Here is a 69,961-nt window from a genome sequence, read left to right as displayed (position 1 = left end):
GGGCAGAGGGCATGACCCACATGCTTGAGGCCAATATGACCAGGACAAAAGACACAGCCAGTATGGCCAGAAGATTTGTTACATACAGGGGACAGTTCAAAGTAAACATAGTGAGGTTAATGGGAGCCAGATTTCTCACTACTAAAGTAGGGAGAGAAACTTAAAAAGGGAAGATTAAAATAACTGTGTGTTGACTTGGAATTGAATGTATTGGTATAAATTTTTGGCTTTTCATTTACCTAGACCAATGACGTAGAAATTGCTACAAATGTGTGAAATTGATATAATAGAAATAGATACAAGTTTATACACACATTTACACATACATACTTCAATATATTTCCTAGTTTGTCCACTAAGAGCTCAGACCTAAAAGTAATGCCCTTCCCATAGCAATGAGCACTGTAAGCACCCAGATCCTGGGTTTTCAAAACCATCCTTCACTAATGGGATCCAGGGCTCATTGGAGAAATGGCAGGTTCCCAGAGCTAGGGCAAAGTATAAGATGAGCCTGGATCATCTTCTTGTGTCAAAAAGTAATAAAATTTAAAAAAAAAGGATAAATAAGAAATCCTAAAATCTCCTAGAGAGTGGGGCAGTGGTGCTGGCAGCCTCACAGGCACAGCCGGTTTACTCAGTATTGAGTGCACACCACACCTTAGCAGCAGCAGTGGGGCGTCCCCTGCTGTCAGAGCCCCTGCACTGGGGCAGCCACCCTGGCTCCCTCTGCTCTTCCACCCTCCGCTCTCACCATGGTTGATCAGCTGATCAAAGAACAGATTGCTGAGTTCAAGGAAGCTTTCTCCCTATTTGACAAAGACGGTGATGGCACCATCACAACAAAGGAACTTAGAACCACCATGAGGTCATTGGGTCAGAGCCCAACAGAACCCAAATTGCAGGATATGATCAATGAGATGGATGCTGATGGTAACAGCACCCTTGACTTCCCAGGATTTTTTACTCTGATGGTTAGAAAGATACATACAGTAAAGAAGAAATTCATGAGGTATTCCGAGTCTTTGACAAGGATGCCAATAGTTACAGCAGTGTGGCAGAACTATGTCATGTCATGACAAACTTAAGAGAAACACTAACAGATGAAGAATTCAGTGAAATGATCAGAGAGCCAGATACTAATGGAGATGGACAAACAACTATGAAGATTTTGTACGGGGCACCTGGGCGGCTCAGTTGGTTGAGCATCTGACTTTGTTTTTGGCTCAGATCATGATCCCAGAGTCTTGGGATTGAGCCCCGAGTTGGGCTCCATGCTAAGTATGGAGCCTGCTTAAGATTCTCTCCCTCTGCCTCTCTCCCCCACTTGCACCCTCTCTATAAAATAAAAAAATAAAAAGGGTGCCTGGGTGGCTCAGTCGGTTAAGCATCCAACTTCGCCTCAGGTCACAATCTCACAGTTCGTGGGTTCAAGCTCTGCATTGGACTCTGCTTTCAGCACAGAACCCAGTATCTGATCCTCTGTTCCCCTCTCTGCCCCTCCCCTACTTGCACTCTCTCTCAAGAATAAACATTAAAAATATATAAATAAATAAATAATTTATACAGATGAGGACTGCAAATGAAGATCTACTTTCAACTTCTTTTCTCCCTCTAGAAGAAAATGAATCTTTTACTTACCTCTTGCCAAAAAAAAAAAAAAATTAATTTATTTGTTCTGTTTCCATACAGCAAAACTGAATATCAAAGGTACCTTCTGTCCACACACACAAAATCTGCATGTATTGGTTGGTGGTCCTGTCCTTTGAAGATCAATCTACCCATCAGTTTTACAATATAAATACTTGTACTACCTTAACAATATGAAAGTACTTGGAGGAGCCCTTGCACTTCCATTTGTTAATGATTAATACATTGGGTTGGCCAGTTTTTCATACATGCTGCTTGACAACTGAGCAGAGTCAGGCATTTGTGTTAAAAATGAAAAATGAGGGTGTCTGGGTGGTTCAGTCGATTAAGCATCCAACTCTGGATCTCAGCTCAGGTCCTGATCTTAGGGCCATGAGTTCAAGCCCTGAATTGGGCTCCATGCTGAACAGGAAGCCTAAGTTAAGGGAAAGGAGAGTGGGAGGGAAGAAGGAAGGAAGGAAGGAAGGAAGGAAGGAAGGAAGGAAGGAAAGAAGGAAGGAAGGAAAGAAGGAAGGAAGGAAGGAAAATTTATAAATCTATTCAAATAAGTTCTAGTTCAATATGTTAGTATAAATTGTCATAGCTGGTTCACTGAAAACAAACATTTAAAATTGGTTCACTTCAGGATGCTGTGCAGAAATATGGGTGAAGGATAAACTGTCTAGACATAGCGCCACTTAGTAGGATGGCCCTCTTGTACTTCCATGGGCCCTGACCCATGGTGATGATGAAACACATCTTGGTGACATGCCGCATGTGTTGCTTTAGTATTGACCACATTGTGCTAGAGCAAAATGGGTGTCAGGCTGTCACCATTCACACAAATTTTTAAAAGAAACCTTTACCAGGGAAGCACCTTTGGACTCTGTTTTTGAAATCTTTTGAACCATGATTTGGAGCCAGCAAAGTGGGCTGTGGCTATAGACTTCAGCACAATCATCATCATTGCTGTTCAAGAAATTACAATTTACGTCCATTCCAAATTATAAATGCTAGTCTTTTTTTTCCAGTAAAAAGACTATTAACCTAAAAAAAATCTAGAGAGAGGAAAAATCAGGTCACCACAAATAAAGTTCCACTCCAGAAAAAATTCTCATACTCTCAGTATAGAATTCTATACCCAGCAGAAAATATCAATCAAGTATGAGGGATGAATAATGACTTCTTCAGACAAGCAAGAACTCAGAGAATTTATGTTCCACACACCTTTCTGGATTATTTGATTTTTTAAATCAATGTATATGTCTTGCTTTGGGAACTATTTTCAATATTTTTTAAACAGGTACTGCATACTTACCAGTGGGCAACAGAACATTTAGGACCTCTATGTTGCTACCAAGTTACATTCATCCCACTGCATTTCAGTTTTCGTTTACTTTTTTGAGTCCCTCTTTAAGCTATGACTCCTCTGAGGTCAGGGTCATCTTCATTCCCACACTGCAAGTATAGCCCAGTACCTAGAATTTGATATTGTGGCAAAGAAGTGATGCAGTCATGAAATCCATCCCACTGTCCTCCTGGACACACAGACGATATATTTTTTCCATACTTTTGTCATTAAATTGGAGCCAGGTGACTTCATTCTGGCCATGGAGTATAAGTGAAAGCAATTTATATCATTCCCACAACTGTTACATAAAAACCTCCCAGTTCTTCTGCTTTCCACTATGGTAGCAAAATTAGACCTATTGTTGAAACTTGGGGAAATTACAGACAGAAGAAGCCTTAGTCCCTGAATACATGCATAAATAGAAACAGCTTTCTCCAACACACACACCCTCATTCCACTGCTCACACACATTGGACTGTGATATGAGCAAGAAATAAACCTTCATTTAATTAACCCCCTGAGATTTAGGGGTTATTTATTAGCAATTAGTATATACAGACTAATGTAGGTAGGAACTTAATAACTGCTTGAAAAATCAAGAGATTTCCTGTAAGGTTCCTAGCAACAACTTGGCAAGTGGGCTAAGTCGCCATGAAAACAAAGTAAACACTGTTTCCTTCCAACTCATGTTCTCCCCAGAAACAACTTATTTCCTTAGATTGTTTGATTTGAAGAGTTTAAATAGTTTTGTTATTGATGATAACAAATACAGAACATGTCTAATAAATGGCTGTCTTGGCACCTCAGCATGAGAATTCAGCCATTTCCTGTGAGATGCACATACTTAGACCAGCTCAAGTACTTTATTCATGGTTCTTCTAAAACATGTATTTACAAATTGTGTTAGGCTCTTTATGAATGGGCAAAGATAAATAACAGATGTTCCCTGCCCTGATGAGTCCAGGAAAGGAGAAGAGATGTAAACAGCCTTCTAAATGCAACAGTAAGCAAAATGGCCCCTAAGCTGAACATGGTAAAGGCCATTGGACTGAGTCTGCAGAGGTGGATCTATTCTGCACCCCGCTCATCCTATAAATATGAGCAAGTCCCTGGCCCTTTCTTGAGCCTGAATTCCTCCTCAGTAAATGGCCAGTTTAGACCAATCTAAGGATGGCAAATACATAGCACGTGAGCTGCATGTGTTAGTCACAGCACTTCTTCTGAGGTGTGTGGACATGGCCTTGGAATACTATGCAACGCAGAACTCCAGCCCACTGCTAATCAGTGAAGCCTACTGGCCAACCCTGAACACAGAATTTTCTAGGTACTCATCAAGCTTCTCTGTGACAAAAGTCAGAAGCCAGGAGAAGGTCCTAAAGGGATACACTCGAGATCAGAAAGAGCTAAGACTAGAGGCTTTGTAGAAAAGCCAGGTCACTTTCATAGACAGCTCAGTTGGGGTCCCCAGGTTTCTCCACAGCATAGTGGTTAAGAACACAGACTTGGGAACCAGACTACCTGGGTCTGAACCCAGATTCCACTTATCAACTGTCAAAGCTTGGGCAAATTACTTATGCTCTCTGTGCCTCAGTTTCCTCCATGCTTATTTAAGATAAAATGGGCTATTATTCATAAAACATTTGGGACAGTGGCTGGTGTGTGTAGCTGTTATGTAATGTTTGTTAAATAAATTATCTACTGAGCATCACAGTGTTTCCTCACCCCAGGGTACGGTGAGAGGGTAGCAATGAGTCTGGGAGCTGGAGGTTCTGGTTAAATGTTTAAGTGAGGAGTTCCTAGTCCAGATGAGTGAGACTGGACATGGGGAGCTCCTGACCTCATCCTGGTACCCTAAATCACCTCTGACCTCCAGACAAACAGATTCTGAACCTCCCCAAATGGTCACAGGCCACATCCCAGCCTTTAGATCTTGAACTAAGTGCGCAACAGTACCCCCAGGCCCTGTGCTGTAGCCTATACCAAAGGAAGGGCTTATATCAAAGGAGTTAAATGTATTGCCACTGGGAATAGAAGGCAATTTCCTCCCTGAAATGTTGGCTCTCCATGCTTCCCTCACTCCACCCTCAACAAATGTTCAGGATATGAAATTGCTGAGGCATCACTGCTTCCTACTTCCCTTTGTAATCTTGGTTCCCTTATTTTAAGAAATACTTTGCCTTGAAGGTCATTTCTCACCACCACCTCAGCCCAGGAGCTTCAGAAGCCCCTACCAGGCAAGTTCTCCTCCTGCAGCAGCTCCCTCAATCCAGGAGGATGAAAGTCTCCATGGCTGCCATCTCCCTCTTCCTCCTCCTCCTCATCACCGGTGCCCTGGTGTCCACGGCTAAATCCTCTTCACGTGAGTGCAATACCTTGTCTTCCTTCCATCCTTGCCCCTGTGAGGAAAGAAGCAGGAGTAAAGTTGCTGGAGAGACAAGGAGGAGGTCTGGGATCTTCTGAAATTGGTTTTGTCCTCACCCTCCCGGGATTAGTCCCCCCTCCTGCCAAGGCCATGGAGTGAACCTGCCTCTCCACTCCCTCAGTTCATCTCTCTTTGCCATTAAGTAAGAGTAGCCCACCTCATTTGGGGGACATTATCCCCAGGGGTAAAGAGGAGCCATTTGTCTGCTTGCCCTCTGAGATTGGGGCTGCCGGCTTCCAGGGTCAGCCCTACCCAAAGGTGTGGCCTTGCTTAGGTATGGGCTGAGGGCGACCACAACAGTGGGGGGTCTCACCTCGGTCACCTTTTTCCAGCTTATTTCTTAGGATGAGCTGCCTTTACACACAACCAAAACCATGCCTCACCCTTCATCTTTACCTCAGCTTCTTCTCAGAAACTGGGAAGAAACAGAGGGGGTTGTTGAAATAAAGCCAGTCTAAAGTTAGTGGTAATCTGGACAGTTCGACTTGCCTCTCTGAGAAGATTCCTCTCAGAGGAATAGGTTGAGACTGGTCTCAGGAACCAGTGGATCCCTTATTCCATTCTTTGGAGACATAGGATGCTACCTGGAATGGAACTGGATAAAAGACCCAGCTGTTCCCTTCCCACCCAAGCATCCAGCTGCCCCTCTGCAACCTCAGAGGCCACTGCCAACACACGCAGGGTTCTGTCCAGGCTGAGCACATAACATGCACACCCCCAACACTCCACTCCATGACTGCAGTGCCTACTTGTTTCTCCAGGGCCCTCGTTCTGAAGTAACCTTCCTGCTACCTCCATAATTGAAGCTTGAAGGAACGGATTATTTCCAGTCATTCTCTTGCACCTGCTATAAGAGCCATGAAGTTTTAGAAATCAGAAAGTAACTGAAAAGTTCACCTAATCCAGTGATGTCTAACATTTTTTAGACCAGGGAACCTTTCTTCCAGCAAAAGCTTACTCAGACACAGCAAAAAAGGGCTGAATGGGATACTATCTCTAAAACTCTACTCCCAAATGCATCAGTACCTCTGAAATAGTCCCCAAAGCCCCAAGACCCCCAGAAACTCAGTGTAAAAACCACCAATCCAGTCCAACAGGCTCATTGACAGAGGAGGAAACAGAGAGGGGAACAAAGTTACCATGGGCATATGGCCAGCAAAGGCAAGAGAGGTTGGGACCTGGGTATCCTGACTTCCTTGGTGTCCTTGGGCCTTGGTGTTGGCTTCCTTCTTTGCAGGACAGGGGTTTAATTGGGACACAGGCAAAACCCCATTTTCCCAATCTCCCAGATTGGGAAGGGCTGGGTCTGCACTCCCAGCTGGCGTGTGTCCCTGTCTCTATTGGCATTTCTTCCGAATATCCCCCCTCTTTGGAATACCTGTGCGAGCCTGCCCCACAGGGATGGTGTGTACTCACTGAGAAGATTTGGGCTTTGCTAATCTTCAATCTGGAGTTGAAGGTCATCAGCCAGTCTTTCTAGGAGAGGTTGAAGAACAGGAAGGAGGGTGATTGTGGATGCAGGAGGAGGGAAAGAGGAGCTGGAGGACCGAGTGTCTGCACAACCCTCCCTCCAAATTCTGTGAGGCCACCTCCTCCTCCTTTCCCTCTTCCACCCTCTATAGTGCAGAAGCAGCCAGCAGCTCTGGCCTTTAGCAGAGAACCCAGTGTCCACTTCCCTCCCTGCTCTCTCCTCAGGAGGACCTTACCACCCGGCCGAGTGCTGCTTCAACTACATTGCCCAGGCAATCGCGCGTCATCGGATCACGGGTTATTATGAGACCAGCAGCCAGTGCTCCAGGCCCGGAGTGGTGTAGGTGGCACCCACACACCATATGCCAGGGGACAGGAAGCCTGCAAGCCCTGGGGGATAGGGAGGAACGGGAGTGGGGACTCCCCAGAGCACCTCTCAGGTGCAGTGACAGGCAGCGGAGGGGAAACCTGGGGGCTTTCTGGCCTGGCTGAGCCTCTGGGGAACCAGGAGGAAGCTGAGCCCATGCATGGGGAGGCATCAGGGGAGGGGAAGCGAAGGCAGAAGGGCACTTCCAGGGGCAGGAGAAGCATGGAGATGGGTCCAGGGTCCCCGAGGGGCTGGAGAGCATGTCTCAGAGAGGAGACTGGTCTTGAGCTGCCTCTGACAAAGAAAGGAGAAACAGCCTAGATGGGTGAGGAATCTGGGAGACTGACCGGCTCACACTTCACTGCTTGATGCCTGAGTCTGTAACCCTTCTCCCTTTCGCTCCATAGCTTCATCACCAAAAAGGGCCATTCCATATGTGCCAACCCCAGTGACGTCTGGGTCCAGGACTACATCAAGGACCTGGAGGAGAAATGAGCTGGCCATCTGAAGAAGAGGCCAAGGCCCCCCTCTCAGTCCCAATGCTCAGCCCGACACCTTCTGGGAGCTGTCCTGCCTTGAATTAAAGACCTAGAATTTATGCCCTCCCTGTCCTCATTCATTTCTACCAGATCTACTCTTCGGAACCCAGCTGGGTGGCACTCTTGGCAACAGGCTTTGCTCTACAGAAATGTGGTCAGCCCTAGATGCAAAAAAACAGGTCAGGCCTGTGATGGGGGTGGCGGGAAGCTAAGGCCACCTTTACATAATAATCATCATGATGACAACAGATACCATTGCCTTACCACTTTCTACCTTTCAAGCAGTCTGCTAAACAGTCTGAGTGTATTATCTTATTTATATAAGCTACACAAGTGTAATGCTAAGAATTATCACCTGATTTTGCAGGTAAATCTTCATAAAGTCTTCGTAGCAGCCAAATTTCAAAGTCCTTTGTTCTGTGCTGCTCCCAAGGCCCTTGTTCCCAGCTATCTGGGATAAGAATGATTTTATCCAACCCTTCCCCCTCCACTTGCATACATCAGGTTGTACTATATTGTTATGCCCATTTTTGTGTCCTCCACCAAGGCCTAACAGAAAGCCTGGCCCATACCAGGTACTCAGGAAATGGATGGACTGATGGCTGGATAGAAAGATACAGGAATCAAGAGGATGCTATGCTCCATGAATAATACCCAGCTGCCCCCAAAAGCTCTCAGACCCATCTTCGGGGTTCAAGGAGGAGATCCTCTTCCTCAGAGTAAGAGCATGGCCAGTGTAGGTATAGTGCCCACCCTTCCCAGGCCACCGTCTTCCACACACCAGGGCCAAGAAGATACTTATATGCTAAAGGTACAACCAGGCTTCCTCAGACCTCCTCACCTCCAAAAACAATGGTCAAGGGGGTACCCAAATACATACATACTACCGTCCTAAAAAGCCATAGTGTCACCGCCACTGCCTTGAACCCACCAGGACGAAATGCATTATATAGTTTTTCCCTATTCATGAGCAGTCATGCAAAACAGCAAGCCCCATAAGGATCTTCATATGCCCCTGCCTCAGTCTACTTTCATTTACTGAAATGCACCCCACTATGCCTCTAAAGCGCCTGCCAAAATCCCCTATATCTTCCATGTCTTCTCTGAATTCTACCTTCAATCCCTGGAATGGGGTCCTGAGGCAGTCTGAAGAGAGAAGACGCGGAGGGGCAGGTCAGCCCTAGTCAAGGCCCCTGGCCAAGAAGCTCAGAAACACGGAAGAGATTATCACGTGCGTGGGGTTGGAGCGCCCTCTGCTTGCCGTGATTGGCCGCGGTAGCCGGTTGGATAAACCCATATCGCAGGCAAGAAGGAGGGCTGGCCAACTAGATCTAAAGGTGGTTCAGAGTCCAAGGTCCAAAGAGATAAAAGAACATAAACGAATAAGCCAAAGACCTCAGCAATAAATGAGGACTCAAGGATCGCACATTGTTTTTTCTCAGTATTACTAACACAATCTGTGACGGGAAAAGTTGTGAGTTGAGCCATGTGTCCTTAGACTGGGGATGGGAGGCATCCTTTTCAGAGGCCTAAACCCTATCCTCGCTCCAGTCTGTGATCTCTCTAATCCTGCTTTATTTTCACCCTCCCAAAGACCGATCACCTGAGGGTACTGGGGTGGTTCCACCCCCTTTCCTCCCCCTTTCCCCCAAATAGAGATGGTGGCAAGTAATGTGGTGAAATCACACGGATCTGGTTTGCAGAACTGCCTCTCATCTCTGTGACCTGGGAGAATTTAACCTCTCTAAGCCTCAAGTGGCCTCATTTATAAAATAGAATAATAATCTCCGCTTCACTATGGTGAGAATTAAGTCAAACAGCGCCTATATAAGGTGGCTGACACACAGCACACGTGAACCACATGTTCCCTTCCTCTACTCCTCTCCTGGTGAATTTAAATCTTATTAATTCAGGGCACCTGGGTGGCTCAGATTGGTTGAAGGTCTGACTTTTGTTCAGATCATGATCTCATGATTCATGAATTTGAGCCCCCTCCCCCCCCCCCATTGGGCTCATGGCTATCAGTGCAGAGCCTGTTTGGGATTCTCTGCCCCCTCCTCTCTCCACTCCTCCCCTGCTCGCTCTCTCTCTCTCTCTCTCAAAAATAGATAAACATTTAAAAAAAACTTATTAATTCAACTCTGCGCCAAGCCCCACCCTTCCTTTTGGCAAACAGAGGGAGGCACCTCTTCTCTCCTCCACCCACTCTGAAGTGGTCAGAGTACAGAGAGCAGCTGTGAAGTCAGAGTGGACAACCAGCCTCCCCTGAAGCTAAAGGGTCCCCCGGAGAGGATGAAGTTCTCTGTGGCTGCCCTCTTTCTCCTCATCCTCATCACCACTCCGGCTTTGTACGGCCAGTCAAGTGAGTCCACCTGTCCCTGCAGGGCTGGAATGAGAAAGGGCAGCTGGCAGTGAGATGACATCAAGAGTCCTGTCAGGTCTCCGTCATCAGCCGTGGGCCCTCTCCCCTCCTGTAGGCACACTCCTCAAACTCTCTCCTTTGCAAGGAGAGCTGGGCTGGTATCTAGATCCCTTCTGGGATCATCAGGCAGTTCCAGGAAGCTGGGTCAAGGTCATGTCAGGAATCCCAAAGATGGAGAATAGTGAGTGATCATTTAGGAGGAGCCAAGGAAGTAAGAGGAGATACGAGAATAAACGTGAACAACAAAAGGAGAGGAAGATAGCTGGATAAGAAAAGCTACAGGTGCTCTGAGAGAGCAGGACAAAAGGTACTGGGAAGGGGGCTGAAGTGATGTTTGGGGCCAAGCCCAGGGGTGGGGAGTCTGAACCTAGATACTCTTCCTTGTAGTGTCTGGCACAGATTTCTGGGACTATCAAGGCAGCCAAAGGAAGGCCCAATGGGACGCCCAGGTGTGCAGTGCAGGATTTCATGGCCTCTGTCCCCATTCCCCAGCCTGGGTTTAAATAAAGGCTATAGAAAAGAGAAAGGGGTTGAAAGGTTTTGGGAGCCACAGGATGCTTGGGACCTATGGAGAACAAGGTTTGTTTTTCCCACTCTCTATCCCTGCCTCAACCATCATGTGTGAGGACCTGGCAACAAGAAAGAGACCAAGCCACTCAGACTTTCCACATACCAACTTCCATGTGCCCCAGCCCCTTTTTTTCTCCCTAAGGCTACCTTTAGCATGTGGTCTGGTCGGACTCTGGCATATAAACTCTCAGGGGAACAACGGTCACACACACCACATATTCTGCCCACATGCTCTCAAGATGCCCCCTGGACTTTGTCATCTTTGCTTTGAGAACCAGGGTCATGGACATCACTATGTGCAGAGCTGCATCTGGTGGGTGGTAGGAGGTAACATTGCCCTTAGGGAAGGTCAAAGAGACCACTACGATGGTTTCAGTCTTCAAAAAGGTTTCAGAAAATGGCCCACCCAAAGCATGGATCAGCCAAATGGTACTCTTGAGATATTTCAATCTTGGCCACCAGCTGGAAGGAAAGGGTCAGGCGGCAAAGGGATCTGCAGTCTGCAGTTTTGGGGGCTGGGAGAGGTCTCTACCTGCCCTCTTGTTTGATGTCCCAACTGATGAGTAGTCAGGGGAGCTCAAGAGAAACACAGCACTAACAACCAACCAAGGCCAGCATTCTGACAGCATCAAAGGGGGGGGGGGGGGAGTGGCATTTCCAGGCAAGAAAAATGGTCAATTACTACCATCTACTCTTAATTGTAACAAGCACTGACTGAGCCTTACTATGTTCTGAATTAAGGGTTTTACCAGCATTTTCTCAACTAACCCTCACGATGATCCTAGGACATATAAGCATATTTTTACCCTAATTTAATGGATGAGACCTAGAGAGATTTTTTTAATTTGCCCATACTTCAAATCATTTGGTCAAGATAACGATTCCAGATGTCTGACCCGAAGCCTAAACAGAACACTTTTCTTCCCACCCTAACTTCTCTGGCTCACTGCTCATCTCACCCTCCTCACTGACTTCGGCCCCTCTAATGCTTCTAGGATAGAGTCCACAGCTCAGAAGGTGTGCTAGTCTCCCCTTCCCTCTCCAATTCTGTCTCCTCTTCTTTCTTCTCACATTGCATTGCTGCCATCTGTAGCGGCTCAGCATTCCCCAGACACTCGGCTTCCCCCACGCCTTCATGCCTTTCTCTTTTCCAGATCCCACAACCTTTTCATCTGCTTCAATCCCACTCATCTTTCAAGAAGCAACCATGCACTACATGCTGTGGGACTTCTTCCTCAGCCACCCAGGCTGGGGTAGGTACCCCTCATTCTGTTTTCCACAATTCATTTCACTTTCCCTTTTCACTCTGACTAGACAGTGAGACGCTCCAGAGTAATGACGGTGTCTTCCTCAGGGTTTTGCCCCCTTAGAGCTCAATATGTGTTGACCAAATCAAGCCCTGGCTCACCAGCAAACATGAATAACCAAGTCACTTGCATTTGCTGAAACTCAGTTCAGAAGCTGAAGGTTCTAGATGTATGTCCACCCCCCCTTCCTTTTTTCATGTTTTCTGTTACCCATAAAGCTATCATCAGTCCCTGCTAACAGATGGTTTTGCCATCAGAAGCATGGAATGCAATGGGTGGGAGATGAAGGTAGGCAACCACGGGCTCCTTCTATGCCTACCTGGTTCAGCTTTCAATGTGATTCTCTCAGAAATTCCTGAGTCGGTGAACCATTCTCCCACCTGCTGCCTGAAGTATCATGAGAAAGTATTGCCAAAGAAATTGGTGGTGGGATACAGAAAGGCCCTCAACTGTTACCTGCCAGCAATCATGTAAGCATCCCCTGCAGACATTTCTGTGGAGGGGGAAGGGGAACTGGGGCCAGAATGAGATGCACAGAACCAAGAAGTCTCCATGCTAGAAGCAGGAGAGTCGTGCTTAAGGGCTTGGGCTTTGAATCTCGCAGGGAAGTCCTCGGTTGTTTATTTTTTTAATACTTACTTATTTTTGGGAGAGAGAGGAAGAGGGATAGAGTGGGAGAGGACAGAAAGAGAGGGAGACAGAGGATCTGAAGTGGGCTCTGCGCTGACAGTAGTGAGCCTGATGTGGGGCTCGAACTCATGAACCACACAAGGTCATGACCTGAGCCAAAGTTGGACGCTTAACCCACTGAACTACGCATGAGCCCCAGGCCTGAGTTTAATTCTTGATGTTGCTACTTATAGTTTTGTGGACTGATAAATGACAGCCATAATGGTACCCATGCCTAAGTATCTTGGTTGAGCAGGGAACAGGTTGAAACAGGGACAATGAAGCCAGGTCTAGAAGCCAGAGAGGGAGGCCTACTGAGGGAATTCAGATGGGGGAGGCCTAGGGATGCAGTAAAGAGTATGAGGTGAGCCCCCAGTGAGCTAAAAATGGGGGAGTGTGGACTGGACCCCCACCCTACTCCATGCTCGCTGACATTCTAACTCTGCCTCCACAGTTTTGTCACCAAAAAGAATCGAGAGGTCTGCGCCAACCCCAACAACAAATGGGTCCAAGAGTACATCAAGGATCCCAATCTACCTTTGCTGCCTCCCAGGAACTTGGCCCAGGTTAAAAGTATTAGAACATAGGAAGGCCAACCCCAGCTCTGAAGCTCTGAAGCCTCGGTGGGAGTCCAGGTTCCGGAAAGAAAAATGCAACCCTGTGAAACTGCAGGTGGCCATGTGGTCTGGATGACAGTGGTATTGAGAGAAGCTGGCCCCTGATGCAAAAAGTAATTAAAAGTATTTCAAACACTTTCTCAATCTCCAGAGGAAATGCCAAAGTTAAGGGAGGTGGGGATAAATACATTCTCAATACACAGAAATATGTATTTCACATCTTTCTCTTGGCTCTGCCTTTGGGGCCTCCCCTCCCACCTGCACACCAGCCATCCTAAATAATTATGGCCAGCTTCCGACCTGCCACATCTCTGGCCCCTTACTCATGAAATGCCTGATAGAACTCCTGACTTTTCCTGTCCATGCTTATCCCTTTACTAGATTTCTTTTTCTTCTTCTTTTCTCTTAAAACATTTCTTTTTTAGCAACCAGAGTGGGAATATTCACATGCTAATAATTTTTGTCCCTGTTGCAGAGGTTTTGTTAGATCCCCAACACAAAAGAGAAGTATAGATCTCAGTATCTCCAGTTTACTCATGCTGCAGCCCCATCAGGGCTTCATTCCTTTTTAAGGCTGAATAATGTTTCATTGTGTGTATGTACCACATTTTGTGTATCCATTCATCCATTGTGGACATCTGAGGATCCATACCCCCTTTTCTTGACATTAGCTAGACTTAGCGGATCTTGGTTTCCATTACTGGTGCCAAAAGCACTTTAACTTACACAATGGCCCATCAGTCACCAGCCGGGGCCTCAGAGACAGGTAAGGGTCCAAGACTCTGACCCACAGGCTTCCTGCCCTTGTCCCTCCACAGCGAGGAAGTGGTACATGTTTTAGAACCTCCTGGCCTGGAGGTTCCTGCTCCTTGACCCGGAAATTTCTCTTCACCCTCCTTGCTATCAGAGCTGAGGCATTACAACTGAACATGATCAGATTTCTCCCTCTAGTAGCTCACAAACCAGGGACAACAGAATCACTAACAAATACAACATAGTCAGGCCCAGATCTTTGCTTGCAGAGGCCAAAGTGGACATGGAGGGATGTCAGGGCTTGGATTGACACAGGAACCAGAACAAATTCAGCATGTACACCCAAGGCAGCAGGAAGTTTCAAAGTCCTTAGCCAGCACCAGGGTCAAAAACCAGGGAACCAGAGTTCACAAGCCTAAAGGACAGGATGGAGCTGAAGCACAGGCCAGGGCCAGGATCCTGGCAAGCCAGAAAGGAAATGTTGTTTGTTGTTTCTCTGTGTGTGTCTCTCTGTCTCTGTCTCTGTCTCTCTCTCTTCTTTTTTCTTTTTCTTTTTTTCTTGTTTTTTTTTTTTTTGATCCATCACAGTTCAGAGTTGAGATGTCAGTCTAAAAGCCTAATTGAAAATCTATATACAAAGTCAAATTCCCACCCCAGCACATAATACAAAGCTTGCCAGAAACTCCTAACAGTTCAGAACTGGACATACTTTTCTTAGGTACATTCAGTTGTTTTCAAAGAGGGCTATTCCTCTTCTTTTCAAGGTAAATAGATGCCTGGCTTTAGACACATGCACACACACACAAAGGCCCTCCTCATCAGGACACACAAGGGTCTTCTAGCCCTGGTCATCCTAAAGCAAAGACCTCATCCACATAAACCTACACCTAACCAGCTTACTTGACTGTCAGCCTTATGGGACGTGGGTGATCAATTGGGAGGGAATGGAAAATAAGGCCTGGAACAGTGGGTGGTTTTCACTGCTATATCAGAGAAAGGCCTTCAGCTGAAAATAGGAGAAGACCACACACAGCAACATGGAGGAACCAATGGGTAGGACAGGAAGGCAAAACATGAGGAAACAATTCTGGGTAGTACAACGAGAATTTTATGTGGAGGTGAGAGTTCTGGCCACATGTCCCTTCTCTGTACAGCCATTTGCTGCACCATGAGCATTTGAACCAGATGACCAGATGTCCTGGGGCTGGATTTGGCTGGCCTGTAAGAAATGGTATTTGGCCTGGCTCCAGGTGTGTTGTAATTTGCCATAATCCCTGAACTTCTGCCATTGTCTATAGCATGAATGTTTTCTGGGGCAAGATGGCAGCCCCCCCCCCCCATTGCTCAGCGAGATCCTCCCCCAGAGAATCAGGGTGGGTCCAAGCCCTGGGGGTCTCTGAAATGTGGGATTTTGAAACACAACCCCATCTGGGGGCGCCTGGGTGGCTCAGTCGGTTGAGTGTCAGACTTCGGCTCAGGTCATGATCTCATGGTTTGTGAGTTTGAGCCCCGCGTCCAGCCCTGTACTGACAGCTCGGAGCCTGGAGCCTACTTCAGATTCTGTGTCTCCTTCTCTCTCTGCCCATCCCCCACTTATGCTCTCTCTCTCTCTCTCTCTGTCTCTCAAAAATAAATAAATAAATGTAAAAAAATTTTTTTTAATAAAATAAGAAACACAACCCATCTGAGATAAAGCTGGAGGGAGGGGCCGCCTGGCAGGTGGACAGCTTGGACATGGACAGGGTAGAGGCAACGAGTGGACGGAGGCCTGAAACAAAGGAGGGTGCTTGATTATAGGTGGGTGAGAGAGAAAAGTTCCTGTGCCAGATACTGCACCGCCTGGCAGGTGGACAGCTTGGACAGGGACAGGGTAGAGGCAACGAGTGGACGGAGGCCTGAAACAAAGGAGGGTGCTTGATTACAGGTGGGTGAGAGAGCAAAGTTCCTGCGCCAGAGACTGGAGAGCTGGATGGAGCCATTTCCATCTCTTCCACACCAGCGCGTATAAACTCGCACACAGATCCACCCACTAGTTGGCTAAGCAGCGCCACCTACTGGAGAACAGGGCCATTACACTTAGCCCAGTCCAACTGTGCCCTCCAAGCACATCCCCTAGAAGACCAGCACAAGTCACTCCACCTGCTTAGTGTACAGACTATAAAAGTCTTCATAGTTTCAGTTCTAGGGGAAACTGGATGTAACTTCATTCAGGCTTCATTCTGTTTGCTGGTTAACTTATTTGTTTTCTTTCTTCTGTTTTTGCTTGCATTGTTTTCTTTTTTCTTTCTTTTCTTGCTGTTTCTTGGATACAGAAAGGACACTTTATGTTTACTTTTTTACTTTATTTAATCATTTTATTTTTATTCTATTTAACTTTATTTTATTTTATTCTATAAATTTTTTTAACTTTTAAATTTTTTCTTACCTTTTTTTTTCTTTCCTTTCCCTTTTTTCTCTATTTTATCAAGCTTCTTTCAACAAGCAGACCAAAGCACATCTAGGATCTAGCTTCTTTTATTTGATTTTTGTTTTGTTTTTAATTTTTTAATTTTTACTTTTAATTTTATTAATTTTTTTCTTCCTCCAAAATACAAAAGGATGGAATTCTCCATCACCCCCCCCCAAAAAAAACAGGAAGAAGTGACAGCCAGAGATTTAATCAACACAGATATAAGTAAGATGTCTGAACTAGAACTTAGAACCATGATAATAAGAATACTAGCTGGTTAATGAAAAAATGCTCAACATCACTCATCATTGGGGAAATACTATTCAAAATCACAATGAGATATCACCTCAAACCTGTCAGAATAGCTAACATTAACAACTCAGGCAACAATAGATGTTGGTGAGGATGTGGAGAAAGAGGATCTCTTCTGCACTGCTGGTGGGAATGCAAACTGGTGCAGCCACTCTGGAAAACAGTATGGAGGTTCCTCAAAAAATTAAAAATAGAACTTCCTTATGAACCAGCAATTGCACTACTAGGTATTGACCCAAGGGATACAGGTGTGCTGTTTCAAAGGGGCACATGAACCCCAATGTTTATAGCAGCGCTATCAACAATAGCCAAAGTATGGAAAGAGCTCAAACGTCCATCAACAGATGAATGGATAAAGAAGATGTGGTATCCTTTCTTGATAATACAATAGAGTATTAGTCAGCAATCAAAAAGAATGAAATCTTTCCGTTTGCAACTATGCGGATGGAACTAGAGGGTATTATGCTAAATGAAATTAGTCAGAGAAAGACAAATATCATGACTTCACTCATATGAGGAATTTAAGATACAAAACAGATGAACGTAAGAGAAGTGAAGCAAAAATAATATAAAAACAGGGAGGGGGACAAAACATAAGAGACTCTTAAATATACAGAACAAACAGAGGGTTACTGGAGGGTTTGTGGAAGGGGGTATGAACTAAATGGGTAAGGGGCATTAAGGAATCTACTCCTGAAATCATTGTTGCACTATATGCTAACTAACTTGTATGTAAATTTAAAAATAAATTTAAAATAAATTAAAGATCTTTCAAGATGGTGGAACAACATGGAAGTTTTTTGTGTATCTCACATCCATGAAATACAGCCAGACCAACACTAAACCATCCTGCACACCAAGAAAACTGATCCGAGGATTAACACAACAATCTGCACAACCTGAACCACAGAATTCAGGAGGTACACAGTGTGGAGAGATGAACTTGGGGAGAGAGAAGCTGCAGAGGGCAGGGAGCTGCTTTTGCATGTGGAGAGAGGAAGGAGATGGGGGCGGGGGAGATTATGGGAAAAGCAACACTCCCCAAAAGCAGCTGGAGAGAAAGTGGAAAATTGGAAACAGCCACAGAGACTGAACTAAGAAGGGAGAAAGGAGAAAGGAGGGGGTTTAAATTCCATTAAGACTGTAAACAGGGGGAGCACAGAGTCTGAAACTCTGCAGCTTGATACCTGGTGGTGTTCTGGTGGGAAGGGAGAATCCCCAGGAGCAGAGTGGGGTCCAGGAGGTTCTTGGACCACACAGGGAGAAGCAGTTCCACCGCTGAAAGGACATTTGGTAGAGGCTGTGAGGCCACCTGGGCCCAGTAGACCCCAGAGAATGGCCACATTTGCTGATGTTGGAACAAGGTCATTGGGGATGAAGCCTGGTGCCAGATGTGTGTTGTGATTTTCCATAATCCCTGAGGCGCTGCTGCTACACTGTCTTGCAAACGTTTTCTGAGGTGGGCTGGCACCTGGCTATAGTCTGCTGATGGGCATCAGCAGCAGCACGGTCCCGCAAACATTCCTGGGTGCGGTCAGCACCCAGCCATTGCTCAGTGAGACCCTCTGCAGAGGAGCAGAACAGGTCAAAGCCACAGTCCCTCAGAAGGGGGGCTGGGGAAGGCAGCCACATCTGAGACAAAACTTGGAAGGGAGGTGCTGCCTGGGGCTTGGTCATGGACAGTGTGGAAGCGGGGAGTGGACAGATGCCAAAGACAAAGGACAGTGCACGATTGCTGATAGGGGAGAACAGAATTCCAATACTAGAGACTAGCGCCATTTTCACTGCTCCCACACATGCACATATGCACCTACAAGCGCCACAACAATCCACCCCAGTAGGCTAGCAGCGCCATCTAGTGGAGAACCGAGTCACTACACTAAGCCCTGCCCAACTCGCTCTTCAAGAGCGGCCAACCTCACTCTTCAAGAACACAAGTCTCACCGCCTGCTTAGTTTATGGACTATAAAGCGCTTCACAGTTTGACTTCAGGGGAAAACGAAACAATTTCAGTCGTATTTCAGTCTGTTAGCTGGTCCAACTATTCAATTTTCTTTCTTTCTTTTTTTTCTCTTTTTAATTTCTTTTCTTTTTCTTGAATACATAAAGAGAAAAAATTCATTCTTATTGTCAAACTTTATTAAAAATATTTTTCTACTATATTTTTTACTTTTGTGTACATTTTTTCAAATTCTATTTTACTTCCATCATTTCATTTTAGTCTACTTCAGTGTATTCATTTTTCAAATTTTCAAATGATTTCCTTTTTTTTTCTTTTTATCCCTTTTTTCTCTAATCTATCAAGCCACTTTCAACACCCAGACCAAAACACACCTAGGATCTAGCATCATTTATTTGATTTTTTTTTGTGGGTGTTTGTTTTTAATTTTTTAACTTCAATATTTTTTTAATTTTAATTTTTTCTACCACATTAATTCCTTTTCTCTCTTCAAAATGATGAAATGAAGGAGTTAACCCCAAAAGAAAGAGCAGGAAGAAACGACAGCCAAGGACGTAACTAACACAGATATGAGCAAGATGTCTGAACCAGAATTTAGAATCACGATAATAAGAATACTAGCTGGAGTCAAAAATAGATTACAATCCCTTTCTATGGAGAAAAAAGAAGTAAAATCTGGTCAGGATGAAATAAAAAATGTAACTGAGCTGCAATCTCGAATGGATGTGGCAGCGGCAAGGATGGATGAGGCAGAACAGAGAATCAGTGATATAGAGGACAAACTTATGGAGAATAATGAAGCATAAAAAAAGAGGGAGATTAAGGCAAAAGAGCATGATTTAAGAATTAGAGAAATCAGTGACTCCTTAAAAAGGAACATCAGAATCATAGGGGTCCCAGAAAAGGAAGAGAGAGAAATAGAGGTAGAAGGGTTATGTGAGCAAATCATAGCAGAAAACTTTCCTAACCTAGGGAAAGACTCCCATTAGATTCAACAAAAACCAATCATCAACAAAGCATGTCATATTCAAATTCACAAAATACTAAGGTGAGGAGAGAATCATGAAAGCATCAAGGGAAAAAAATGTCCTTAACCTACAAGGGAAGACAGATCAGGTTTGCAGCAGACCTATCCACAGAAACTTGGCAGGCCAGAAAGGAGTGGCAGGATATATTCAATGTGCTGAATCAGAAAAATATGCAGCCAAGAATTCTTTATCCAGCAAGGCTGTCATTCAAAATAGAAGGAGAGACAAAATTTTCCCAGACAAACAAAAATTAAAGGAGTTTGTGACCACTAAACCATCCCTGCAAGAAATTTTAAGGGGGACTCTCTGAGGGGAGAAAAGATGAAGAAAGAAGGAAGGAAAGAAGAAAGAAAGAAAGAAAGAAAGAAAGAAAGAAAGAAAGACCAAAAGCAACAAAGATTAGAAAGGACCAGAGAAAACCACCAGAAACTCCAACTCTACAAGCAACATAATGGCAATAAATTCATATCTTTCAGTACTCACTCTAAATGTCAATGGACTCAATGCTCCAATCAAAAAAAAAATAGGGTAACAAAATGGATAAGAAAACAAGATCCATCTATATGCTGTTTACAAGAGACCCACTTTAGACCTAAAGACACCTTCGGATTGAAAGTAAGGGGATGGAGAACCATCTATCATGCTAATGGTCAACAAAAGAAAGCCAGAGTAACCATACTTATATCAGACAATCTAGACTTTAAAATAAAGACTGTATCAAGAGATGAAGAAGGGGTCATATCATAATTAAGGGGTCTATCCACCAAGAACACCTAACAATTGTAAACATTTATGTGCCAAATGTGGAAGCACCCAAATATATAAATCAATTAATCACAAACATAAAGAAACTCATTGATAGTAATACCAAAATAGTAGGGCACTTCAACACCCCACTCACAGCAATGGGCAGATCATCTAATCAAAAAATCAACAATGAAACAATAGCTTTGAATGACACACTGGACCAGATGGACTTAACAGATATATTCAGAACATTTCCTCCTAAAGCAGTGGGATATGCATTCTTCTTCAGTGTACATGGAACGTTCTCCAGAATAGACCACACACTGGGACACAAATCAGCCCTTAGCAAGTACAAAAAGATCGAGATCATACTGTGCATATTTCCAGACCACAATGCTATGAAACTCGAAATCAACCACAAGAAAAAATTTGGAAAGACAACAAATACTTGGAGACTAAAGAACATCCTACTAAAGAATGAATGGGCCAACCACTAAGTTAAAGAGGAAATTAAAAATATATGGAAGCCAATGAAAATGATAACATTACAACCCAAAACCTCTGGGACGCAGCAAAGGCAATCATAAGAGGAAAGTATATAGCCTTCCAGGCCTTCCTAAAGAAGGAAGAAAGAGCTCAGATACACAACCTAACCTTATACCTTAAAGAGCTGGAAAAAGAACAGCAAATAAAAAGCCAAAAGCAGCAGAAGACAGGAAATAATAAAGATTAGAGCAGAAATTAATGCTATCGAAACCAAAAAAAAAACCAAAAAACAAAAACAAAACAAAACAGTAGAACAGATCAAAGAAACCAGAAGCTGGTTCTTTGAAAGAATTAACAAAATTGATAAACCACTAGCCAGTTTGATCAAAAAGAAAAAAGAAAGGACCCAAATAAATAGTCAAGAATGAAAGAAGAGCGATCACAACCAACACCGCAGAAATAAAAACTATAATAAGAGAATATTATGAGCAATTATATGCCAATAAAATGGGTAATCTGGAAGAAATGGACAAATTCCTAGAAACATATACACTACCAAAACTGAAACAGGAAGAAATAGAAAATCTGACCAGACCTATAACCAGTAAAGAAATTGAATCAGTAATCAAAAATCTCCCAAAAAACAAGAGTCCAGGGCCAGATGGCTTTCCAGGGGAATTCTACCAAACACTTAAGGAAGAGTTAACTCCTGTTCTCTTGAAGCTGTTCCAAAAAAATAGAAATGGAAGGAAAACTTCCAAACTCTTTCTATGAGGCCAGCATTACCTTGATTCCAAAACCAGACAAAGACCCCACTAAAAAGGAGAAATACAGACCAATTTCCCTGATGAACATGGATGCAAAAATTCTTAACAAGATACTAGCAAACAAGATCCAACAACACATTTAAACAATTATTCACCACGACCGAGTGGGATTTATTCCTGGGATGCAGAGCTGGTTCAATATCTGTAAATCAATCAATGTGATACATCACATTTATAAAAGAAAGAATAAGAACTACATGATCCTCTTGACAGATGCAGAAAACGCATTTGACAAAATACAGTATCCTTTCTTGACAAAAACCCTCAAGAAAGTACAGATAAAAGGAACATACTTCAAGATCATAAAGGCCATATATGAAAGACCCACAGCTAATATCATCCTCAATGGGGAAAAACAGGGAATCCTGAAGTCAGGAATACGACAGGGATGTCCACTCTCACTACTGTTGTTCAACATAGCATTGGAAGTCCTAGCCTCGGCAATCAGACAACAAAAAGAAATAAAAGGCATCCAAATTGGCAAGGAGGAAGTCAAACTTTCACTCTTCACAGATGACATGATATTCTATGTGGAAAACCCAAAAGACTTCAGCAAAAACAGCTAGAACTGAAACATGAATTCAGCAAAGTCACAGGATATAAAATCAATGCACAGAAGTTGGTTGCATTGCTATACACCAATAATGAAGCAGCAGAAAGACAAATCAATGAATCAATCCCATTTACAATTGCACCAAAAATCATAAAATACCTAGGAATAAACCTAACCAAGGAGGTGAAAAATCCATATACTGAAAACTACAGAAAGCTGATGAAAGAAATTAAAGAAGACACCAAAAAATGGAAAAACATTCCATTCTCATGGATTGGAAGAACAAATATTGTTAAAATGTTGATACTACCCAAAACAATCTACATATTCAGTGCAATCCCTATCAAAATAACACCAGCATTCTTCACAGAACAAACAATTCTAAAATTTGTATGGAACCAGAAAAGACCCCAAATAGCCAAAGCAATGTTGAAAAAGAAAACCAAGTCTGGAGGCATCATAATTCCAGACTTCAAGCTGCATTACAAAGTTGTAATCATCAAGACAGTATGGTACTGGCACACACACACACACACACACACACACAAAGACGCATATATCAGTAGAACAGAATAGAGAACCCAGAAATGGGCCCACAAACCTATGTCCAACTAATCTTTGACAAAGCAGGAAAAAATATCCAGTGGAAAAAAGATAGTCTCTTCAGCAAATGGTGTTGGGAAAACTGGACAGTGACATGCAGAAGAATGAACCTGGAACACTTTTACACCATACACAAAAATAAACTCAAAATGGATGCAAGACCTAAACATAAGGCAGGAAGCCATCAAACTCCTAGAGGAAAAAACAGGCAACAACCTCTTTTACCTCGGCCATAGCAACTTCTTACTTGACATGTCTCCAGAGGCAAGGGAAACAAAAGCAAAAATGAACTAATGGGACCTCATCAAAATAAAAAGCTTCTGCACAGCAAAGGAAACAATCAGCAAAACTAAAAGGCAACCAACAGAATGGGAGAAGATATTTGCAAACGACATGTTAGATAAAGGGTTAGTATCCAAAATCTATAAAGAACTTATCAAACTCCACACCCAAAAGACAAATGATCCCGTAAAGAAATGGGCAAAAGGCATAAAAGTATTCCAAAAGAAGACATCCAGATGACACATGAAAAGATGCTCAACATCACTCATCATCAGGGAAATACAAATAAAAACCACAGTGAGATACCACCTCACACCTGTCAGAATGGCTAACATTAACAACTAGAAATGACAGATGTTGGCAAGGAAACAATCAGGAAACAACAGATGTTGACAAGGATGCAGAGAAAAAAGAACCCTTTTGCACTGCTGGTGGGAATGCAAACTGGGGCAGCTACTCTGGAAAACAGTATGGAGGTTCCTCAAAAATTAAAAATAGAACTACCTATGACTCAGCAATTACACTACTATGTATTTATCCAAAGGATACAGGAGTGCTGATTTGAAGGGGCACATGCACCCCAATGATTACAGCAGCACTATCAACAATAGCCAAAGTATGGAAAGAGCCCAAATGTCCATTGACTGGTGAATGGATAAAGAAGATGTGGTATATATATACACAATGGAATATTACTCAACGATCAAAAAGAATGAAATCTTGACATTTGCAACAATGTGAATGCAACTGGAGGGTATTATGCTAAGTGAAATAACTCAGAGAAAGACAAATATCATATGATTTCATTCATGTGGAATTTAAGAAACAAAACAGATGAACATAGGGGAAGGGAAGCAAAAATAAAATAAAAACAGAGAGGGAGGCAAACTATAATAGACTCTTAAATACAGAGAACAAACTGAGGGTTGCTGGCGGGATGCTGGGTGGGGGGATGGGCTAAATGGGTGATGAACATTAAGGATGGCACTTGTGGAGATGAGCACTGGGTGTTATATGTAAGTAATGAATCACTACATATTCCTGAAATCTTTATATTCTATTCCTGAAATCATTATTACACTATATGTTAACTAACTTGGATTTAAATAAAAAATAAAATAATTTAAAATGTTTTTAATTTAAATAATTTAAAAATTAAAAAAACAAAAAGAAATGGTATTTGGCCTTCAGAGACGCCGCCAAAGATAGGCCAGATGTACACATGTTTCCCCACAAGAGAGTACATATGTGTATGCATGTGTGTGAGTGACCACTGAGAGTCATCAGCAGCCTGAACTAGTATTAGCAGGACCTAATTGATGCAATGGTTTAAAAGCTTTGGCTCCACGTTCAGAAAGGTAAGTCTAGGTTCAAAACCCAATTCTGCCACTTGGGGCAGACCTTGGGACAACTAAATCCTTCTAAGCCTCAGTTTCGATGTTTGTAAAAATAGGTCAATTACAGGACCTCCCTCCAGATGCTGAGAGGATTAAAAGAATACATAGCACACAGCAAGTGTTCAGTAGATGAGTCTTATTATTCCAGGATCTGACTTTTCTTTAATACCATAGGACGTAGGACACAAAGGAGCTTTCTCTCACTGTGAGATAAGTGAACTAAAGTTCAGAGGAGGAACAGTGACTTGCCCAAGGCTGCACTACAAGTCATTGGCAGATCTGGCGTTAGAACTGAGAGCCATATTTTAAACAGAAGAAACTTCTGATCTAGGTGAGGTTGAGGATTGTGTAAGTGTAGGGAAAAATGGATCCATCCCACAAAAAGAGCCACAGCTCAAGGCCTGAGGGCCTCCTTTTCCATGATCTGGGCTCCTGAGAGCCTGGCCTCCATCCACCTACCCCTTGACTCCTGTCAAGATTTTGAGGAAGCAACAGGCAGATGCAGGGAGGGATACTGAATCTCTCCGGAGCCTGGTGTTAATCAGCCTCTAATTCGTTGAGCTGAGATTCCTCATCTGCAAAGTGGAACTGATACCTTATAGGGCTGTTGTGACAATCCCCAACTACAGGGTCTGGAACAAGCACTATAATAAAATGGAAATGTTGTTATTCTCTTAGCAGCAAGAACAAGAATCCCTTTCATGGAGGAAACAACCTCTGTTAAGAGAATGTGTCGGTAAGCCCAGGTAAGGCAGGAAACTCCCCCAGGACAGGACTACAGACTGGGGCCAAGACTTCAGGGGAAGGAGTAAACCAAGGGGAGGGACTGTTTTACCTTTGAGAGCCAGAGAGTGGTGGGGAGAGGGCCCTGGGGGGAGGGGCTGGATCCAGAGCAATGAACAGTGGGGCCCCTCTCCTCCTTAGCACTCTCAAGAGTCCCATCAATTATGTAGCTCTCAGAATATTTGATATGAATGGTTTGGGAGGAAATTACAAAGGGGGATAACTCCCCGTCAAGATTAACATAGATGTGAGAAAGGGCCAGGGCCCCAGAACAAGGAATTAAAGACTGAGAAGCGTGAAATAAGTCCTTGGAGAGTCACAGAAGTCTTGCAAAAACTTTGGATTCCCCTAGACAGTAGAACTTGGGGTGGGGGGTGGAAAGATCCAAGCAGTTCTCAAGATCCAGGGACATGCCAGGTTGGCTACTTCAGACTTGGTGGTGAGGAAAGGCCTCTCCGAGGAGGTTATGTGTGTAACCCAACAGCTAAATGACTAAAGTGAATCAGCCGCGTGAGGAAGAAAACTTCCTGGGCAGGGGACAGAACCAGTGCAAAACGCTGGGCAGGAACTAGCTTGGTCCGTGAGAGCAGTATGTCTGGAGCATACAGCCAGGAGAGTGGGATGAGGAACGAGGAAAGCAGAGCATGTCAGGAGTACTTTGTCAGCCAGATTAAGGAGTGTGCGACTTACACTGGGAGGTGGGAAGCCGTTGGCCATGCTTCTAAGCAGCCAAGTAGCATCATCTGATCCATCTATTTAAAGAAAACTGGCTGCTATGCAGACAAGGATTACTGGAGGCAAGGGAAACCAGTCAGCACAGCCCCACAGCAGCCCAGGCTACAGATGACGGTGGCTGGGGCCAGGCAGGAAGTGGTGGAAGTAGAGGAAAATGAGCAAATTAGAGAACTGCTTGGGGGACAGAATTAAAAAGAAATACTGAGAAAGATTAGGGCTTGAGCAACTAGGTGGATGTTGGCACAATTTCTAGAAATGAGGAAGTCTGGGGGAAAAGCAAGTTAGGAGTGGAATCAGGATAGGGACATGACAATTTTTAGACACTTGTTAGTTATCCATCCATGTGGCCACGCTGAGCAGGGGACTGGTTGTGTAAGTCTGAACATCAGGGAAAGGCCAAGCTGGAGATATAAAGCCATGGGACCAGATGGGGTCATGTAGGAAGGTGATGAGCAGTGGGCTCCAGGGCCCTCAGACATTTAGAGGTAGAACAGAGCAGGAGTCTCACATAAATGGGAGGGAGGAGAAGCCAGTAAGATAGCAGGAAATCCAGGAGAGTGTGGTCATCTGGCAGCCAAGAGAAGAAAATAATTCAAGAAAGAGTGAGTGGTCAAACATGATGAGTGGTACCAAGAGATAAAAGAAGAATAGAGAGATGGCCACTGTGTTCAACTCAGGAATATCCGGTGACCTGGATGAGCAGTGACAGAAGCCCTACCAAAGGGGGTAAGAGAATGGGGCTGTAGAAGCAGGGACTAGGATGCTCCATAAGGAACTCTACTAAGAACTTTTTTGTGAAAGGAAACAAAATTCAGGGTTGGAGCCAGAAACAGGTATGGGCTCAAGGGAGAATTTTTTTTAATGTGAGAATTTAGAGCGTGTCTGTGTGTTGATGTACAAAGTATTCAACCGCTCTGAGCATCGGTTTTGTGCTGTAAAACCGAGACCAAAACACCCACAATTTCAGGTTATTATGCAAATCACACCAGTTAACATACACAAAGGGTCCAGTCTCACATCTGGCTCATAGCAGGGTCAGTACTTTAGGGCTCCTCTGCCAGAGAAAAAATGCTTGCATCCAGAAGGTTCTCGCTGGTAAAGGAAAGATGACGGCTCTCAGTTCCCACACTGCCCCTTGTGGCAGAGGAAGAGTTGGTGGAAAAGGAACCATGTTGTGAATGGCAGGACCAAGAAGTGGTTTGTGAGGACAGTTGCTTTCACCCTAAAGCACGTATGCAGAGCTTCCCTTTCTCTCTCCCTCATGTTCTTCCCAGAAAAGGAACCTTCCCCCCACAGACTCTATAACATAGAGTTTCTCATCTGAACCACAGAACACAGATGATTTGTGAGACTATTTTCTCAATTCTCCCAAGGATGACTAGCACCACCCTAGCACCACCCTAGATGCAAAGGAGAGAAGTTAATCCATTACATCCAACACATATCTTTGCAGTCAGTTGAAAAAGGCTGCCTTGGAGGCGTGAGCCACCACTTTGGATTCACCCTTTGCACCTAGTAGCCTTCACTAAATGTCTATTCATGAAAATTCACACAAAGGCCTTGGGCTGGCTGGGCAGAAGGTGTGTTCAGAAGTCAATGTGATGAGTCCTTCTGGCAGTGAGTCAGGACAGGAAGAGCCACCATGGAGATGGCATTTTAAGCTGGGTCCTGGAGGGTAAGGGTTTGCAGCCACTGCAAAGCAACTCTAGCCTGACTTGGTGTTAGGAAAATTAGTGGACAGAGCCACCCAGTGGTTGAGAACGACAATGACTAGACTCTGATTTCCTTCAAGGGCACACTGAGACACGTGGTTGTGTCTATGAAGCAAGATTAGCTGGTGCATAATGCATAAACCCAGCTGCTGAGATGGCTCCTCCTGGTGCCCACGCCTTTCCACCTCCCTGATTTCTCCCCTTTTCCAGGGAGCTGAGGCTTTCAGTCCACACCAAGGCAGAACAGACACACCAAACACACCAAATGTGCACCAAACACATCCAAGAAGCTGATCGTCCTACAAATAAAAGCTAGAAACTCCAGAAAATATTTTTTAAATGCAGCAGAGAGCACAAGAGACCATACACAAGCAGACAGGTTTTGGAGGGGCATTAAAGGTTGGGAGTTGGTAGGGCTGCCTGGGTGGCTCAGTCAGTTAAGCAGCTGACTTCAGCTCAGGTCAGGATCTCACAGTCTGTGAGTTCAAACCCCTTGTCAGGCTCTGTGCTGACAGCTCAAAACCTGAAGCCTGCTTCCGATTCTGTGTCTCCCTCTCTCTCTACCCCTCCCCTGCTTGCTCTCTGTCTCTTTCTCTCAAAAATAATAAACGTTCAAAAAGTTTTAAAATAATTTTTTAAAAAGTTGGAGTTGGCAACAGGCATGGATTGAGTTCCTAATTTTTGTGGTGTGGGTTTGAGGTCAAGTGCAACTGCTCATTCTGAAAACCTTTTCAGGGAAAACAAAGACTAAGCCATTGACCCCTTCAGGCCAAGCTCAAATATCAAAGATCACACAATTTGTCAGGCAGACTTATACTCAGAAGTCAGAAGTGGCCCACGGTTACCTTCACCTAATTAGAATACTAAAATCTCTGCCCAAGGAGGAGCATAGGCCTCATTTACATAACACGTAATGAATGTATAGACACGTGTCCTTAAGGCACGTGTGCCACCTCATGCCCTACGTCCACATGCAATGACAAGGCTCCTCTATTTCAATGTTCATTCCTAAATCAAAGGAACCCATTCGCCCTTGCTTGGAGAGTCACAGCTTTGGAAGTTACTCTTCGACTTTCTGATTTGCTACAAATAAAATTTACTTTGTGCAACAAGTCTACCTGGTGTAGTTTTCATCTGTGACTCACCAAGGAGTGATATCACATTAGTTTGGTTACAGTAGTATTAGGGGAAATAGAGGGTCAGGGTAGTAGATAGAAGTGTGCCCTACCCCATATTCACACCTCACAGTAAATGTGGGCAGTTTTGTCTACCCACTGCGTGGTATTAATGGGATTGTCTGTCTCCACTACATCTCCCACACCCAACCATAAAGATTTGACCAAGAGGTGAGTACACAACCCACACAGGGCCAGACCAAGTCCCTACCTAAGATTGGTAACAAACACTTGAAGAAAGAAGCACACTCTTTACTGGGGTTGGCTGAGCTAGGATGATGAAAAGCTTGAACAGCCTAGGCTTTGTCCCACCTCTGCATAAAGGAAGCTCATCTTCAGGAGTAGAAAATTGGGCAACACACAGAAGGAGAGATGAAAAGTGGAATGCGAGAAACCCTTGATGACATTGTTTAAGCTTCTGGATCAAGCTAGACCTGAAGCTTTCATGCACTTTCCAGTTACATGAATCATTAAGTCTCCTTTTTGATTAAGCTCATATGAATTGGATCTCTGCCTCTTTCAACCAAAAATCAATAAGCCCTTCCACTGATGCCAAAGTGGAGGTAACAGGATCCTCAAGAGAGAGGAGGAGGACAAGAATCACAGCCTTGACTAGCAGCAAAATTATTGATGACCCTTCATATTGCTGAAAGGACAGAGATGCAGCCTCTTTTGGAGCTGACACAAGAGCAGATATTGAGCAAACCACCTTTCCCAAATATATACAGGAAGATTAATCAGAGAAAAGGCTGAGTTGGGATTGACAAGGCTAAGTCATTTACTCAGGCAAATAGTGACCTAGGTTAAAGTGTCATCATGTAATCTGGGCTACAGGGGGATTGCGTGGGAGAATGTGGGGGGGGGGGCGGTTATCAAGAAACTGTGGTCATGATAAGGAGCCCTCCCACCCATCCCTCACCAGGGTCATATCAACTTGTCATGTACCAGTCATCCATCTATTGGTGCTTCAATTTTGGGGCCAATCATTCAGTTTTGAAATATAAGCAAGTTTAGGAAGCTAATACATTTGCTGTGTTGTTCATTCATACCATCCTGAGAAAAAGAAAGTTTTGAAAAATAGGTAAGAGTACGTATGGATTGTGGGGGACTGCCTGGAGAGGTCAGGCTTGAATTGGACACTTGAATGAAGAAGCCTAGAAGCAGAAAGTTTTGGAGAGGAGAGGTATCCATACCCACCACAGTCCAGTTATCCCAGCCTCTGCAGACAAACTCCTCCCTCCCCAGTATCTTCTAGAAGGTATCAGTAGGGTATGTCCCACTGGTAAATGGGGTCCAGAAATAGTTGTCTGCTGCTCTAGGACCGTCAGAAGCTCCCTAATGTCCCCAGAAGGCCACTCAGCCTGTCAGGTACCCTCTGGCTAGGGCCTCCTAGGGACAGGGACCTCCCAAGTGAAATCCTATTCTCCAGTCCAGCAGCCCAGGCCTGCTTCCCCTACTAGTCCTTTCCATGTGAATCTTCCCCTACTTCCTGCTTCCCCTACTAGCCCTTTCCATGTCCTTTCCAAGTGAATCCAGCTTGCCCTGCTTTGAACTGAGCTAAGAACCAGGGGGACTCCTGTCTTCGGGTATCCTTATATATAACCAAGACCCCAGCCCTTAGAAGATCTGATTAAACTTGGTATAACCCCAATACCACAGCACTGTGAAAGTCCAGAGCCCCTCCCAAGATTTCCTCCAGATCCTCTCTCTCCAACCTCCTTGACCAATCAGGAGTCCCAAAGAAACTCCGCAGCAGTGCTTACCTTGCTACAGCTCCTCCCCAGTAAACCTGCCCCTTGTTAGATAGCCCCAGGAAAGAAGGCAGAGCCAATGAACACCTCCTCAGAAGGAGAAATGTCTAATGTAGCCAGGTAGAGAAACTGGAAACCCTGCCCCTTTCACTCCCAGAAGAGTGAGCAGAGGAGCAGAGAGCAGGGCTCAAGTCAAACAAACTGTGTTGTGAAGTTCTGTCTTCAGCACAGACTGGAAGGGAAACTTGAAATCAGAGAAGCTTGTGTTCAGCTTTAGTAACTGTGGTGTAGCCCATGTGGTGGAATATTACACAGCAATGAAAAAGAGCAAACCACCAGTAAACACAGTGTGAGTGAATTGCACAGACATGATTTGGAGCAAAAGAGTCATACTTGTAAGAGCACATACTATATATGTCCATTTATATGAAGTTCAGGGATAGTCAGGACAGTCCTAGAGGTCAGACAGTGCTTACCTTTGGAGGATATTCACAAGAGAACATGAAGAAAACTTCTGGGGAGCCAAACATGTTCTTTATCTGCATCTGGGTGATAGCTACGTGAGGATATACATGTTTGTTAAAAACCCTTCAAGCTATAAGTTGTGTACACTTTATAGAAGTTATCCCTCAATAGTTGTTGTTGTTGTTGTTGTTGTTGTTGTTGTTGTTTAAATAAGGACTTTAGGTTTGGAAGACTGAGAGCATTGGCAAAGCAGAGACAGCAATTTTATGCTGCTCCTTTGAAAACAATGTATCTATCAGGAAAAAGCCATGATTGTGCAGAGGGAGCTGATGCAACCAGACCTGACTATTGGGCTATACTCTACTGCTCCCTAGCATGGATTTTAAAAAAATTTTTTAATGTTTTATTTTTGAGAGAGACAGAGACAGAGCGCAAGCGGGGGAGGGGTAGAGAGAGAGGGAGACACAGAATCTGAAGCAGGCTTCAGGTTCTGAGCTGTCAGCACAGAGCCCAATGTGGGGCTTGAACCCACAAACCATGAGATTGTGACCTGAGCCAAAGTCAGACGCTTAACCAAATGAGCCACCCACGGGCCCCCCTAACATGGCATTTTTTAAAGGGTATCGTGGGCGGGCACTGGGGAGGAGGTAGAGAAATATCACTAGGTCTACATAGAGGGCATTGCACTCCGAGAGACTAATTCTGATTACCAAATACGCATGCGCAGAAATGCAGATCAAACTACTCACAGACATTTCCTCTGGATAAGGGAGGGCTGCTGGAAGACAGCCTTCCAAGTTTCATTCTCTGGTTGGACATTTTTCAGGTATTTTCCTATTTTTATCACCTCTTCCCTTTCGTCATTCAGACAGATGATCCACACCACGCAGTTCCTCCACCTGTCTCAGGGGAGACATGACATAGGGCAGTGACTAAAACTATGAGTCTCTTTGCCTTGTGTGTTCTAAAAGCCTAAGTCCTCTACAGAAAGGACAAAGAGGATTCAAAGTAATCTTTTTTAATGTCTTCACCAGACTTAGTAAGGAGTGTGGATTTCTTCCAAGCCAGAGAGTCCTGGTTTGGTTTGGAGAGAGGCGGGTATCCCAGCAGGATGGCCAGGGACAGGGAGACCCCAAAGAAAGAGCTGTGGACAATGTCCAGGCAGGTGGGGCAAAGCAGCCCTGGGGAAGGTCTCCATGTCCTCAAGTGTGACCCCAAACTCTCAGAATGTCATCAGACCCATAGGCCATAGTAACCCCAGGTAGGAAGGCTCAGCAGTAACCTGTGGGGACAGATCATCATAGGGGCCCTCCAAACACCCAGGCACACCCCAGAAAGGCTGAGGTTAAAGTTTCTCATCAGACCAGCAGAAGGGCAGGATGCAAACACATCAAATTAAGTTATAGGAGCAAAGTTTTCTTTCCTATAAACCTGACTTTGTAGACTTAGAAGATTCCAGCTACAACTCTGGGTACTTCTGCATTAATCGAATCTGTTATAATGATTTGTATCTTTTCTATGTTAGTGTTTTACTTGCATAATCATCATTACGTTTTTCTTACCCCGTGTCCCTGGCATGGAAACCTATGAAAGAGGCAGGAGTCAGCTTGAGGGTGTTCCCACTGTGGCTTCCTTGTGACTCTGGTCTGACCACAGACATCCCACACACAATCCTGAGGCTGAACCAGAGTGGGACCTCTAGCTGCCTCCTTCCTGGGCTCAGCAGGCAGTCTGTAGCTGTAGGACTGGTAGAGTGCCCACCCACCTCCTTTCTCACCTACTTGCAGATCAGACTCCCTGCCAGCCTCTTGGGGGGAATTTTCCTCTCCAGAAATCCCCCACTGAGTGACAAACTCTGGGCTCGTCTGCCTACAGCTCACAACGGCAGGAAACTCTCCTCTCAACCCTGCCTTGGACCCTGAAAGTGGAAGTTCTGAGTCATGAAAGGGCTTCCGCTTCCCCTTTTCTAGCTGGAGTTCTCCCTGTCACTTCCTGAGGAACATCTGTTCCCAAACTCATTTCTGACCCTGCAACCCTGTCACTGTCCAGCTCCAAGCAGCAAGAGGTGGGGGCAGATAGAAATGAAAAGGGGAAAAAACACCTACTGGCTATATTTTATGTATCAGTGGCACTCTACACATGCCACCTTGATCCTACTTTCCACCTTGCAGGCCAGGTGCATCTTACAGCCATATGAGGAAACCACGCAGAGTTCAGGCAGTATAAGCAACTTGCTCTGGCTCACACAACTAGCAAGTGAACAAGCCAGAATCCAAATCTGTGTCTGAGTCCGGGCCCCCAGATGGGACCTGTCCGTGCCTGACCCAGCCCTCCCTGTGGGCCCTGTGGGCTATCTTTCTAGAATCTACACTCCGGGATCAGCTTCTAGGGGTACCATGCCCCCCACTGCCCAGTCTCTCTGATTCCTGACTGCCAAGGCCCCAACAGAGGAATCTTACTGGCGCAGCTCATCTTTTTTAATCTAGGCCATGCAACACCTGGCCAACCCCTCTATTGCAAGCACGTGCCACTCTGCCTGAGAGTCCTCCCTGGCTATCACTTTTCCTACTGGAACTTCCTGGGATCACCTCCCAATAAACTACGTGCACTAAAACCCTTATTTCATGGTCACTTCTGGGGAATCCTAACCTAAGAAAGGTGCAAGAGAAAGAAAAGTCAAGAGTGACTCCCAGGCTGCTGGCCTGACCAGTCAAGCTTCAATACTGATTTTAGCTGAAGCAGCTACACGTATTGAGCGCTTGCCATGTCCAGGCATTCTGCAGGGCCCGTTACACAGAGCTTGCCAATTAATTATCCCAGCCACAGTTTGTAGTACAGAACCATCCCCATAATACCCACAAGGAAACAGGCTCAGAAAAGTTAAGCCATCTTCCCGGGATCAGACAGGTCGAGCTGGTTTTCAAGGAGCAGAGGAGGTGAGGGAGGTAGAAAGTCCACGATGCTTTGACTTGGCTGCCCCTGATGTGTTACTCACGAGGCTCTCTACCTCCATATGCCAGCCCCTCACTTCCAACTGGAGAGTTCCCATTTCCTCACAAACAGCACTCATAGAAAACGGCACTCATAGAGAAAGTGGAGGGCAGAGGGGAAAAGAATGGACCAAAAGAAAAAGGTGGGAGGGAATAATCAAAATAATCACAATAGTTGTATGGAGTGCTTCCAGTGTGCGGGGCACTGTTAAATTCTTTGTCAACTCACTTAAACCTCCCAAAGAGCCTTGTGGGAAGAATCATCTAATATTATGCCCACTTACCAGAGGTATAGAAGGACCAGTACTACAGAACAATAAAGAGCAAACGCCGGGCTCCAGCCCTTCCTCACTGCGACTCAGCCTCAGCCTCAGCCTCCGTGTTTGCCATTTCTCTTCTTTCTCTTCTTGAGAAAACAGTTCCACACCCTACTTTCTGAGTATTTCCTGCCTGGTCCCTGGGGGGAAATCAAGTCTCCTCAAGGGGTTTGAGGCAACCTAAGGACAGCTGCAGGACACAAAAAGGAGAGTCCCCCTTGTTTTCAGAAGTGTTAACTGGGGCTTTGAAGAGAGACCCTAGTGGTCTGAATGTCTGCAGTGCTGAGGCTAGAAAGCAGCCAGAGCCTGTAAGATGAAAGGGTGGTTTCTCGCTGGGCGGTGTGGGTCTATGTGGCGGCGGGGGGTGCTTCTTCAGCATCAATCACGTGGCCGTGTCAAAATGTGCGGGTTACAACTTACATACACTGAAAAAGCTGTTCTCTTTATTTTCAGTAAATGATCACACTGGAATGGTGGACGAAACCAACAATGACAATTAAGGGAAACCATCTCCCCTGGAATAAAGCAGTGGCACTTCAGGGAAATATTCACAGCCAGTGTGGAGTAGCAGACCTCTCACCGGAGCTGTTGCTTACCTCCCAAGATGGCTTCAGGGTGCACTTAAGCTGCCTCGTGGCCCTGGCTGAGGGTGAGGAACGTGGTTCCCGTCCTGCCGGCTTCAGTTGATGTTGTTCTGAGGTACGGCTCGTGTTGCCTTGCCCCTGAGCCCTCCTGACTGCCACAGTGCCACAGCTGGGGGAACCTGTGGTCTGTTCTCTGGGTGTGGCAGGGCCCGTGGCTCCTCCCTTGCTGCCTTGGCCCCATCTAGCCCACATGTGCCTGCATCCCAGCATGTCCTCCACCTTCTTTAAGCATCCATTTGGCAGCCTCTACTATGGGACCATCCGGAGCCTCACCAGAATATCAGAAACGTTTGTTCCATCCCCCACCTCAGATGCTGCAAGCAGTCATGAGTCAGACCCCATCCACGCTCCAAGGAGAACCGAAGTCTCATGTTCTAACCTGGCACCCCTTTCTCCAACTTCCACCTCCACTGACCCTCCATTTCCTCACCTGCTGTTTCTCCCTACATGGGCCGGCGCCCTCGTTCCTTCATTCTCCCAGAACAGCACTGATGTAAAGCTATTGGATATCAAAAGATGTTTACTGGACATTTGGAAATAGGATGGGTTCAGAATATGATGTAGCATGAATGTAGCACAGAATAATTTAGGTGAGAATTTGAACTAGGATATTAGCCATAAAGATCCCTGCCTTAAAATTCCTTGGCCATTCCCTGCCAGAAAGACTTCATCTCCCTCTGGCCTGATTTTTCTTCCCAAGGCTGGGGCCCTGCACATCTCCCCTCTTCTCCCTCAAAACCCCACAACGGCTCTCACACTGACCAGGAGCAACTCCCAATCCTATTTCCTTCTTGTGCAGAACAATTTAGCCCTCTCTAAGCAATGCAGGGGAGGGTGGGGTGAAGTAGGGGGTCTCCCGCATCTCTCCTTTTATAATGAAACATGCATCTGAACATTCTTTCCCCGAAGCCAAAGAGTCATTCCCTCACTAAGATTTTTGCCCTCATTTTAGACCAGCCAGCTCTACTAAAACAGCATTGTTGGTGACACCTCACATGTTTCTTTGAATCCTCACAGTGAAGTGGGTAATATTATTATCCCCATTTCACAAACAAGGAAACCAAGGCCTAGCAAAGTTCAATAACAGTCGCTGAGTGAATCAACAACCAGGCGAGAATTCAGCTCCTCACCACTGCTCATCCTGGGAGAAGGAACTGTGTTTCCACAGCTAGGAGGTGAATCCATTTCTCGGACAACTCCTATGTGGCAGGAGAGAACGATCCCCACACTGTCAGGTCATCTCTGGAGACAGAAGATAAGAACCCCTGCTTCCAGGGTCCCTACTGGTCCCAGATCCCATCCTCCAGGACCTTTGTTCCTTCCCAAGTCAGCCCCTTCTCTGACAAGAGAGCCTCCACAGAGAACCCCAGTGCCAAATCCATCCTGCAAAACAGTCACCTTGGGGCTACCCTCACTGTCTCCAGACCCCAGACCTGCAGAGAGGTTCTCTCTCTCTCTTTCTCTCTCTCTCTCTCTCTCTCTCTAACTGCAAACTTGAGGCCCTCCCAGACCATCTGATTGACAGGCACCCCTGGCACGGTGCCTTTTCCACCATTACTGGGCAAGGGGCCAAGCCCAGAGGGGCCATCAGTGTTTGCCCAGCTGGGTGCGGTTCCAATCACTACTATTTCTTCCCTCCTTCATGGTAAGGGGCCCAGCTGGCTGAAATGACCTCAGTGACAGTGAGACACAACTGCTACCATTTCCTGAGCACTCATAACGTGCCAGACATTGTATACAATGACTTCATCTCGTGGTGCCCCCTGCCCCACCTTGAGTTCAGTAGCAGAGGAGGGAACCATCTAGCAAGATCGTGGCAATCTCTTGAGCTTTCACAGTGTAAGCAGCAGAACCTGGAATTTGGACCGAAGCTTGAGCAACTCCAAGGCTCGTGAGTTTCCACTATGAAACACCCTCTGTCAGAGGAGATAATGATCAAATGTCACTCTTCTTTGGGGAAGGCACCTAAGTGTCAAAATGTGATTCTAAAACCCACTTCCCTGATGGGGTGAGGGGTGTCATTAGGGGTGGGGTAAGGGAGGTGCCAAGATGAGCCCCTGGGGGAGTCAACCCATCTCAGAGAACCCCACGGACTGGTTCTCTCACTGGACTGAGGGATAAAAGAGACTAAGACTGGAAAGGACACTCCATGGTAATTCTCCCCCAGACATCTGGGCACAGCCTGCCAGATGACTCTCTATAAATACATCAGAAATGAACGTGATATAAAATTCTAAAGATACAAAAAAATATACAATGAAAATAAGGTCTCCCTCCTACTCCTGTCCCTCCTCCCACTACCCTTCCTAGCCAGGAAGGAAAGTAACTGTTTCCAATTTCTTAGGAGCCTTCAAAAGAGAATCTATGCATTTATAAGCATAGTTGACTCTATTTTTTTTTTTATATGTGTAACACACTACACAAGCCATTCTGTCCCTTGCTTCTTAGTGTATCTTACAGATCATTCCATAACTGCATGTAGGGACCAGCTTCACTCTTTTTAGTAGCTGCCTGATACTCCATTATATGGAAGTGCCAGGATTACTTAATCAGTCCCTTAAACATGTGAGTATATGTGTAAGATAAATTCCTAGATGTAGGCTTGCTAGGGCTTATTAAATACAATATGTGTTTTTGGGTTTTTAATAGATTTTGCCAAACTGCCCTCCCTCCATTGAGGTTGCAGCAACGTGTCATCCAGCGCCAATGAAAGGCAGCACAGGGAGTGCTTTTCAAATGAGGAAAGGTCTTTAGCTGGAAGAGATTGGCTGAGGGGCAGACAGGCAGGCCCGCCCAACAGGCAGCTCCCTGCGGGCAAGCCACCCATTTCACAGATGAGAAAACAGGCTCAGAGAGCTGACATGCCTCACCCAGGGTCACGGCCTGGAACCCTGTCAGTCTGGAGCCAATTCCCTCAGACCATGCATGCTTCACCCTCTGGTTTCAGCTGTAGCCTCCTGCACTGACTCCGCCACACTTGGAGAACCCAGCTCCTTCCTATTGTGAGCCGAAAATGATTGGGCCACCCACATGGTTTGGGCTTCCACTTGTCATTTCATTCCCACCCACAGGAAACCAGGACCTGTTCCCACACATACACACTCACCAGCTGCTCTTTCCAGCCTACTTGGGGCCCATGGAGCCTTGATCTTCCACTTCTCTGGGGTGGACATTCATCCACCAGCCTAAGGAACTGAAAAACTCAACAGACCCTCTCCATGGCTACCGCTTGGTGGTGGACAGTGAGGGCGTGAACACAGTGAAGATAACACATGAGCCGTGGGTGTTATCATCAGCCACTCTGGAAATAGAAGCAAGCATGGTGAAAACCGTTCTCTGTCTTTGTACTTAGAAAGTCCTTTCACATCCATTAATTCATTTTACCTCCACAGCAGTGCTCTGAGTTAGGCAAGGTAGGGACTCTTACATTAATTCCTCCCACTTCATAGATAAGGAAAAGGAGGTATGACTTGCCCACTGCTCCAGAGGAGCAGAGACTAGAGGTTGATCCAGGTTCTCTGGTGTCTAATCTGGCCACAGTCTGTTCTGCCCCCATGATAAGCAATCTCCTGGCAGGATGAGGCACCCACAAAAACCATCCCTTATCTGCCCACATCTAGACTGAGTCACCCTGTCCCTAACAATGTTGTTTGGGACCCTGTGATACATGGATATACATAAATTCCTTTCCCTAGATCCTTAGCTTTGTTTCAGCTCCACAGAGAAGTCTTTTTAAGGAGACTCCTGGGGTGTTTCAGATGGGTGGCTTTGTAGTATATCTAAGTGCCTGGCATGACCTCGGGAATGCTCAATAAAGGTGGCTGAAAGGATGGATGGGTGGATGGATGGGGAGATGGGAGAAGAGTGATGGATAGGTAGGTGGATGGATGAGTAGATGGATGGATGAATAGATGGGTGAATGGGTAGATGGAGTATTGGTTTAGTTTGTTTCTTTGATTATTTGTTTTATGTTTTAATTTTTCTACACAGCATCCATTACGCCTTCCAAATATCACCTTTAGCAGAACTGCTTCTCCCCCACGGTATACAGTCTCAATGATACTGAAGACCAGGTGCCCTATCCTCCCCCAGCCAAAAAGCAAGCAAATGACACAAGTCTGGCTGGTCATCTGCCTCCCCAGGACTGTGAATCCTTAGTAGGTTGAGAAGTGGGTAGGAAGAATGGCTGGAGTACGATGATTTCAACAGTGGTACCCTGATGAGACTGGCAGGTATTACCTGCTGCCCCAACACCCAGAGCTTCTCTGGTTTCTTACCACTCTTGTTCCAAGTCAGGTTCTCCAATGTCTTATCCACTCCACAAGCTACTCAACTTCCCCCCCAGTATATTACCTTCCTGCTTACATTAGTCAAAGTTGTTTTCTGTATTTATAAACAATGAATCTTAAATTGCACAGACACCAAGATGAATGAGTGGATGAACAACAGATGGATGGTGGAGGAACGGTAGGGTGGAACAGAAGTGGATAAATGCAGCTCTGCCTCAGGAAGGACTTTATGAACTAAGTATTGAGTACCGGGCCTTGGAAGAATGGGAGGGAGAGAAGGCACGATAACCCTTCAGCTTCACTGCGAGAGGAGTGATGTGAACTGAATTAGGGGCAACAGGACACCCACCCCCAAATCTCCTCCGGTACACTAGAATTCCTTTAGCCTTGTATCTTTTAACTGAGAAAGTCTTCCATTTCCTACATGAGGAAACTGAGGCCCACAAAGGGCAAATGATTCCCAAAAATCTCACTAGGTTTCAAGTGAGCTAGGACTAACACTCAAGGTCCTAATTCCCAGTCCCTTCTGTTTTCACTGCTGAAAACTGCCTCTACAAGGAATGACTAAGGTGCAGAATTTCCAAATTCCATTTCAAGGAAATTCCCCAAGGGAACTTCCTCACCCAGGCTGGAGGTCCTCAAAAATGCCAATGCCTCAGGAAGTTCTCAGGTCCGTATAGTAACCTGAATGTTCTGCAGGCATCTGTTCTGAGGGGGGCCGGTCAGGGACTGGGGGAAGTGGCACACAGGAGAAGCAAGAGACTGGGGACCCCCATCCCTGAGAATGGATGCAGCAGGCAAGAAGGGGCTTCCCAAGGCCAGCTCAAAAAAGGGGCAGAATTCAGACCACAACCACAAGAGTCCTGTAAGATTCTGAAACTTGTGTCACTTCCTTTGTAAGCCTGTCTGTGACACTCTTTGAACAAAGGGTCTGCATGATGGCTGCGGACACAGCCAGCAAGGGAAAAGGAGGGGAGTGGGGCGTATCTCACTCCACAGCCAAGCCCGGCGCAAGAAAGAGTTCCAGTGAGGGACAGACTGTGGAGGCGAAGTCTCTGAAGTCCAATGCACAGAAGGTGGGAAAGCTTAGGGCAGGCCTGAGTCATCACCGTTTTCTACACGTTTTCTTCCTAATAAGTGAAATAATGCCTACAGTGTCCAGCACGGTGCCTAATGACTAATGGAAAACACCGTCAACTCCCCCTCACCCACCCCCATGTCCCTTAACGCTGAACTGAGCTGAACACCCCTACTGGGAGGGGGAGACATGGAGGGGAGAAGCACTGGAGACTGGACATTTGGAGGAAGAAACAGAAGGAACGGTTACCCCCGTTCTTCTTGTGCCAGGAACGGTGCTGGACAGTTTACTGATTGGCACGTTTAATCCTCTGAGGTGTCCCTGGAGCTGGGCATTCTTTGCCCCACTTCCAGAGAGGAAACCAAGGTTGTAGAGCAGTTAATAGCTTGTCCAAAGCCATACAGAGAGGAGGTGATCTGTCTGACTTCTACCCCAGGTTTGTCCTTCTCCACCAGGCTTTCCCCTGGAGGTGGGGACAGTGGAAAAGAGGGGGCAGTTATACTCTGGGAGTAGGCGCAAAGAAAGGGGCCGCTTCTGACAAACGAGCAGAGGAAGACAAAAACAAAAAGCCGACTTGAAAGCATCAGGAGGAGTAGGACCTGAGATCACTTGTCACTCAGCAACTCTGTAAGAACCAGTGTTTCTCCCTGGGCCCCACTCCCTGGGCTGCCCCATCCCCGAGGCATCTTGCGGTGGGCTCCTCCAGTGACCTGAGGCGATGAGCACATCAACGATCACACCACACTCGGTCTCCGGCTCGCGGAAAACAAGCGGGTGCACACAGACACTGTTCTGTGTGGTGGAGGTGAGAAGCACGGGGGGAGGCCAAGCTGCAGCCCTCCAGCCTGAATGTGGTTGAAACTATAAAACAGTTGTCACGGTTAGTACCCCTGACCTGGTGAAATGCACAGGAGGTGACGGGGAGAGGGGGGGAGGCGTAGAATAGAATCACACAGAACCAACCAGAGCCAGACCCAAAGCAAGGGCAAGGTGTAGCAGAAAGAGTCCTGGATAGGGGCTGGAATCCAGCCTGCAGCTGGGTAAGTCCTCCGTGTTGCCCTACAGACCCTCCAACAGCACTGCCGGAGCAGCTCCCCCAGGAAGCGCCCTGTGGAGACAGGGCTGAGGGAGCAGCTACCTGGCTCCTGTGAGGAAACTGGGATTTGTATTTGTAAACAAGGACACAGGAGGGATGCAGCCAGGGAGCAACTCTCCAATTTGCAGATGGAAATAATCAAAGGAAAAGACTTGGCCTCAGGCTTCCCTGGGATTCCCTGCTTTGGACATTTTTTTTTTAAAGCAGCCAGAAAAACCAGAGCTGCGCCTGCCCCCCCCCCCCCCCCCCCACACATGGTTGTGTTGTGAGGGGAATTCCAGGTCTGAGAAAAACTTTGGAATCCAGAGGGAATGAGGTTTCACTTTCTTTGCCTGCCTTTGGTTTCCTAACGTCACCGTCACCGTGTGAAGCTGGGCAAGCAGCCAGCTGAGCTCAGGGAAAGAGGGAATGAAAGAGGAAAAGGGAGACTGGGCCAGGAGGGGGAGGGAGGGCTTGCTAGGCGGAAGACAGCGTGTGTCTGTCTAGCTGTAGCGAGGAATGTGCTCACGTGCAGGAGGAGTGGGGGCTGATGACAACCAGCTCCATGGACTCGAGAGCCCCGTCAATGAGCCTGCTGGGTCTGTGAACCTCATTCATGCAAAATCAGGTGTGTGTGTCTGCGTAGGCCTCCACATGTTTATGGAAAGCATTCACAGCTCTCACCAGATTCTTTGAACATTTTTTTAAATGTTGATTCATTTTTTTTTAATGTTTGTTTATTTTTAGGAGAGAGACAGAGCGTGAGCTGGGGAGGGGCAGAGAGAGGGAGGGAGACAGAATCCAAAGCAGACTCCAGGCTCTGAGCTGTCAGCACAGAGCCCGATGCGGGGCTCAACCCATGAACCATGAGATCATGACCTGAGCCTAAGTCGGACACAACCGACTGAGCCACCCAGGCGCCCCTAATGTTTATGTTTATTCATTTTTGAGAGAGAGAGAGAGCACACATACACACACACACATTCACACGAGTGGGGGAGGGGCAGAGAGAGAGGGAGACAGAATACGAAGCAGGCTCCGGGCTCTGAGCTGTCAGCACAGAGCCTGAGGCAGGGCTCCAACCCATGAACCATGAGATCATGACCTGAGCTGAAGTCGACACTTAACCGACTGAGCCACCCCAGCGCCCCACTCACCAGATTCTTAAAGGGCTCCATCGCCCAATACAGGTTGGAACCAATCTTTCACTTCACACATGAAGAAACTGAGGCCCAGAGAAGGTAAGCAATCTGCTCGAGGTCGGCCCTGATTAGAAATAGCACTGTGTGTGAATCTAGCAATCCGACTCTAAAGAGCACAGGTACTCACTTAAGATGCTACAAGAAGTTATTAAGACTAAACCAGCATGAATTCAGCGTCTATCACGTCCTAGAGTTTGGTGGAAAGCAGGGGGAGAATACAAAAAATGACTAGAAATCAAAAATCATAAGATGTTACTATGTCCAGGGAGTTAAGAAAAGACCAGTGCCAAGGTGACTTACAATAAAGGAGGATATTTTTACTTGTTATTTTCACACACACGGACACACACACACACACTCCAGAGGGCAGGTGTTTGACTTGCTCACCATGCTGTCTGCAGCATCTACAACAGTGCCTGGCTCACAGCAGTTCACAGGAACAGTTTACAGGTGAAGAAGGACTGACTGAGCAGGTGTAGACCAGACATACTGGCGGAAGGTGGGGGAAGGGCAGAGAGGGCTTCGTGATGTTTGTATCTCACCTTACAGTCTCCTAAGCACGTCCACAGTCATTACTCTCCTTGATCCTCTCAACCACCCGTGTGTGGGTTACACAGACAGGCGTCCCTAGTTTTCAGGAACATAAAATACTGGGTGAATCATAAGGATAGTTGCCATTCATTGAATACGCACCCTGCACCAGGTACCACACCATTTACTTTCCGTAGGCACTTTGATTTCCTCATGGAATCAGTACCTCAGAACCAAAGAATATACTGATTCCATGAGTCCAGATGTGATTTTGCACAGGAGGTAGTGAGGGGTAGAAATAGAATTGTAATTAAGGTCTTCCCCCTCTCTGGTCCCCACAATCCACTGGAACCACCAAAAGGAAAGAAACATACTCCTGACACACACATTGCCTATTCCTGCTCAGCAACCCTGCTGCTCCACCCTACCCACCCACCCACCCACCCACCATTCCTGCTCCACCCTACCCACCCACCCACCCATTCCCACTACCTTTTACACACACACACACACACACACACACACACAACCAGAAAGGGTCATCAGGATATAAAGATGAGGATCATATTAGTCCATCTCTGGTTTCCCCTCACTTCTTACCTCAGCTAGTGTCCCAACTCAGCATATTTGGTATCCAGGAAAATACTTTGCTTTCTTCCTCAAAGAGGGAAACTGAGATCAGAAAAAGGAAACAGAAATGGAACTCACATGGAAAAACTGAACCTTAGCAGAAGTTTTAGGATTTCGCTAGAAATAGTGCAGTGTGATAGAAAGTCTAAGACTTGGGTTCAATGTCGAGTTCTACCACTTCAGACTATGTGACCTTAAGCACGTCACTTAACCTCTCTAAGCCTCCATTGACCCATCTGCTTCAAAATACACAGTTTCTGTGATAAAGCTCACTAATCATATCACTTGGGAGCCTGGTCTACACTTTAAAAAGCCTAAAGTATAGAATATCCCAAAGGGACTGCCATTTTCTTACTCTTAATAATAACCTGATAATAATAGCTAATGTTATTAAGTACTTAATGTGTCAGGCATTGTACTAAGAGCTTTACAAGCACGAGCACATTTATGGGAACTTAACTGTCTCAACAGCTGTGGAAGGGACCATAATTATCCTCCCTGGTTTATAGATGAGGAAACTAAAACCAGAGAGATAACGTAATTTGCCAAAAACTGTCTAAAAAATGGGAAAAATACCAAAGCCCCTGCTCTTGGCCACCAGGCTACACAGCCCCCCCCCCACATGTTTGGTAACTAAGGGAACTATGTGAGGGGAACAATTAAAACAGGCAGACCAGGGGCGCCTGGGTGGCTTGGTCGGTTAAGCGTCCGACTTTGGCTCAGGTCATGATCTCATGGTCCGTGAGTTCGAGCCCTGCGTCGGGCTCTGTGCTGACAGCTCAGAGCCTGAAGCCTGTTTCAGATTCTGTGTCTCCCTCTCTCTCTGCTCCTCCCTTGTTCATGCTCTGTCTCTCTCTGTCTCAAAAATAAATAAACGTTAAAAAAATTAAAAAAAAAAACAAACAGGCAGACCATTTGTATGTAGATAGATGAATGTTTCCAAAGTACTTGCAATGGGTTTCTTTAAATGAGATGGCCACACAATGAGAAAAAATGAAATATGGCTTTTTGTAGCAACGTGGATGGAACTGGAGAGTGTGATGCTAAGTGAAATAAGCCATACAGAGAAAGACAGGTACCATATGGTTTCACTCTTATGTGGATCCTGAGAAACTTAACAGGAACCCATGGGGGAGGGGAAGGAAAAAAAAAAAAAAAAGAGGTTAGAGTGGGAGAGAGCCAAAGCATAAGAGACTGTTAAAAACTGAGAACAAACTGAGGGTTGAGGGGGGTGGGAGGGAGGAGAGGGTGGGTAATGGGTATTGAGGAGGGCACCTTTTGGGATGAGCACTGGGTGTTGTATGGAAACCAATTTGTCAATAAATTTCATATATTAAAAAATAAAAAAAATAAAAAATAAAAAAAAATAAATGAGATGGCCACATTTTTCAAAGCTGTGTTTCTATTATAACCTAGTTCATGAGTCATGAGGAAGGAAGGAGAGGCTTCCTATGACAAGCTTAGAGTAGCACCTGGCACCAACTTGGGATGCAGTAACTGTTAGTGGCCTGATATGAGTCAGTGGAAAAGACTGGAGTCTGGTCATCAGAAGCACCCAGGTTCAATCCCACTAATCAGCCATGTGACTTTGAGGACCTTAATGACCTCTTCTATAAAATGAGAATAACCACCCTTCCTCAAAGTCACTGTGAGGAAAAAAACGAGGTAAGGTCGTTCCCTTTTGGGTGATTCAGTCACCCTCAGATACCAAGTTACATATGTCACAAGAGCTAGCAAGAAAACATTCTAGAAGGTTGCATTTCTTAAGTTACACTTTTTTAAAATGTGTTTGCTTTTGTCATTGTTTATAGACAATTTTCTCTTAGATAATTCAGATGTCAACTTGTCACTATTCTGAATTATCCAAATTAGGAATTGATGAAGATTTACTCTACCCAAGTCTTTGGAATGGAGTAAGGACCCTGTCTCTAATCAAGACCACTTCATGGATTCAGTTCAAGAATGCCCCCCCCCCCCAACCACCAAGATTTTCACGTAAGCAGTACTGAGTAGGCAGAGCACTGAAGCAGGAACCAGGGCACCCAGGTTCTGATCCCATCGTTCATTGGCTGTGTGTTCTTAGCAAGTTACTTCTCCTCCCCTCTGCAATTGAAGAACATGGAAGAAATAATCCCTAGGGTCCTCTGCAGCTTTCAAATTCTGTAACTTTTGTACCGAAGAAGACCTTAGGAACGAGATGGGATCCCAGAATTTACAGATGAATGTCTTCATCTGTAAAATGGGGGAAATGGGCACAATGAGAGTAAATGAGTTGACACCTGTAAAGCCTTTAGAATAGTGGCTAGCTTCCTTTGGGGCTATATGTCAGAGAACCCTCCCCTTCCCAATCAAGCACTTTATAAATAACACCCTTCCATGGATGAGAGGGGAAATACAGATCTGTAATGCAAGAGCAATTAACTTTGAAAGCAACCAAATAAACACCCAGTTGTTTCAAATCCGTCCTAACTGCCCTCTTCTGACCCCTCGTCCTGACCTCTGATGAGGATCCCTACCCTAGAAGAGGAAGCTGAGGATGCCATCAAAGAAAGAGGTTTTCCACCACAAATGCCTATACTAGCTCTTCTGGACAGCAAATGGAGGTTTGCCCTGGAGGGCGGTTCTGGAGGAACCGATGAGCTCACTCTGGATCAGAGACAGTGAGGAGAAGAGAGAGCGAGCCTCAAATTTCCGGAGCCTATTTCAGTTTTCTTTTCCGTTTTGTGCAATTTCACTTATGATATCAACCAGTGTGTGGCTACTGTTTTGGAAACTCCCCGTGGGGTGGTGCCCCTCTACTGGCCTGACTATAAAGGGCCAGTCTGAGCTGCAGAGAATCCCTGCAGAGGATTCTGAGACAGCAGGTGGATCTCCCGCAGCCTCCACCCAGAAGGAACCATGAAGGTCTCCACAGCTGCCTTTGCAGTCTTCCTCACTGCTGCTTTCTGCGCTCCTGCCTCTGCATCCCCATGTAAGTCAAGTCCTGACCACTGCAGCCCCGGGGGCCAGACCTTCAGATTGGCCCAGACTTTTCCCTCTTTTCAACTGCAGTATTTATGCTGTCTGAACCCTATGATTTACATCCCTATATACTGCTTTACACAGTAAAGGATCTATTGTCCCTGATAGATCTCTAAGCCACTTCATGGCAGGGACCCTCTGCTCAACTTTTCTGTCCTCAAGGTCTACATCCAAGACCTTCGGGTGCTGAGTGTGGACTGATGCCAGAGGTATAAGCAGTCAGAGGTAGCCTAAACTGACCTCAAAACACAGCTAACTCATGCCTATCACCAGCAGGGTTTCTAAGAAACTTCTAAGCATTAGTAAAACCTTCCTGGGACAGTCATATTGTCCCCATTTCATAGATGGAAAAAGTGGGACTTCGGAGAGGATTTTTTAAAAATCTGGTACGGATCAGTTATTAGGCTGATTGTTCTATATACCACATTATTTAATATTTGAGGCTACTATTTGAGTGGCTGAGCTTGACTTACAGATGGGGAAACAGAGGCCCAGAGGAGTTAAGTAACTTGCCTGAGGTCACGCAGCTAGGAAGTGGGGAAACTGGTGTTCAAATCCAGTTCTACCTGGCCCTTAAACACTCCTACTCTACTGGGAAATGGCAACTGACCCTTTCCAGGGTCATCCTGAATTAACGGACCAAGAAAAACTCCTCCTTCTCTGTTCAGAGCCCTTTTTACCATGCCTCAGCCAGAAGCTCCCAGGATGCAATACATATGTTCAGGCCCCTCTTAGGGGTTGAGGCTGAGCCATGAAGTGTGCGTTTTGGAAACCTCCCTCTACCCCACCGTAGCTCTCAAAGAAAGCAACTTGTGAATCCATTGAGGATCCCAGGAGGGCAAGAATAAGGCAAAGTTCCCAAGACAAGCCAGGAGGAAGCCCAGCATGTCCGCAGAACTGAAGGCAGGGGGTTATGGTGCAGAGGGAGGGGTCCAAGCAAGACTCAAGGATTAGATAAGGGATTGCAGAGATCTTCTCAGTTCTCTGTTGGAATCCCCCTCTGCTACTATGTGCCCATGGCCAAGTGACCGTAGCTCTCCGAGCCTCAGTTTCAGCCCAAGGAGGGTAAAAGTCTATCCAAGATAACGTACCCAGCACAATACCCCATGTGCAACAGCAATGAACACAAGGGTCTCCTTTCTTTCTCCTCCCAGATGCCTCGGACACCACCCCCTGCTGCTTTGCCTACCTCTCCCACCCACTGCCGCTCACCCACCTCCAGGAGTATTTCTATACCAGCAGCAAGTGTTCCATGCCAGCAGTCGTGTGAGTCTCAGCCCTGTGGACCCTCTGGGGGGAGTGGGGGGTGAGGAAGGGACACCTTTTGTCCCACAGCCAGTCCCCCACAGGAGCCCTCTAAGAGGATGCCCTATCTGCTCCCACCCATCCTCCAGCTGCCCAAATAGCCATAGCTCCTCCCTCTGAGGCTTCAGACCCCCCCCCCCCCGCCGCTATCACACAGAATTAGACAAGGGGTCCCCAGGGGGTCCTCCCCACTCTGATGCCCTGGATCAGGTCTCTGATCCTTAGAGACGTGACTTTTACTTTAACGTGATCTACAATGTTCCTGCGTGGAGAAAAGATCAATGTGGCCATCCCTCTCCAATTAAGAACCCCACATTCCCCAATATCTCACACCCAATCAAGTCCACCTACAACCTCAGAGGATCTAGGGAGGAGGATCTAGGTCAGGATCCTAGTTAGAGTGTATTTTAAAAAAAAATTATCAGCTGGTGAAGAAATAATGACATGAGATTTTCCTTTTTTTTAACTTTTAAAAAAATTTTTTTAAATGTTTATTTATTTTTGAGACAGAGAGAGACAGAGCATGAACAGGGCAGGGTCAGAGAGAGAGGGAGACACAGAATCTGAAACAGGCTCCAGGCTCCGAGCTGTCAGCACAGAGCCCGACACAGGGCTCGAACTCACGGACCACAAGATCATGATCTGGGCTGAAGTCAGACGCTCAACCGACTGAGCCACCCAGGTGCCCCGAGATTTTCCTTTAAATGAAAACTAATACATTTAAAAAAATTAATCCCTAGAAGTGCCTGCTAGAAGTTAATCCCTAGAAGTGCCTACCTAGAAGTGCCTGCTGTGTATCAAATGTCTTTGTGTGTTCTCTCTCAATTTCATGGTAACAACTCTGTTAGGTATGCATAATTTTCTCCATGTTTCAGACAATGAAACTGAGACCCAGGGAGGTTTGGGGACTTGCCCAAGGTTGCTAAGTAAGTGAGAGATAGAGACTGTCTTTGGAGCCTCCTCTTTCTACTATAGAAAGGTCAATAGATGCTTTTGAAATTTAAGATGAGGGGCGCCTGGGTGGCTCAGTCAGTTAAGTGTCTGACTCTTGATTTCGGCTCCAGTCATGATATCACAGTTCGTAAGTTTGAGCCCCACGTCAGGCTCTGTGCTGACCGTGCAAAGCCTGCTTGGGATTCTCTCTCTCCCTCTCTCTCTGCCCCTCCCCCACTTGTACCTTCTCTCTCTCTCTCTCAACATAAATACATAAAGTAAAAAAAAAAAAAAGAGATTTAAGATAGTAGAGACTTAAAGAATGCAAATGGGGCAATCAAGAACTTTCCTATATAACGGTGAAGTTTTTTAATCCAAAAACTCCTGGGACACTTGCAAAGCTATAGGTATTCAGCATTGCCTTTAGTTCTGGTGGATCCTTTGAAGTCAGTGGTAATATTTAGCACTACTAATTTTATTTCTGAAGGCAAATATTTTTCAAAAGAAAACAATCCTTCTTTGAGCACCTGTTATGGGCAGCTAGAGATTAATAAAGCACCATCGCTGCCCTCATGGGACTCAGTCTAATCCGAGGCAAAGACAGATGCAAAATGACTAGAGCAACCCTGAATAAAAACATTACAAAAGGAGAGCAGGAGCACATCCAACCTTAGGGTTGGAAGAAGGGACAAGTTTGCTGCAGAAGGTGCTGTTTGAGAAAAGCCTGAGGGACTGGGTACACTAGGCAGAGCGAATGTCGCCAAGACTCTCCTTTGGTTGACGCAGCATCCCTGTGTAGGAAAGCACTGGGACCTTGAGTGTCAGCACAATTACGCCAAAGCATCAGATCGAGTGTGAAGTGAGCTGGAAAGTCAGGTCCAGATAAGAAGCTGTTATGCTCATCCACACGAGTGGTACTGAGGCTGAACGGGACATGAAGGGAAGGGAAGGAGACAAGGGCTGAGTCGGCAAGCCCCACCAGGTGATGTAAGGTCAGGAGCAAGGATGACAGGGGGGTTAAGGGTGACATGAAGGTTTTGACCCAGATGGCTGGAGAAATGTGGAGCCCCCTGAAGTCTCAAGGAAGAGCTGTTTAAAGAGGAAAGAGCCAAGGTGGCAGCACAAAAACCCTGTGGCAATGTCCAGCACGGAGTGTGAGAAGGGGGGTTGGGAGCTAGGAAACAGTGCTGGCGCTAGAGATAGGGCTTTTTTTTTTTTAATTTTTAAAAAATGTTTATTTTTGAGAGAGAGAGACAGAGTGCAAGTGGGGGAGGGGCAGAGAAAGATGGAGACACATGGGGCCTGAACCCATGAACCTTGAAATTATGACCTGAGCTGAAGTCGGACACTCAACCGACTGAGCCACCCAGTCACCCCGGAATTTTTTTATATAGGAGGAAAGGGTCTCTTGATACTAGAGTGGCAATCTATAGCAGAGTCTTGGTGAACACTGGCTCCAGAGCTAGTCAGTCTTTGTTAGAGTCCCAGCTCTGCCCCTAGGCAGTTGCAGGAGCTTGCATCCATCAGTTAACCTCTCTGAGCCTCCATTTCTTCTGCAAAGTGGAGTGAAATAGGAGTTCTTCCCTCACTGGGTCAAAGTGAGAATAATGAAATGAAAAACGATATTAGAATATTCCCTGGCACACAGTTGTACCTGATATGTGTTAACTGCTCTTCCTCCTCCAAATATATGATTATATACATAGAAGTGACAAGTAAAACTTGATGAGTGAATGCAATTCGTTCACTAACTCATTCAATAAACATCCATTAAGCCCTAGGCCCAGCGACTTGGGGCAGAAAAAACATAGAGGGGCACCAGGGTGGCTCAGTTGGTTAAGCGTCTGACTCTTGACTTCAACTCAAATCATGATCTCAAGGTTTGTGGCGTTCAGGCCCCATATTGGACTCTGTGATGATGGTGCAGAGCCTGCTTTGGGATTCCCTCTCTCTCCCTCCCTCTCTGCCCCTCCCCTACTCATGTTTGCTCTCTCTCTCTCAAAATAAATAAACATTAAAAAAAAAAAAAAAACAGGGCACCTGGGTGGCTCAGTCGGTTAAGTGTCGGATGCCAGCTCAGGTCATGTGCTCACAGTTCGTGAGTTCGAGCCTTGCATTGGGCTCTCCACTGTCAGCACAGAGCCCACCTCAGATCCTCTGTCTCCCTCTCTCTCTGTCCCTCCCCCACTCTCTCTCAAAAATAAATAAAAACATTAAACACACACACAGAAAAGGGCAGCAATTTTGAGAACACCTGTTCTCAAGGGGCAGGTGAAGGTGGTTGCTCCCAAGAGAACAAGCAGAAAGGCAGGAGGGAAATCAGGCAAGTAGGGGGTCCCCAAAATGGGGCAGGGAGAGAAGCTTGGCCAGGAGGAGTTGTTCTTCAGTCTCACATTCTTTAGGAGGAAACGGAGGCCTGAGAAACAAACCCTCACCCCAGATATTTGTTTCCTGCCCTTTTGATTTCCTGGCCACAGGCTAAGGGGGCTGAGGACAGAGGATAGCAAGTCTACAGGATTTCCTGTCTGACTTCTGGCTGAACAACGGCAGGGTCTTGGTCTGGCTCCCTCAGCACCCAAATCAGAAAACAAACACTAGGAGGCACGAGAGCCCACAATATTCTGTCTCCCCACCCCCTCCCTCTGCACACTAGAGCGGAAGGAAGAGAGATGGTCAAGGGGCTCTGAGTCTCAGAAAAGGAGAGGCAGCTTCCTTGAGAGCAAGCACTATTCAGAACAGAACCTAAAAAGAAACCAAGAAATCCTCGTTCTCACCAGACAACCTAAGCCTTCACTTTGAAAACATTTGGCCTCATAATGTTTGGAGAAAGGTCCAAGTAGACAGGGCTGGCCCAAAAGGAACATGTTAATTGGCACAGCACCGCTATCCAGGCCATGGTTTCCACCCCTGCACCCCTCCCCTGCTCCCCATAGAACCAGTATCCCAGCAAACAGATGAGACAGGCAGCTGGACCAAGCCCCAGCCCCACAGGCTTTGATACCTCCAACGCATGCTGTCAACACCTGTAGAGATAAGGCCTCTCGCATGCTATCAACACCTGTAGAGATAAGGCCTCTCGCTCTCAGAGGCCTCTGCATTCTGGCCAGTTAACTGGTAGAAGTGCTTTGACGCTGGCAATATCTGGGGACCTTCAACCTCTGTGAGCACGATGCCCAGTACAAGGACCTTTGGTGTCATGGTGGTCTGATCCATCCTAAAGAAGAGGTCCCATAACATTCCAATAATAATACATGTGTGGTATTCCAAAACTCCCACATACTAAGTTTCACAACAACAGTGCAAAGTAGGAATTATCTCTACTTATATATTTTTAAGTTTATTTATTTATTTGGCGGCGGGGAGGGAGAGAGAGAATCCCAAGCAGGCTCTGCGCTATCAGCACAGAACCCAACTCAGGGTTCAATCTCATAAACTGTGAGATCATGACCTGAGCCAGTATCAAGAGTCTGACGCTTAACTGACTGTGCCACCCAGGTGCCCCTCTCTATGTATTTTAGAGGTAAACAAATAGATTCAGAGGCCTTAAGTTATTTGCCAAGTTAAGTGGTAAAATCCAGACTCAGGTTCATGTCCTTTCATTCACCCCCACATGCGGAGATGTACTCATTTGTTGAGTATCTACCCTGTGCCAGACACTGTTATCTAAAGAAAAATCACATGTTTACCACTTCTTATGTCTCACCTACTCAACCGTCACTCAGTTCCTAGAAGACACCTCTTTGCTCTACATCTAGAGCACCCAGCACAGGGTCTGAGACAAAGAAGTTCAGAGAAAAGGCTAGTGGTTGAACAGCTCAACCCTGGACCCCTCAGACTCCATATCCCCTTAGCTCTCCAGGCTGCATATGTTTGTGTGGGAGTTAAAATGCACACAGATCTGCTTCTGGCTTGGAGCCATATGACCCAAGAGAAGAGGAAACATCCCTTCCTTAAAAGCTACAAATCCAATCTCATGGAGCTTCAAGAATGCTCCACCCCAGTACCATTATCCCCAAACCTGGCTGTCCGGGTGCTGACCAGGTTTCATCCTGTTCTCTTCTCCCACAGCTTTGTCACCCGGAGGAAGCGCCAGGTGTGTGCCAACCCACAGAAGAAATGGGTGCGGGACTACATCAACTCTTTGGAGATGAACTAGGATGGAGGGCGCCTAGAACCTGAACTTGTGCAAAGTTTCCTGCTGCTTCTTGTTTATGTCCTAACTAGCTTGGGAAAGTCCCCACCCACCCCTACTCCCACTCCCTCCTGGGAGGGTGCATATTCCACCACTAAGCAGCAGTTATAAAAGCCTCCTCCATCTAAAGCTTCCAAGAGTTCCTGAGGCTCTGCCTTGTGCGCAGAAAGTCTCTTGGCTCTGAGCTTCAGGCTGCAGCTCTGCCATCAGAAAGGAAGTCAGCATGTCTCTGGAGGCAAAGAAGGGAGAAAGACTGGGCTTCCTGTGGCCAAATCTCCCCTCGCAGCCCCTTCGCTGCGAAGGGCTGACTGGCAAATGTGAGAAATCAGCTTTCCATTAAAATTCTCGTCGCAGTTACCAACCAGGCTCCTGGTTTGATTTTCAATATTTGACACTGAATTTAGTGGCCATGTCTTTTAGTGACTTTTAACACACTTTTTTTGTCTTCAAGTATTTCTTTCTTAGGAGTTCAGATCAAATCTTTGTAGAATATTTCATAGTTTGGATCTGCCTGATCGTTTCCTCATAATTAGATCCAGGTTAAACATTTTGAGCAGGGACACCGCATGGGTGCCGCTGTCTTAGTGCAGCACATCAGGGTACATGTCAGCTTACTGGTGGTCATGTGGAGTCTCATGGGCTTACTGGTGGTGATGTTGAGTCTGATGGCCTGGCGGCTCATGTTTTCTTGCCACAGCCAGCTCCCTGCTGTGTGCCAGGCACTATGCCAGGCATGGGGGGGTTGCGGAGGGGTGGAGAGTGGAGAGGTGAATGAGCCACAAGCCACAGTCTTTACCTTTAGGCAGATTAAATGTATGATACACACCTAAAAGGAAGCAATTGTTCAAAAGGCTGTGGTCACACTGGGGTGGCGGTGGTGGAGGGGAAGGATACCACTGAAGGAGGTGAGGAGGGGGACCCAGGCAGACAAAAGAGACTTCAGAGATGAGATAACCTTTAAATGAAATTGGAAAGATTGGAGAAACAGTTTAGCAGGTAGGAAAGGAAAGGACTTGCAGGTAGAGCGAACAACATATGCAAAAGTAGGAGGTCTGGAAGGCAGCTCGTCATGACACAGACAAAAGCCCAATCTCTTGCTGCCAAGGAGGGAGGTGCGTATATAAAAGGGGCTTTCCCGTTCCTGCCATTTTCCTGGTGACTAATCCTAAGAACCACCCCTGCCCCTCACATGGGCTGATATGAGCTTGACAGTTCACCAAATGCTTTGACTCTCCTTCGCATTTATGCCTCACCTCAGCCCCTCTGACTCCCAGATGGACATGACTTTCCAGCTTTTCAGATGAGGAAACTGAAGCTCCTAGAGGTAAAGCGACTGGCTCAAGGCCACAGCCCTTAGATGCCAAGGGTTGGGGGCGGAGCTGGAGAATGGAACCGGAGTCTTCCATTTACCTAGGAGACCTGGTTGCTCAAAACATTCAGAAGCTTCTACCCACAGAAGCCCCGTCTCCTCACCAATCCCTCTTGTGCCACAGAGGACAGGTCTCCCCCAGCTGTTCCCCCACATTCTCAACAGCCCTGTACTGCCCTGTCTGGGCTCCCTCTGGCCCCACCAGGAGAAGAAGACGATGGCCTACGAAATATCAGCTGACATCCTTGACATCGCCACGTCGATGTTCAAGTACCCATGGCTGGAGTACCCAGAGAGGACCAAAGGTGAGGCTGGAATACAGACAGGAACAGAGTCAAGGTGGGGCCTGAAAAGAAAAGCTCTCTGGCTCCCTCTCCCAGACACAGGTCTGGTGAGTTCAACAAATCCACAGGAAGGGTCAGGGCAGGCCACTGGACACTTTGATGGCTCCCCACAGCCTTCAAAGTAAGTCACCAGGGCCCTCGAAGATGGGACATCTGTGTGTCCTCCCAGCTTCTGCTCACCTCTCTGCACCCTGCTCTCTGCCCAATTCCCCACCTCCCAGTCTTTGAAAGAATTTGTTCCCTGAACCTAACACTCTTCCCCCTTATCTATCTGGCTACCCCCTATGTGGATTAAAGACTGAGCCTGTGTATGATCGCCTCTGGAAAACCTTCCCTGATCCCCACAGCCAGAGTAGGGGGGCCTTCATCTGTACCACCTGTGCCTGTATCTTCACATTTTTCTCCCTTTGTTAGTTACTAGTAAACAGTTGTCTCACCAGCTAGACCAGTGGTTCTCAAAGTGTGTTCCCAGGACAAACAGCATCAGTATCTTGTTAGAAATGCAAATTCCCAGCCCCCACTCCAGATATACTGAATCTATACTCAGACTGAGTGCCAGAAATCGATTTTAACAAGCTCCCCAGATGATTCTATGGCACACTCAAGGTTGAGAACCACTGAATAAGACCGCTGTTTTTCACCATCAGCTGTACATTAGAATCCTCTGGGGAGGGGTACCTGGATGGCTCAGTCAGTTAAGCTCCAACTCTTGGTTTCGGCTCAGTTCATGATCTCACAGTTCATGAGTTTGAGCCCTACATCAGGCTCTGCACTGTTGGGATATTCTCTCTCTCTCTCTCTCTCTCTCTCTCTCTCTCTCTCTCTCTCCCTCCCTCCCTCCCTCCCTCTCTCTCTCCCCCTCTGCAACTTGTGCTCTCTCCCTCTCAAAATAAATAAATAAATATTAAAGGAAAAAACAATCCTCTGGGGAACTCTCTAAAATACCTAAGCCCTATCCCCAGAGAATCAAATTCAATTAGTCTAGCATAGGGCCGAAGCAGGTTAAAGTTCCCCCCAATAATTCTAATACACAGTGTTCACTAAATGCTGAATAAGTGAATGCCTAAAAGGGTGATTCCTAGCCCACCATTTGTACCACAGAACTCAGAAAAGCCATGGCTCCCGTTCGCCTGCCCTTGTCCCGCTACCAGGTAAGACCCCTAACTTTTGCCACCCTGGGAACTTTGTTGAAGTAGGAGCGTCAGCAGATCGTCCCTTTTCATTAAGGTCAGTTCACAGAACCCTTACACACTCACCCCTGGGGCTTCCACTAACTCTGTGTGACCTTAGACAAGTCACTTTCCCTCCCTGAGTCTCAGGAGCTTCCTCTGTCACAGGCTCCCTGTCCTGCTCCATTTGTAGAGTTGCTACAACATATTATCTGTAAGGCCTGGGCTATGCAGGCAGTGCTTAATAATGAGTCATCATTATTCATTAACACAGGGATCCTCATAGTTATAGTTGCCAAATAAAATACAGGATGCCCAACTAAATTTGCATTTCAGATAAACAATGAATACTTTTTTAGTATAAATATGTCCCAAATAGGGTATCCAATACCTGAAATCTAAATTTAACTGGACGTCCTGTTTTTCATTTGCTTGGTTTTCACTAAATCTGACAACCCTGCTCATTGTGAATCAATACTACACTTTCTGAAAAAATGGCAAAGATTTGACAATCTGCACTATGATCTTCTCAATCACCAAACTGAAAACCACTGGCTGAAGCCCCTCTTCTTTGTTGCTCAAAGAACTGACTCTGAGGAAGACTGGAGAAGAAACAGGAGTGAATCCAAGCCAAATCTGCAGAGAAAGCCCCTGACCTACACACAACCCTTCACTACAATCAGAGCTACAGTTTCACAACCATTTAAGAGATAGATCTTTTTAAGTTTATTTATTTTGTGAGAGAACATGTGCATGAGTGGGGGAAGGGCATAGAGAGGGAGAAAGAGAGAGAATCCCAAGCAGGCTCCATGCTGTCAGCGTGGAGTCCAACACGGGGCTCGATCTCATGAACCCTAAGATCGTGATCTGAGCCAAAACTAAGAATCGGGCACTTAACTAACTGAGCCACCCAGGCGCCCCTAAGAGATAGAGTATTTAAAGAAATTCTGCTTTTCCAATGACACTGTTAAATTCCATGAGAGCAGGGTAACACCTGCCTCCCCAGCACCTAGGACAATGCTTGGCACTTAGCAGGTGCTCAGTAAGTACCTGCTGCGTGCCTGAATGAAGGAGCAGTAGCCTGTCTTTTCCCCTCTTTACTCCACATCTGCCTCGCCCCTTGCCTTTCCCATCTCCTTCCCCTGATGGCCTTCTCAAAGTGCTCTGAGATCCTCAAATAACCAAACTGTGTACTAAGACTGGTTTACAGATCAACAATGGCTTCACAATCTTTATCCCATTTGTCCTTTGCAACAACGGGTACAGAGAGAACAAGGATTATTAGCTCCACTCTGCAGATGAGAAGACTGAGATCTTGGTGGGTGAAGTAACTTGCCCAAGTCACACAGGGTAGGGGTAGAAGTCCCGGACTCTAGCTCAGATGAGAGACTGAAGGGTGTCTCTCTTACCTAGTCCCTTTTTTTTTTTAATGTTTATATATTTTAAGAGAACGAGAAGGGGAGGGGCAGTGAGAGAGGGAGAGAATCCCAAGCAGACCCCTGACTGTCAGCACAGAGGCCTACATGCGGCTTGATCCCACGAACCATGAGATCATGACCTGAGCTGAAATCAAGAGTCGGGATGCTTAACTGACTGAGCCACCCAGGCATCCCACCTAGTCCCTTCTTATCCTGGTCCTTTTCCTGGCTGAGGAACACCCCCTGCCACTGTTGTGCCACTCACACCCCCCAGATGCCAAAGGAGGAGTTTCCCCCTAGCCCAGAGTGCTGGAGGCAGCACCCAAGCAAGCCACTTTCAGTGCCTTACTGCTACTTCAAGAAGCCTGAGGTCTACACACACTGGCACACCCTATATGATAAGCGACAAGAACGGGAGGCCAAGAAGATGCTGCGGAAAATGAGAGATCACCCTAGGTGTGTTTTGACCTTTCCTATTCTCCACACCCTCCACACTTTCTGGGAAAGAGAAGAAGGAGAAGGTAGGAGTGGGAGAGGGGGTGGGGCAAGCCCAGCTTATAGATCCCAGAGAGGACCCTGGGGTAGGAGGAGGCTCATCCGTCTTCCTCTGGTCCCATCTCTGAGCTGGGCTGAGGATCAAGGGCAGAGGAGAGTTTGTGAAGTAGGAGGGAGGGAACAAGGGGTCCAAGGCCAGCCTGTGCAATTTCTCACACAGGCAACTCAAAGAGGGCACCCCCATCCAAAAATTCCATCTCCCTATGAGCAAGCTGACTATACAATCTCAGATGGGATCCAAGCCCTCAGACCCTGCTGGGGACCCCCTGAAGTGGCAAAGATTAAAGGTCAGGGACCATGGTGGGAGGGAGAATGGGGAGACTCCCTTTGTGGGTGTCCTTACCTTGGGCTCACATTATCCTTCAGCCCTCAGTCCCTGCCTGCAAAATGGAGGGAGGAAAGGAAAAGGGACTGGATTGGATGAGCACCTGTTTGAAGTTCTACAACTATATTTATCCCTTTCTTCCTTTCCACTGGCTCCCTTGGATGGGCAGGAACTCACAAAAAGCCTGGAATCTCCCAGAGAGCCTGAGCAATTCTATGCAGCACAGGTAAGAGGTGGCAAGGGTGGTGGAGCATAGTCACAGGAGCTAGCTGAGCTGGGGAGGAGAAAGATGCTTGGGGGAAGAAGTGAGGGAGGGAGGAGGTATTCCAAGGCAAAACTCCAGCTGTATCCAAAGGACAGTAACTCATAGGGGTGCTGCCTGAGGGCTCTTCCCTTTCCTCCACCCCTGTTCCTGCAGGCTCTGGGGTGCCTGGGCGTCAGTGAGCAGTTTGTCATGGAGGCACTATGGCAGGTGGTGAGTCTGAGGCCACATGAAGCTCATGAGAGGAAGAACAGGGTCTGTGGTGTGTAGAGCACGGGTACATGGGCACAGACAAGGCTTGCCAGGGTGCAACGATGCTGGGTCAGATGCAGTGAGGAGAGCTGCCAGTGTGCAGCATGCACTATCTCATGCCCTTGGCTTCTCTGAAGGACAGCTTGATGGGGATGGAGGAATGTGAAGGTCCCCTTTGTCTAACAGAAAGACCCTCAACTGAAAAGCCAGGAAAGAACTTGGACTGAGTTCATTCTCTACCTTAACTGATTTAATCCCCCGTGTTTATATGCCAATTTATAATGGGGAACATGCTTTCTTGTCCATAATTCTCATTTAAATCTTACAAACTAGGAATAGGTGGTAGTATCTGCACTTTTCTAAAGATAAATGGAAGCTCTGAGAGGCCAGGTGACTTGCCCAAGTCCACATGGCTACTAGATACCGGATAGGGATTTGAACAAAAGTCTTACTCCCAAGTTGTGTTCCTTCCATTGCACCGCCCTGCCTGTACTCTATGTTTGAGCATAGACAGGTCACTCTCCAGACTTGGTCTCCTCATTTGTAAATGAAAAGTTGAGATGATTCTGAAAGCTCTGACATTCCATCAACTTATGGCATGTTTCCACCACCTGCCTCTTAAATCAGGCCCAAACCGGTTCAGAGAAAGTGAAGTCTGAGGCCTGTCGAAGCCTGGCCCTCCTGGGTGAGTATGTCCTCTCCCTGGGGCGGGTGGGGGGGGTGGGGAGAAGTAGGGAAAGGTGAGAAAGGAAGCAGAGGAGCTCCTTTCCCCTTTGAGTAAGGAAAGTCACTTCAGCCTAGCACTGTGGGCAGAGAGAGGAAAGTGGGGTGAAAAGAGAGAAGAGACTGGAGGGAGAGAGAGGGCCCCTGGAACTGCAGCCATGCATGAGTGTCCTGAGAAGATGGGTAACACCTCAGGACCTAGTACTTAGAACTTCTGTCTTGAGGGCACAGTCGAGTCAAATGAATCCTGGCAGAGAAGAACAGTCCCTGAGGCTCTGCCCTGACCTGAGGACCCTCCCTGTCCAAGGTTGCCTGAATAAGCACGTGATCCAGGTTCTCATCACACAGTTGAAGGGGCAAAATGAGGAGGAAAGGATGGATTCTCTGGCATGGCTACGAGTGGCTCTCAACTCCCAGGCTGCTATCCCCAAAGACAAGGTGACTGGGAGGAGAGTCAGTAACTGGGGCAAGGTAATTGATGGTGGTGGCTGGGGTTAGGTCAGGGAGAAGGTAACCCGGCTCCTAGCCTTGATGGGAGAAGACACTGTCTTTGTGGAGTTCCCTGTGGAATAGCTCCCCTGCACAGAAGCACTGGCATAGCCACTTCGTGGTCACACAAGCTCTGACAAGCCAGCTTTCAGAGCCGCAGTTTGTCCATTTCTAAACTCTTGACAGTAACTACACTCATCGTGGTGAGCACTGAGTAATGTACAGAATTGCTGAATCACTGTATTGTACACCTGAAACCAACATAAAAATTAATGGATTAGGGGCGCCTGGGTGGCTCAGTCAGTTGAGCATCTGACTCTTGATTTTGGCTCAGATCATGATCCCGGGGTCGTGGGATGGAGCCCTGTGTCCTGCTCTGTGCTGAGTGTGGAGCCTGCTTGGGATTCTCCCTCTCTCCCTCTGCCCCTCTCCCTAGCTTGCACTCTCACCCTCTTTCTAAAACTAAAAACCAATAATGGATTAAACCAATAAATAAAATGAAGATAGTAATTATAGCAATGTTGGGAAGACTAAATGCAATAATGTAGGTGAAGCATCTAGTTCAACGCCTGTGCTTTTTAAGTGGTAATCATTATCATCCTTAAAAACCTACTAAAGAAAAAAACCTCTCTCAAGAGGGGAAAGGGATCAAGAGTCTGCTGACACTAATCAAAAATTTTCCCCTTTTAGGATCCTCTTACTTTGATCCCATCACTGTTCCACGTGAAGTAGAATTCATCATCCATCCATTTACTCAACAAATATATATTAAACAGCTATCACATGCCAGGCACTGTCCTAGGCCCTTGAGATACATCAGTGAACTAAACAGGCTAAGATCCCCTGCTCTTGTAGAGCTTACCTTCTAGTCGAGGAGATATTTAATAACCAATAAACTTAATTATATAGTATGTTACAGGTAACCAGTGCAGTGGAAAAATTACATAGCAGGGTGAGGATGATCAGGAATGCCAAATGGGGACAGGAACAGGTCGTAGTTTTAAACCCAGAAGGGAGGGAAGGCCTCATTTAGAAGGGGTCATCTGAACAAAGACATAAAGAGGGTCAAGGCATTAGCCTTGCAGGTTATCTGAAAGAAGGCATTCCCGGCAGAAGGACCAATCAATGCAGAGACCCTGAGGCAGGAGCGTGCTTGGATGGTCAAGGGACAGCAAGGAGGCCAGTGTGGCTGAAGCGGAGTGGGAATAGAGAAAGCAGTAGGAAATGAAGATATGTCAAAGTAGTAAACAGGAGACTCAATTATACTAGATCTAGATCTACTAGATCCACTAGACTAGATCATACTAGGTCATTGCTTTCTGGACGACTTTAGTATTTGGGCTTTTCACTCTGAGTGAAGTAAGAAGCCATTACACATTTTAAGCAAAGCAGTGACATGATCTAGCTTACATTTCAAAAGGTTCACTATGACTGCTGTTCTGAGAAATATGGGGAGGTGGGGGTGGGGTGTCAGGTGTAAGCAGAAAGACCAATTAGGGGCTACTAAAGCAATCCTGGTGAGATATAATGGTGGCGTGGACCACGGTGGTTGCAGTGGGGCTAGTAAAATTCTGACAGGTAGAATGTGAACTATAAAAGACAGTGAGGAAACAAGGATGAAGCCAAGGTTTTGGCCTAGCAGCTGAAGGATGGAGTTGTTATCGACTAAGATGGAGAAAGCTGCAGGTGGAACAGGTTTGAAGGTAGTATCGGAAGTCCTGTTTTGGACAAGTTATGTTTGAGATGTCTATTGGACCTCCAAGGGAGACAGCAGGTAAACAGTTGTATGTACAATTTGGAGTTTAGAAGTCTGAACTAGAGAAAGGAATTTATAAGTTGTTGGCATACAGACAGCATTTAATGTCATTCAATTAGATGAGGTCAGTAGAACCAAGAATCAAGTCTAGGGGCATCCCAATATTAAGAGCTCAGGGAGAAGAGGAAGAACCAGGAAATAATGATAGGTGGCCAATAGGTAGGAAGACAACTCAAGAGTCTTGAGATTCTGAAAATCAAGTGAAAAACATATATCAAGGAAACAAATCAACTGTATCAAATAATATAAGGACTGAGAATCAATACACAGATTAACTATGCAGGAATCCTTGAATATCTTAACAAGAACAATTTTGGTGGGGGTGGGTATAGGTCTGACATAATGAGTTTAAGAGTGAACGGGAGGAAAGAAATTAGAGATGGCAAGAATGGACAATTTTCCAAGTGTTGTTGGAAAGGGCTGTAGTTGGTACTGGGGGTGGATTTTAGAAAAAAGAAAAATAACAGCATGTTTCTATTCTAAGGGATAATGATCCAGTAGTCAGAAAAATGATAATTTTGAAGGGAGAAGAAAGAGTTGTGCACAAATGTTCTTGATTTGGTGAGAAGAGATGAAATCTAACACATAAGTAGAGAGACTGACTTTAGATAGATGGTCAGAGTACCCAGTAGTAAGAGGAAGGGAAGAACATAAAGGTGCAGGTGTTGAAAGTTGGATAGAAATGGTGGTTAGGTGTCTTTGGAACTTCTTTTCTAGTTGCTTTTATTTGCTCAGTAAAGAAGCAAGGTCATCAGCTGAGAATAAGAACAGAGGAAGAAGTGTTAGAGGTTCCAAAAGGACAGGGTGTGAATCAGGAGAGGGAAAAAGACTTGCCCAAGGAAAAACAGTATGGTTACTAGGTAGGACTAAGGGTCTACGTGAGGTTTGTGTTCATACGTTTAAAGCAAGATCAGCCATCATGACTGTGGGCTTTTCTCCAGAAAGTACAGGCACAAAGTGGGAAGTTGACTACAATGAAGCAAGAAGAGGTAAAGGAGTTGAGTGAGGCAGAGAAGTGACTATAGTAAGGACCATGAAGTTTAAGCTGGGTAGAGAGTGAAGAAAATGAGCAATAAAAAGGTGCTCAGTGAATTGTTAATCCTTGTGCAGTCCAACAATTACTGGCATCAGGAAGTTAGCTGGAAAGATAAGCGGTGATGGTCAGAGAATGGGATCCATAAAATGGAGATCATGGAGAAGCCGTAGTAATGGGTAATGATAAAAACCTGAGAATTAGGGGCTGACACAGAATGAAGGACAAGGTTATTGGATAGCAGGAGTGGGATCAATGGCATGTATATTTTTTAAATATCAGAAATTAAGACAGCAGAAGTGTTAAAGAGAATGACATCCATCCATCCAGGATGGATGTCATAGAGAAATGAAGGGATATGACCTAGGAGCATGTGGATGACAGCAAAAATAAGGGGACATGGGTAAATTAATCTGATGACATGAGATTCATTTTAGGGAGGAAGAAGAATGCTCTGGAAGTAAGAGTGAACTGCCCTCTTAACAATGTCTGGATGAAGATATAGTTCCCCTGCCTATTTCACTTCTTGCCTCCCTCAGAGAACTCAAGTCGGGGATGAAGAGAAGTTGGTGCCTGTTCTGCAGATGCTGATAAAGAAGTCATCGAATGAAGCAGCTGTGGAGGCAGCCTTGTGCTTGGGTTTCCTGAGGCCCTGCAGCAAAATAGCCCAAGAGTTCTTGCTGCAATGCCTAAGCCAAGGGTCCAAAACCCAGCGGATGAAGGTGTGAGGGGCAGAAGGCTGGACTCCCTGGGGAGTGCTGGGGAACCAAAGGCCAGTGCTGACTTTGGTACAGTTTGGACCCCGTCATACTCAACCAAAGCTTCAGCAGGGAACACTGTGGGGTCCTCTGTGTGTCTGTGAATATGTATATACATGAGTATGGGGTCACATAGACATAAGCGTACATGCACATGTCTGTGTATGTTTGATTTGAAATAGTGTTCATTTTAAATGTGCACAGATGTGGGGCTCCTGGGTGGCTCAGTCGGTTAAGCGTCCGACTTCGGCTCAGGTCATGATCTCACGGTTCATGAGTTCGAGCCCCGTGTCGGGCTCTGTGCTGACAGCTTGGAGCCTGGAGCCTGATTCACATTCTGTGTCTCCCTCTCTCTCTGCCCCTTCCCTGCTCATGCTCTGTCTCTGTCTCAAAAATAAATAAAAACATTAAAAAAAAATGTGCACATATGTGCACACATGAACTCATGCTCTCACTCAAGAGGCCAAGAGGCAGGAGAATGGACCCCAACTGTTCCCTGTGAGTTTTAGGCTCAGCCCTCAAGCCTACCTGGCCATCCAGATGCCTCTTGGCCCTGTACACCCCATCCCACTTGCCTGCCCCCCACAGGCACTTAGGATGCTGGTCAAGATGATGCATGTACACTCAGCCACAGTCATCAGGGCCATCCTAGACCAGCTGTGCTCTTCTAGTGTCCTGGAGGTAAGGTCTAAGGCTACCTAGCACCCTTCCTTCTCCAGCAATAGGATGGGAATGATGAAGAGGGATGATGAAGAGTCTATCCTTCATACCTCCCCACCTCTGCCCTTAGCACCGCTTTGAAGCCACCCAGATGCTCAAGACCATTGGACTGGAAAAGATCCAGGCACAAGGGCTGGAGGGATTCACATTTGACCTGCTCTGGAGGAAGACTTACAATGAACCTTTCCTTGTGAGACCAAAGCTCCCAAGCCCAGGCAACCCAAACCCATCTCCTCTCCCTTCTCTGAAGACCTCCCTGACTTGGCTCCCATCACACTGCCCCAAAACGTATCACATTCACTCTAACGCATTCCCTGTTCCCCTAATGCAGCCCATGTTTTCAAGCCACCTTGCCTTTGCAAGGGAGGCAGTTCTCTCAGCACAATGACAAGTCAACTCTCCCTCCCTCTGCAAGGTGAAAACTGTCTCATGCTATTATTCACTCCCTCCCTCCTTCTGCCTGTTATAATACCATTGCTGCTGCAAGGCCAGTCCAAACACCTCCTATGGAAAGCTTTCCCAAATCACCTCCACCAGAATCAACCCTGCATTCCTCTGTGTTCCTTTGCTTTTATCTCTATTGTACCTTGTTACAGAACCAGCCACAGAACTTCCAAAGCCATTTTTCTTTTTTTTTTTTTTTTTTTTTTTTTTTTTTTTTTTAATTTTTTTTTCAACGTTTATTTATTTTTGGGACAGAGAGAGACAGAGCATGAACGGGGGAGGGGCAGAGAGAGAGGGAGACAGAATCGGAAGCAGGCTCCAGGCTCTGAGCCATCAGCCCAGAGCCTGACGCGGGGCTCGAACTCACAGACCGCAAGATCGTGACCTGGCTGAAGTCGGACGCTTAACCGACTGCGCCACCCAGGCGCCCCCAAAGCCATTTTTCTGAAATGTAAATCAGATTGTGTCTCACCTCTGCATAAAATTTTTCAGTAGCTCCCCAGTGCCCTCAGAATGGCTCACATTGCCCTTCACCACCCAAGGCCTGCTCACCTCTCTAGCTTCAGCTTTCCCCACTCCCACTCACGGCCACACACCAGCTATGCTTAAGATCACCCTGTCCTGGTTTATACCTGCTATCTCAGTGTAACTCCTCAGAGTGCCCCACTATGAAGAGTCTCGGTGTGGTCACCTAGCTACACTGAACTCCTTTTTGTTTCCTAACCTCTCTGTGCTCTCTTGCCTCTAAGCTTTTGTACATGCCCTCCTTTCTGCTCCAAAATCTCCCACCCCCACCCTTCTACTGGTTAACTCCCATCCACCTTTCAGGCTGCAGCTGAGGCATTGCTTCCTCCAGAACATCTTGCTGGTACCCAGACTGAGGAGGCCCTATTTTCACCCTATACTTAGCTCATTTGTAACACTTACCACAGTAGTGTACATGTCTACTCACCCGCACACTTCCCCTACCAGACCTCAAGGCAAGGACCATATATAGCACAAGGTAAAGGTTTGTGAGCACTTAAAGGCACACTCCTGCATTCCTTTTCTCTACTGTCCCACCTTAATCCTTCTTCAGGCTATGAGGCAGGCTGTGGCTGAAACTGTGGAAGAACTGAAGATGAAGCCTACGATGATGAACCTGGTGGAGGCGTGAGTGGCTCAGGCTGGCAGAAAGGGGCACAGGGTCAGAGAGAGCTGAGAATCTGATCCCAGTTCTCTTGCCTGTGCCCCTGGCCAAGTTACTTTGACCCCTGGGATTTTCATTGGCAAAAGGGTACTGCTAATACCTACCACTCAGGGCTGCTATAAAATATAAAACATAAAAGCTCGAATTAAGATGAGGACATGAAAGGGACCTGTAAAAGGTAGAGTTCTGGGGGCACCTGAGTGGCTCAGTCGGTTGAGCTTCCGACTTCAGCTCAGGTCATGATCTCATGGTCTGTGAGTTTGAGCCCTGCGTCGGGCTCTGTGCTGAAAGCTCAGAGCCTGGAGCCTGCTTCAGATTCTGTGTCTCCCTCTCTCTCTGACCCTCCCCCACTCATGCTCTGTCTCTGTCCCAAAAATAAATAAACATTAAAAAATAAAAATAAAAAAATAAAAAGGTAGAATTCTGGACAGATGCAAGTCCTAATTGTCATTTGGTACCTCTTGGCAAATTGTAGTATCTGCCTTTCCCTTCCCAGCCCCTTTCCTAACCCAAGAAACAAGAGGGAGAAATTGATGTAATCAGCATCACTCTCTGGTCTTGTGCTCGATTCACTCTGGGCTGTCAGAAGAAACAACCAGCCCTCCTCCTCCTACCCTCTAACTGGATAACACATTCACTTCCTTCCACACAGGCAACTAATGAACTCAAATGCCACTGCGCGCCAGGAAGCAGTCATCTCTTTGGTAAGGCCAGCCCTGCTTCTCTGACCAGATGTATTGATGGCAAGGGGAGTAGGCAATTGAGGGCAATTACTTCAGGGAAGAAAGGACTGTAAAGTTTGGGGAGGTTTGGTGGTTTATACTAGAATTCCAGCCCTACCACGAATTCAGCAATGACCTTTTCTTCAGGATTGAAGTAGGTGGGATAAGGGACAGGAGATGGGTATGAGAGGCATTGCTTAGGTATTGCAGAAATTGTCTTGACTCTTTCTGGTGAACAGTATGTACTGGAACCCAATGCGGTGGCCCCAAAAGGGAAGGAAAGGGATACACCTCAGCTGGGAAGCCACAGCTCCCCCTCTCTCCAGACCAGATGACAGGGTCATCATGGAGACTAGAATGGAAAAGAGCACAGACGGGGCATCTTCCTAGGCTGACTACTTAGGCACATTCTGCCTCTGCCAGGGCGTCCTGGGGATCCACAGCCCACAAGTGTTCCACTTGCTGTTGGACATGCTAGATGCGGAAAAGAGCCAGGCTGTGAAGAACAGTGTAAGGCATTCCTGCCCACCTCTTCCTCTTCTCTACCCTTCCTCCAAGCCTCTCCCATCCATCCTTACCACTTGCTCTTTGTCAGGAGGGAGGAAAGGGAATAAGCTCTCACACACTATACCTTGACTTCATTCCGTGGGACCCCAGTGGCCTGTGGCCAGAGCACCCCCTCACTGGGACACCCCCTCCCCTCCCAGCCTTAGCCTGAAGTAAACCAGCCATAGGACCTTTGTTTCAATGCAGCTACAAGAAACATTAACTCTCCTGGCCTCCAATGATCCTTGGATCCAAAACAAGCTCAAGAAAAAGGTTATCTTTGTATATGAAGCACCTAAGACCAATGAGGAGGCAGAGCCTACAAGGTTCCGGAAAGACCCTGAGAACCCAGAAGAGTTAAATATCCAAGACTTTCAACTAGCACAGCTGAACCCCTTGTTTATTGCAAAGTCCAGAGCCACATCAGACCAACAGAAAAAGCTGAGTGCCCAGAGAGAGTCTGCCTTCTATCTCACTTCTACCTTCCCAACATGTTTCTCTAAACCAAAACACAAGGCACAGGCCACAGGGCCCTGGGTGCCAGGGATCAGGAAGCAGCTCCAGATCCTTGCTAAAACCTCTAAATAGGTCAGTTCTTTGGGCCTAGCCCCCATTCTCTTCCTGATGTTACTTCTCAGGTTCCCCTGGGAAAACAACCTATACTTATCTTCCATGAATAAATGAGTGTCACTCTACCTACCACTGCTGTTCCTTTTGTCAGAGGCTGCACTGAAACTCCTGTCTCCACACTCTTGGTTAAGTGTTATTTATTTTTCATTTGTTTCAACCGTTTATTTATTTTTGAGACAGAGCATCAGCCAGGGAGGGGCAGAGAGAGGAGAGACAGAATCCAAAGCAGGCTCCAGGCTCTGAGCTGTCAGCACAGAGCCCGACCCGGAGCTCGAACCCATGAACCGTGAGATCATGATCTGAGCCAAATGATCTCAGACGCTCAACCGACTGAGCCACCCAGGCGCCCTGAGTATTAATTCACTCAGTCACATGTCCTTCTCAAAAAGGGAAAGAGAAGACAGAGACAGAGCTGTTCCAATGGCCAGTCTGCCTCCCTAAATCAAGCCCTTGTCTATACCCAGAATTTGACGAGCTTCTGCCTAGAATGGGCTGCAAACAGGAAAAATAGAAAATCCTGCAAAGCTGGACTCTTGGGCCATTTCCTCTTACTAAATTGCCCCCTAAACATTTCCCAGTGGTTAGGAGATAATGAGGCTGTAATCAAGACCAGCCATCTTCTCTGTCTCTTCTCCTACACTTGCTTTCTGCCTTCCTCAGAGCCATTCCCTGTGACAGACTCTCTCTACTCTTGAAAACTGCTTCAGTTTCTCCCTTATTTGTACTAAAGGCTTCAGTTTCCCTTTACCAACAGGACCTGCCACACCAATCCCAACAACCTACAAAAGGAAAAGCCCAGGAGTGAGTGGGTGGCTCAGTTGGTTAAGCATCCGACTTGATTTCAGTTCACGTCATGATCCCGGGATCTGTCAGCGCAGAACCTGCTTGGGATTCTTTCTCCCTCTCCCTCAAAATAAATAAATTAACGTAAAAAAAAAAAAAAACACACAAAACAAAAAAAGGAAAAGTTCAGACTTTGGAGTCAGACAAATCTGAAATTGAATCCTAGGGTCCAGGGTCCATCACTTACTTGATCTTTGACTTTGGACAAGTTAATCTATTTCTTCGCCTATAATAAAATGAGAATAATCCATACTACTTGAGAGAGCTCCTATGAGGAGCAAAACAATAATATAAAGCCCAATAGAGTGCTTAGCATCACACAGTAAGCACTCAAATTGAGTGTTTCTCTCTTCTCCTCTCTTCAGTGTTATCATGTGTGCCTGTGACCAGTGGAGGTTAAAAATGTCCTGCCACCCCTATATCCTCCCAAATCTTATTGAAGTGACCTAATGTGAGGTCAAGTTCTTCCCATCAACCAGAGAAAGGTCGAAGTAAAACAGATGCTCCTTTCCATTCCCCACACTCCAGGTTCTAGAGTGGTCTGGTTATTCTGAATAAAACATGGTATGTTTCATTCAGATGTTATCTCCCTACCTACCCCAGTACTTTCAGATGCACGTTTTGCCTTACAGAGTTGTAAGTAAAAACACACAGACCAAAGATGGCAAAAATGGATCTTCCTTTCTCTTACCCACTCTGCACCTTTGGCCCAATGAGTAACCTAACACAAATTTCCGTGCACCTTAACAGCCTGTGGGTACAAACAAGC

General features: G+C 46.2%; 4 protein-coding genes and 1 pseudogene across 5 annotated transcripts; all 5 read left to right on the top strand.

Moving 5' to 3' along the window:
* Positions 1-69: 69 nt before the first annotated feature.
* On the top strand, positions 70-1,216 carry LOC122485247 (annotated as a pseudogene).
* A 3,920-nt stretch (positions 1,217-5,136) lies between these two features.
* Positions 5,137-7,834, top strand: LOC122485248 (C-C motif chemokine 14-like). The gene is made up of 3 exons (XM_043583742.1): positions 5,137-5,336; positions 7,095-7,209; positions 7,644-7,834. The coding sequence occupies exons 1-3, from the start codon at positions 5,252-5,254 to the stop codon at positions 7,729-7,731; spliced, it is 288 nt and encodes a 95-aa protein (XP_043439677.1). The 5' UTR covers positions 5,137-5,251; the 3' UTR covers positions 7,732-7,834.
* A 2,142-nt stretch (positions 7,835-9,976) lies between these two features.
* CCL16 (C-C motif chemokine ligand 16) lies at positions 9,977-13,498 on the top strand. Of its 2 annotated transcripts, XM_043583740.1 has the most exons (4): positions 9,977-10,137; positions 11,922-12,020; positions 12,424-12,544; positions 13,198-13,498. In XM_043583740.1, the coding sequence occupies exons 1-4, from the start codon at positions 10,068-10,070 to the stop codon at positions 13,328-13,330; spliced, it is 423 nt and encodes a 140-aa protein (XP_043439675.1). In that variant the 5' UTR covers positions 9,977-10,067; the 3' UTR covers positions 13,331-13,498. The 2 variants fall into 2 exon arrangements, with proteins under 2 accessions (XP_043439675.1, XP_043439676.1); XM_043583741.1 differs by lacking the exon at positions 11,922-12,020 and having other exon boundaries at positions 9,980-10,137.
* A 33,463-nt stretch (positions 13,499-46,961) lies between these two features.
* Positions 46,962-53,942, top strand: CCL5 (C-C motif chemokine ligand 5). Its single transcript, XM_043583737.1, has 3 exons — positions 46,962-47,105; positions 48,310-48,421; positions 53,462-53,942. Exons 1-3 carry the CDS (start codon positions 47,033-47,035, stop codon positions 53,547-53,549), a joined length of 273 nt encoding a protein of 90 aa, XP_043439672.1. The 5' UTR covers positions 46,962-47,032; the 3' UTR covers positions 53,550-53,942.
* Positions 53,943-54,670: 728 nt separating this feature from the next.
* HEATR9 (HEAT repeat containing 9) lies at positions 54,671-68,414 on the top strand. The gene is made up of 15 exons (XM_043583739.1): positions 54,671-55,259; positions 56,400-56,449; positions 58,160-58,341; positions 58,601-58,727; positions 58,935-58,991; positions 59,184-59,240; positions 59,907-59,964; positions 60,310-60,473; positions 63,880-64,062; positions 64,687-64,779; positions 64,889-65,008; positions 66,341-66,414; positions 67,104-67,155; positions 67,597-67,683; positions 67,927-68,414. The coding sequence occupies exons 1-15, from the start codon at positions 55,172-55,174 to the stop codon at positions 68,305-68,307; spliced, it is 1,773 nt and encodes a 590-aa protein (XP_043439674.1). The 5' UTR covers positions 54,671-55,171; the 3' UTR covers positions 68,308-68,414.
* Positions 68,415-69,961: the final 1,547 nt, after the last annotated feature.

This window comes from Prionailurus bengalensis, chromosome E1 (genome assembly GCF_016509475.1).
Source record: "Prionailurus bengalensis isolate Pbe53 chromosome E1, Fcat_Pben_1.1_paternal_pri, whole genome shotgun sequence".
NCBI classification, from domain to species: domain Eukaryota; kingdom Metazoa; phylum Chordata; class Mammalia; order Carnivora; family Felidae; genus Prionailurus; species Prionailurus bengalensis.
The sequence above is the reverse complement of the archived record's forward strand: the minus strand, read 5'-3'. Positions and strand labels throughout refer to the sequence as shown.

Excerpts from the sequence above, each read along its gene's own strand:
- HEATR9 (XM_043583739.1), top strand. The coding sequence starts at position 55,172 with ATGGCCTACGAAATATCAGCTGACATCCTTGACATCGCCACGTCGATG. Across the intron at positions 56,450-58,159 it reads TGCCCTTGTCCCGCTACCAG|ATGCCAAAGGAGGAGTTTCC; the intron begins GTAAGACCCCTA and ends CACACCCCCCAG. Across the intron at positions 66,415-67,103 it reads ATGATGAACCTGGTGGAGGC|GCAACTAATGAACTCAAATG; the intron begins GTGAGTGGCTCA and ends CCTTCCACACAG.
- LOC122485248 (XM_043583742.1), top strand. The coding sequence starts at position 5,252 with ATGAAAGTCTCCATGGCTGCCATCTCCCTCTTCCTCCTCCTCCTCATC. Across the intron at positions 5,337-7,094 it reads CACGGCTAAATCCTCTTCAC|GAGGACCTTACCACCCGGCC; the intron begins GTGAGTGCAATA and ends CTCTCTCCTCAG. Across the intron at positions 7,210-7,643 it reads TGCTCCAGGCCCGGAGTGGT|CTTCATCACCAAAAAGGGCC; the intron begins GTAGGTGGCACC and ends TTCGCTCCATAG.
- CCL5 (XM_043583737.1), top strand. The coding sequence starts at position 47,033 with ATGAAGGTCTCCACAGCTGCCTTTGCAGTCTTCCTCACTGCTGCTTTC. Across the intron at positions 47,106-48,309 it reads TCCTGCCTCTGCATCCCCAT|ATGCCTCGGACACCACCCCC; the intron begins GTAAGTCAAGTC and ends TTCTCCTCCCAG. Across the intron at positions 48,422-53,461 it reads TGTTCCATGCCAGCAGTCGT|CTTTGTCACCCGGAGGAAGC; the intron begins GTGAGTCTCAGC and ends CTTCTCCCACAG.
- CCL16 (XM_043583740.1), top strand. The coding sequence starts at position 10,068 with ATGAAGTTCTCTGTGGCTGCCCTCTTTCTCCTCATCCTCATCACCACT. Across the intron at positions 12,021-12,423 it reads CCTCAGCCACCCAGGCTGGG|AAATTCCTGAGTCGGTGAAC; the intron begins GTAGGTACCCCT and ends TGATTCTCTCAG. Across the intron at positions 12,545-13,197 it reads TGTTACCTGCCAGCAATCAT|TTTTGTCACCAAAAAGAATC; the intron begins GTAAGCATCCCC and ends CTGCCTCCACAG.